The sequence below is a fragment of the Coregonus clupeaformis genome, chromosome 16 (genome assembly GCF_020615455.1).
Source record: "Coregonus clupeaformis isolate EN_2021a chromosome 16, ASM2061545v1, whole genome shotgun sequence".
NCBI classification, from domain to species: Eukaryota; Metazoa; Chordata; class Actinopteri; order Salmoniformes; family Salmonidae; genus Coregonus; species Coregonus clupeaformis.
Window position 1 is genome coordinate 58,353,019 of NC_059207.1, and position 72,089 is coordinate 58,425,107.

Below are 72,089 nucleotides of genomic sequence, written 5' to 3' on the forward strand. Positions count from 1 at the left end.
GCCTTTCACTGAGGAGTGGCTTCCGTCTGGCCACTTTACAATAAAGGCCTGATTGGAGGAGTGCTTCAGAGATGGTTGTCCTTCTGGAAGGTTCTCCCACCTCCACAAAGGAACTCTGGAGCTCTGTCAGAGTGACCAAGCTCTATCACCTCCCTGACCAAGTCTCTTCTCCCCCGATTTCTCAGTTTGGCCGGACGGTGATCAATGGAAACAGGATGCACCTGAGCTCAATTTCAAGTCACATAGCAAAGGGCCTGAATACGTATGTAAATAAGGTATTTCTGTTTTTTATTTGTAATACATTTGCAAACATTTCTAAAAACCTGTTTTCACTTTGTCATTATGGGGTATTGTGTGTAGATTGATGAGGACATGTTTTTATTTAGAATAAGGCTTTAACGTAACGAAATGTGGAAAAAGTCAAGGGATCTGAATACTTTCCGAATGCACTGTATATGCCAATTACATAGCAGACACTTTTATCCAAAGTGACAACAGTGGGAATCGAACTCACAACTCTGGTGTTGCTAGTGCCATGCTCTTATGAACTGAGTCACATACAGAACCACTACAATACATAAGTACAATACAATACTGTAAAATACAATACATTATTAAAATACAGGTGGAAGAGGAATGATCGCCATGACCGTACCACCCTCCTTCAGGCTATGGATGATGCATGCAATGATTTCAATCCAGACCTATGTCAGGCTTGGATTCGCCATGCCAAAAGGTTTTTCCCCAGGTCCATGAACAATTAGGATATTTACTGCGATTCCAATGAGAACCTATGGCCAAATTCTCAAGACAGGCTTGATGCAAACTAATGCCTGCTAAACATTATGTTTCTTTCATTTCTTTCATTTGATTACATTGTGGAAGAGGTCTTCAATGATCACACATTTGATCACACCTGAGATAGAAATGATGGAAATGTTGATTGTTGAATGGGTAGTGCAAGTGTATTGCCTAATGTGAAAACAGAGTAAGGTACTGTAATTTCTTCCATTTACTGTAGCATACTACATTCAAAGGGCAATTTTGAAACATGTTTCTTAATGTATTTTGCTATTGTATTAACTGGTTGTTAAAATAACTAAATTGAGAAGATATCATTATGTTGTGTTTTGGTGATTAAGCCAATGTACTCATTATATGTCACAGTAAACTTACAGAGCATTCAGAAAGTATTCATACCCCTTGACTTATTCCACATTTTGTTTTGTAACAGCCTGAATTCAAAATTGATTACATCTTTTTTTTCTCACCCACCTATGACAAAGTGAAAACATGTTTTTGTTGCTTTTTTACCATCCACCAAAGGTGCCCTTCGTTGCGAGGCATTGGAAAACCTCCCTGATCTTTGTGTTTGAATCTGTGTTTGAAATTCACTGCTCGGCTGAGGGACCTTACAGATACAGTAACTTTATATGTGTGGGGTACAGAGATGAGGTAGTCATTCAAAAATCCTCTTAAACACTATTATTGCATACAGAGTGAGTCTATGCAACTTATTATGTGACTTGTTAAACACATTTTTACTCCTGAACTTATTTAGGCTTGCTATAACAAAGGGGTTGAATACTTATTGACTCAAGACATTTCAGCTTTTCATTTTGAATTAATTTGTAGAAATGTCTAAAAACAAAATTCCACTTTGATATTATATGTGTAAGCCAGTACTGTGTGTAGGCCAGTGACAAATCTCAATTGAATCCATTCTAAATTCAGGCTGTAACACAACTAAATGTGGAAAAAGTCAAGGAGTGTGAATACTTTCTGAAGGCACTGTATATTTTTGGGTCAATGGTTGTGTGGTGAAAGATGACTACAAACAAAATGAATGCCCAATAAAAGTTTCTGAATGTAAGACTGGCTGCGTTACAAGTCTTAACAGTTTGGAGTTTTGTACTAAGAGTTTTGAAAATAGTACCAAAGCAATTTAAAAAACTGTGAAGATGTCTTCATTCCCGAGTGGCGCAGCGGTCTAAGGCACTGCATCTCAGTGCTTGAGGCGTCACTACAGACCCCCTGGTTCGATTCCAGGCTGTATCTCAACCGGCTGTGATTGGGAGTCCCATAGGGCGGCGCATAATTGGCCGGTGTAGGCTGTCATTGTAAATAAGAATTTGTTCTTAACTGACTTGCCTAGTTATATTTAAAAAATATATGTTTTTATTGATAACACCTTTGATCACACATGGGATGGAAATCTGATGTTCATTCAATTTTAATGGGTAGTGCAACTGTATTGCCTAATGTGAAAACAGATTCATGTACTGTAGTTTACAGTACAGTAGCATACTACATTCAAAGTGTACTTAACTTTTTTGCTATTGGATGAACTGGTTGTTAAAGTAACTAAATTGAGAAGATATCAGTATGTTGTGTTTTGGTGATTAAACCAATGTACTCATTATAGTTCACATTACACATATACTGAACAAAAATATAAATGCAACATGTAAAGTATTGGTCCCATGTTTAATTAACTGAAATAAAAGATCCCAGACATTTTTCATACACACAAAAAGCTTATTTCTCTCAAATTTTGTGCACAAATTTGTTTACATCCCTGTTAGTGATCATTTCTCCTTTGCCAAGGTAATCCAGGTGTGACAGGTGTGGCATATCAAGAAGCTGATTAAACCACATGATCATTACACAGGTGCACCTTGTGCTGGGAACAATAAAAGGCCACTCTAAAATGTGCAGTTTTGTCACACAACAGAATGCTACAGATGTCTCAAGTTTTGAAGGAGAGTGCAATTGGCATGCTGACTGCACGAATGTCCACCAGACCTGTTTTAAAAAAAAAATTATTTCACCTTTATTTAACCAGGTAAACCATTTACAACTGCGACCTGGCCAAGATAAAGCAAAGCAGTGCGATAAAAACATCAACACAGAGTTACATATGGGGTAAAACAAAACAAAGTCAAAAATACAACAGAAATACATATAATATACAGTGTGCAAATTTAGCAAGTTATGGAGGTAAGGCAATAAAATAGGCTATAGTGCAAAATAATTACAATTAGTATTAACACTGGAATGATAGATGTGCAAGAGATGATGTGCAAATAGAGATACTGGGGTACAAATGAGCAAAATAAATAACAATATAGGGATGAGGTAGTTGGGCAGGCTAATTTCAGATGGGCTGTGTACAGGTGCAGTGATCGGTAAGGTGCTCTGACAACTGATGCTTAAAGTTAGTGAGGGAGTGTCTCCAGCTTCAGAGATTTTTGCAACTTGTTCCAGTCATTGGCAGCAGAGAACTGGAAGGAATTGCGGCCAAAGGAGGTGTTGGCTTTGGGGATGACCAGTGAGATATACCCGCTGGAGCGCAGACTACGGGTGGGTGTTGCTATGGTGACCAATGAGCTAAGATAAGGCGGGGATTTGCCTAGCAGTGATTTATAGATGGCCTGGAGCCAGTGGGTTTGGCGACGAATATATCAGAGAATTGAATGTTAATTTCTCTACCATAAGCCAATGTTGTTTTAGAGAATTTGGCAGTGCGTCCAACCGGCCTGACAACCGCAGACAACGTGTAACCACGCCAGCCCAGGACCTCCACATCCAGCTTGTTCACCTGCGGGATCATCTGAGACCAGACACCCGGACAGCTGATGAAACTGAGGAGTATTTCTGTCTGTAATAAAGCCCTTTTGTGGGGAAAAACTCATTCTGATTGGCTGGGCCTGGCTCCCCAGTGGGTGGGCCTGGCTCCCAAGTGGGTGGGCCTATGCCCTCCCAGGCCCACACATGGCTGCGCCCCTGCCCAATCATGTGAAATCCATAGATTAGGGCCTCATTTATTTATTTCAATTGACTGATTTCCTTATATGAACTGTAACTCAGTAAAATTGTTAGAATTGTTACATGATGCGTTTATATTTTTGTTCAGTATGTATTTTGGATCAATGGTTGTGTGGTGAAAGACGTCTACAAACAAAATGAATGCACAATGAAAGGTTTTGAATGTAAGACTGGCTGTGTTACAAGTGTTACCAGTTTGGAGTTTTGAAGAGTTTTGAAAATTCACCACATACTTGTGAAAATACGACCAAAACGAAAAGGAAAAAAAACTGTAATGGAAACAGAGACCTACCTTTGCATGGCGCTGTGCGCAAAAGCGGACTCGCAACAAAACGGTGTGGTCAAACAGTTTGGTCACATTTTGTCAGCTCATGTGGAGACCTAAATGGTACTTCAGGTCAAAAAGCCGTTGAGGAGAATAAATCTGCTTTTAAAAACTGGACCTCCTCCATCCTTGGGAGCATCTTTGTTCAATCAAGAATGAATGGAGTGAGTTTAATGGTTATAGCCTATACTTTATCATTGCATCAATATTATAAAATAGAAAGGTTTAAAGGCTATGTTAGCATTGCATCAATACCCATTCAATAACAGTGTGTCCTTAGTTAACTAGTTCCTTTCCTGGCAAATGTCTTCCATAGGCCTACATGTAGATCTAGTGGGCTATAGCCTACCTTTATTGTTTAGGCTACTTACCAAAATGTGTGCAATAATAAATAAACGTGTGTCCAAATAGCATTTAATATATCAGGCGTTTTATTAGTACAACTGATTTCTATTACAAACAGATATTATAATGTATAGTCATTATTCACACAATATAGGAATGATATTCAAAGCACAGTTGGTAGTGATTGATAATTAAGTTATAGTAACTTACAATATCTTAAAGCCCTGCAAAATTGTAATTTTACATTAAAATAACACAAAAACTGTGTTGTTGAATATGTTTTGAGTCACCTGAATGACAATTGTACACTGTACTCACGGTCTGTCGTTCTATCACACAATCCAATGTCATCTGTTTTCACAAGCATTGCAACTACTGAACTGTCTTCGCTAACAGAACAGGAATTTGCACTTGCACAGCCTCAAACCCAACTCACTCGAGTTACAATGCATTACGAATAAACACTCTGTTTTGAGAAATGTGATTATCAAAAATGTCTACATCAATTTAAACTTCATTAATAATTATTATACTTACATAATCAGTTAGGTATATTTTCAGTATCCATGAGAACATTAACACAACCATAGCTAAACTTCCGATCTCTGGTTGATGGCTACATTGTTATAAGTAATAATTCACATATTTTCCCACATTATTTCACTTGAATGATAAGGAACACCTCTACAAAATTTGAGCCTGTCAATACTGCAACCATAATAAAAAAAATAACTTTTATTCCAGACAGATCAATTCATGTCTCTCTCTAAAACCATCATTAAAAACGAGCATCGTAGGCCTATTGCACAAAAACATATTCTCGGCCCATAAAATACAGATCTAGTAACAGTTACAGGTATATATTTCACATTCTTAATTTCTCACAATTATGAGCAAAGCCCTCATATTGATTGTTTAAAGGTCCAGTGCAGTCAAAAACGTGATTTTGTCTTTGTTTTTTAATATGGTTTTATATATATACACATACATACACACACATATATATATATATATATATATATATATATATATACACACACACACATATATATATATATCCACACTATGCGATTGGAATAATACTGTGAAATTGTGAAAATGAAGATATTGCCCTTTTAGTGTAAGAGCTGTTTGAAAAGACTGCCTGAAATTTCAGCCTGTTTTGGTGGGATGGAGTTATGGCCTACCTGGTGACATCACCAGGCGGTAAATGAGTTAATAGACCAATAAGAAAGAGAGTTCCAAACCTCTCTGCCAATAACAGATCGTTTTCAGTTTTCTGCTCCCCACTCAGACCACTCCCAGACAGTCGTAGATAAACTTTTGCTTCAGAAATTGCTCTTTGCTAAGAAGCAATTTTTGTTTCTTTTTGACCATTTTAATTGAAAACAATCACAGTAAGGTACTTAATTGTTACCCAGAAATGATTTGATATTGAGATAAAAACGACTGCATTGGACCTTTAAGACAAAAATGCTAAACAGTGTTTAAGATTTTGAGTCAGGAACTTGCCAGGATACTTTAGCTACACCGAAGGATCTCTGACAGGTTTTTGCAGAGAACAAACGTTTTTTACAATGTATAGTTTTTGCAATTAACCAATTTGCTATCGACAGACTAAATGTCGGTGTATTTGCGGTAAGGGAAATAGAAAAGGGTAAGAGAGAGGGATTTTATTAATCTAATCTCACATATAAAGCAAAAATACAGTGATATAGTGAAATATATTATTATATTAGTAATACAAAGTAGTATAAGTCATTTACCTATAGGGTTAACCACACAGCTACAACAGCCATCTTAGCCGATTACCAGAAAGCCCCTAAGGTTGAAAGAACATTAATTTATATATATATATATACACATAATATACACAGCATGATAACATGGATATCATTACAGGATATTTTGAGCCAAAGAGAGACAATCACTGTCAGTGCAGTTTAGGCTCAAAACATCCAGAAATGATGTACATGTCACAATATCCTCAATAATGTCCTGATATAAAAGAGACTATGTAGAGAGACTACAGTGTCTTCAGAAAGTATTCACACCCCTTGACCTTTTCCACATTTTGTTGTGTTACAACCTGAATTTAAAATGGATTAAATTGAGATGTTGTGTCACTGGCCTACACACAATAGCCCATAATGTCAAAGTGGAATTATGTTTTTCATTTTATTTTCAAAGATTAATGAAAAATGATCAACTAAAATCTCTTGAGTCATAAGTATTTTTTATGGCAAACCTAAATAAGTTCAGGAGTAAGAATGTGCTTAACAAGTCACACAAGTTGCATGGACTGTGTGCAATAACAGTGTTTAAGATTATTTTTGAACGACTACCTCATCACTGTACCCCACACATACAATTATCTGTAAGGTCCCTCAGTCGAGCAGTAACTTTCAAACACAGATTTAACCACAAAGATCAGGGAGGTTTTCCAATGCCTCACAAAGAAGGGCACCTATTGGTAGATGGGTAAAAATAAAACAAAGCAGACACTGAATATCCCTTTGAGCATGGTGAAGTTATAAATTACACTTTGGATGGTGTATCAATACACCCAGTCACTACAATGGTACAGGCGTCCTTCTGAACTCAGTTGCCAGAGAGGAGTGAAACCACTCAGGGATTTCACCATGAGGCCAATGGTGACTTTAAAACAGTTTAATGGCTGTGATAGGAGAAAAATGAGGATGAATCAACCACATTGTAGTTACTCCACAATACTAACCTAATTGACAGAGAGAAAAGAAAGAAGCCTGTACAGAATAAGAATATTCCAAAACATGCATCCTGTTTGCAACAAGGCACTAAAGTAATATTGCAAAAAATATGGCAAAGCAATTAACACTTTGTTATGTTTGGGGCAAATCCAATACAACACATTACTGAGTACCACTCTCTATATTTTCAAGCATCGTGGTGGCTGCATCATGTTATGAGTATGCTTGCAATCGTTAAGGACTAAATCGTTTTTCAGGATAAAAAAAGAAACAGAAGGGAGCTAAGCACAGGCAAAATCCTAGAGGAAAAACTGGTTCAGTCTGCTTTCCACTAGACACTGGGAGATTAATTCACCTTTCAGCAGGACAATAGCCCAAAACACAAGGCCAAATCTACACTGGAGTTGCTTACCAAGAAGACAGTGCCACTGGAGTTGCTTACCAAGAAGAATGTTCATGAGTGGCCGAGTTACAGTTTTGACTTAAATCTACTTGAATGTATATGGCAAGACCTGAAAATGGTTGTTCTAGCAATGATCAACAACCAATTTTACAGAGCTTGAAGAATTTTGAAAAGAGTAATGGGCAAATGTTGCACAATCCAGGTGTGAAATGCTCTTAGAGACTTACCCAGAAAGACACACAGCTGTAATTGCTGCCAAAGGTGCATCTACAAAGTATTGACTCAGGGGTGTGAATACTTATGTAAATGAGATATTTCTGTATTTCATTTTCAATACATTTGCAAACATTTCTAAAAACATGTTTTCACTTTGTCATTATTGGGTATTGTGTGTAGACGGGTGAGAAAAATATATATTGAATCCATTTTTAATCCCTTTTGAATTCAGGGGTATGAATACTTTCTGAAGGCTATATGTAGGCTATATAGAGAGACTTGATGTTGACTGATTAATTGATTTGCATTAATGACCTTGTAACACTGTCAAAATAACAAATGTAGAGAGCATTTTTCTTGAATGAACAACAACGTAGCCTACAGCACTAGTGGTTACCAGTCTATTTCTGTTAGAGGCATCTCCTTTACCGATGTCATGCCAAAGACATTTGGCTCAGCAACATTGTAGTATTTTTGAATGCTGAGAATAGTCTGCCACCCAGTCAATGCTGTGCTACCAGTGAGAGAATGAAGTAAATTAACACATCAAAGGGGCTAAGAAAGACATCTATAGCTAAAGGAAGGGATTGCAGCTGATATGAGTGCTACAATGGACAAAGTGTGCTTAACTCGGATTTACACTTAGATATTTACATAGCTGTATGCTGCTAATTTATAAATCGACAACTTGTCCATTGTTATTGCCCCACACTACACCGTGTTAGCTAAAGCTAACAAAAACCTGTCGATAAATGGAACACAGGAAAACCTTATGAAAATACAGTGTCAAATACATCTAACTACAGTAGCCTACATGTCTAAGGTCTGTCTAAATAAATGGAGGTAGTAAGACATTGACATCACAAAATACTCTTAAACATGATCTATTAAATCTATCGCTTATTGAAATCAGAAACACAGTGCATGACAATGTGTTGCGAATGACATGATCAGAAAAGTAATATATTTCTTGTTGTTTCACACGAACAGTACACAACTACATGACTCTAGCATGCAGGTTATAAAAATAAACCTAAAGCTATCATTGTGCTGGGTCAGGCCTCTGTGTGGGAAAAAACAGGTGATTTGGCTCCATTGTGAATTGGCACAGCTTGTCAGTGGGATGTCAGCTATCCAGTTCCTGCCTGTCGTGTTTGGTGGGGATCCGTTAGAATGAGCAGAACACACATTCTATGTGGGTAGATAGAGAACAGGATGGGCAATGGCTCAGGTGGCGTAGCAGCAATGGACCAGCTTCTGGCTCCAAACCAGGATCCTCCCTCTCATTTCAGTCCTCTCGGTCTCTCTCTCTGTCTCTCTCTCTGTCTCTCTCTCTGTCTCTCTCTCTGTCTCTCTCTCTCTCTGTCTCTCTCTCTCTCTGTCTCTCTCTCTGTCTCTCTCTCTGTCTCTCTCTCTCTGTCTCTCTCTCTCTGTCTCTCTCCCTCTCTCTCTCTCACACCACCGTGCTGACAGAGGGGTCTGACAAGTTGAGTTGGCCTGTGATGTCCGTGGGATAAGGCTGCAGAGAGTATGGAAGAACACAAAATAGAAACAATTATTTCATCTGTACTCACATCATATATATTCACGGTGCATACAACACAACAAATGTTATGTAACATGATTATGTCATACTTTTCATCAAGCCCCCTCCCCCCGCAAGGCAGTGTTTGCCTGTGATTCGGAATGGTTGTTTGGACAGATCAAGCTTAGCACCACAGGGACCCTCTGAACTGTGCATGCTGATCAATAAACAAAGCAAGGTCACAGATGTGAGACTAAGCTGCAGTGTTGTTGCCAAGTAACTGGATTTTTTTCCTGCTGTATGGTATTGATTTATACAGAGACGTGTTGTCCCAGCCCATTTAAACATATTTTGTTACAAAGGGTCTATAAAATTGCCTACCCTCGGTTACCATGGAAACTGACATGATAATATCCGGGCACGGATGTTTTTGTCCTGCTGAGTAATGGTTCACTTCACCACGGATTACCAATTACCATTGAATAAAAGTGATTCGAATGCAGTGGATGACAGTCATTAAGCTGTTTATCATTCAAAACTACCACCACCTTAAAAAAAAAAAAAAAAAGTGTGTCAAATATTCTTGTTGTGACCAAGAAATCCATAAAGGAAATGTAAAAAGTTGTCTTGATATTCCACGAAAGTGAGATTGTACCAAGGGTGCAACGTTGTGGAACGTTCAGATAGAGATGTGCTATGTAGAACAAACATGCCTTTCTGACATGTAGCATAAGGAATCACGTCAGTTCTATTCATGGCATTTCAATCTGCAACGTTCAACCACATTTGACTACTGAACATGTGTGACCTCACTGTTTCCAGTGCTGTTACAATTTAAGGTATAGCTTCACATTCCGAATCATAGCTCACAGCACCTCCTGCCAACAGACAGGTGAACAGCATGACAACAGTCTACTGCTCCACAACAACCAAGGAGGTGGAAAGAAGCAGTGTGGCATGTGGTGTGGACACCGATACTCAAAATCCATTGAAATCCATTTATAAATAAACACTGATATAAAATAATAGGATGGTTACGACAAAAATAAATGGGTAAATTCCAATTAAAGTGTATGAACTTTTTTGGGGGGGGTAGTTTAGGCTACGTATTTTTATCGCTATATAATAATACAAAATGTATATTAAAATAAAACTTGATTGATTGTCTACAGAGACAGGTCTCTGGAAGATTGTCAAACTGCTATGGGCGGCACCACCTGGAGGCAAAAAGTAAAACTAAATAAACAGTTTTTTGAAATGACTAAAATCTTCAGCTGACAATACCAATGCTCAACAGACTGGAATACCTTCCAGTCCTCTGTCTAGACTTTGTAGCCTGGTGCTCCTGTCTGTTTGTGCTTCAGCCAAGTAAGTCCTCTCTGAGTTCATCCATTGTCACACCAAACATGTATGGCATCACAAATAGTTAGCTACAGCACACCAGGCTATTATAAAACTACATTCAGTATGAATAGTAACCATATACAGTGGGGGAAAAAAGTATTTAGTCAGCCACCAATTGTGCAAGTTCTCCCACTTAAAAAGATGAGCGAGGCCCGTCATTTTCATCATAGGTACACGTCAACTATGACAGACAAATTGAGAATTTGTTTTCCAGAAAATCACATTGTAGGATTTTTTATGAATTTATTTGCAAATTATGGTGGAAAATAAGTATTTGGTCACCTACAAACAAGCAAGATTTCTGTCTCTCACAGACCTGTAACTTCTTCTTTAAGAGGCTCCTCTGTCCTCCACTCGTTACCTGTATTAATGGCACCTGTTTGAACTTGTTATCAGTATAAAAGACACCTGTCCACAACCTCAAACAGTCACACTATGGCCAAGACCAAAGAGCTGTCAAAGGACACCAGAAACAAAATTGTAGACCTGCACCAGGCTGGGAAGACTGAATCTGCTATAGGTAAGCAGCTTGGTTTGAAGAAATCAACTGTGGGAGCAATTATTAGGAAATGGAAGACATACAAGACCACTGATAATCTCCCTCGATCTGGGGCTCCACGCAAGATCTCACCCCGTGGGGTCAAAATGATCACAAGAACGGTGAGCAAAAATCCCAGAACCACACGGGGGGACCTAGTGAATGACCTGCAGAGAGCTGGGACCAAAGTAACAAAGCCTACCATCAGTAACACACTACGCCGCCAGGGACTCAAATCCTGCAGTGCCAGACGTGTCCCCCTGCTTAAGCCAGTACATGTCCAGGCCCGTCTGAAGTTTGCTAGAGTGCATTTGGATGATCCAGAAGAGGATTGGGAGAATGTCATATGGTCAGATGAAACCAAAATAGAACTTTTTGGTCAAAACTCAACTCGTCGTGTTTGGAGGACAAAGAATGCTGAGTTGCATCCAAAGAACACCATACCTACTGTGAAGCATGGGGGTGGAAACATCATGCTTTGGGGCTGTTTTTCTGCAAAGGGACCAGGACGACTGATCCGTGTAAAGGAAAGAATGAATGGGGCCATGTATAGTGAGATTTTAAGTGAAAACCTCCTTCCATCAGCAAGGGCATTGAAGATGAAACGTGGCTGGGTCTTTCAGCATGACAATGATCCCAAACACACCGCCCGGGCAACGAAAGAGTGGCTTCGTAAGAAGCATTTCAAGGTCCTGGAGTGGCCTAGCCAGTCTCCAGATCTCAACCCCATAGAAAATCTTTGGAGGGAGTTGAAAGTCCGTGTTGCCCAGCGACAGCCCCAAAACATCACTGCTCTAGAGGAGATCTGCATGGAGGAATGGGCCAAAATACCAGCAACAGTGTGTGGAAACCTTGTGAAGACTTACAGAAAACTTTTGACCTGTGTCATTGCCAACAAAGGGTATATAACAAAGTATTGAGAAACTTTTGTTATTGACCAAATACTTATTTTCCACCATAATTTGCAAATAAATTCATTAAAAATCCTACAATGTGATTTTCTGGATTTTATTTTCTTATTTTGTCTGTCAAAGTTGACGTGTACCTATGATGAAAATTACAGGCCTCTCTCATCTTTTTAAGTGGGAGAACTTGCACAATTGGTGGCTGACTAAATACTTTTTTCCCCCACTGTATACAGTATCCATGTATCCGTATACAGTTCCAGGACTCCTGGAACGAACATGTTGAGCTCTGGATAATCTAGTGTAGAAATGATTGTCATTAAATTACCAAGTGTTCAACATAAACAATTCAGTTTGAGATTTATCATCAGGACAATACGCAATCCACAATGACATAAATGGCATGCATATATTATATTATAATTATAGCTCCTTTTATTCCCAGCAACATTTGTTGATTGAAACACTGCACGTAAATATTGTTTGGTCAAACATACTCGACAGGAGATCCCTAAAAATGGAAAGTCTGTGGGAAGAAAAGAGAATGTAAAGTCTGTTATTTCTTTGCATTTAGGTTTTTCTTGGCCATTCTTTTTTTTATTGACAGGAACATGACTTGACAACAACCACACAAAATGTGACACACAAAAAGGAAGGTGCAGAACAGCCCAAGCAGTGAAAGGAGAGAGAAACACACATACACAACTAAAAAGGAGAGCACAAACCAAAATGGTGTCCAGGTTAGCCACAGGAGAAAGACCAGCATAATGCATAAAGGGCTAGCTCTTGTTGCCCCCTTGCATAATAGTCATTAAAAACAAAAATAAATTGTTTTATCAAAGAAAACGAAAGCCTTTAGCTTTAGACTGCCTACTCCTGCTCATATCGGTTTCCTTCTTTGGTTTTTGGACAAATGTCTGGATGGTTTATCGATGACTGACTGACAGACGCGTGGCCATGACTGTAACGCCACGTGTGAGGGTGACTGACGAGAGCCTGGAATGAAACGTTTTGCGAGAAGAGATGACAGAGGAGAGAGAAAAGAGAATGAGGTAAAGGAAGAGAGGAAGAGAGAGAATCACAGGGGAGGGTGTCATTTCCTTCATCTCCTTACCGTGTCTTTGGAGGACCTACGTCTCTTGATGTTGGAGGCCAGGTTGGTACTGATGGACCTAAAAGGGGCTTTCTGTTTGGAGTCGGGCTCTGCTCTATCACTTTTCCTATCCTAAAATAAATATATATGTAGAAACATTATTGGTGTTCCCTGATGGAGTGTGTTTGGTCTCAGTGACCCCCCCACACAGACACACACACACATTACTACACACCACTTTCTCCCTGAGCTCTCACTGTGTCAAATCCTCACAGTTTCACTTTTGCAGAGTAGTTACACTAGTCTCTATATCAATTACCAGCTTTAACATGGTCCCATATCTCATGTCCACTTTCTGTCTACACCCATGCCATGTGGACATACAGTGGGGAAAAAAAGTATTTAGTCAGCCACCAATTGTGCAAGTTCTCCCACTTAAAAAGATGAGAGAGGCCTGTAATTTTCATCATAGGTACACGTCAACTATGATAGACAAAATGAGAAAAAATAATCCAGAAATTCACATTGTAGGATTTTTAATGAATTTATTTGCAAATTATGGTGGAAAATAAGTATTTGGTCAATAACAAAAGTTTCTCAATACTTTGTTATATACCCTTTGTTGGCAATGACACAGGTCAAACGTTTTCTGTAAGTCTTCACAAGGTTTTCACACACTGTTGCTGGTATTTTGGCCCATTCCTCCATGCAGATCTCCTCTAGAGCAGTGATGTTTTGAGGCTGTCGCTGGGCAACACGGACTTTCAACTCCCTCCAAAGATTTTCTATGGGGTTGAGATCTGGAGACTGGCTAGGCCACTCCAGGACCTTGAAATGCTTCTTACGAAGCCACTCCTTCGTTGCCCGGGCGGTGTGTTTGGGATCATTGTCATGCTGAAAGACCCAGCCACGTTTCATCTTCAATGCCCTTGCTGATGGAAGGAGGTTTTCACTCAAAATCTCACGATACATGGCCCCATTCATTCTTTCCTTTACACGGATCAGTCGTCCTGGTCCCTTTGCAGAAAAACAGCCCCAAAGCATGATGTTTCCACCCCCATGCTTCACAGTAGGTATGGTGTTCTTTGGATGCAACTCAGCATTCTTTGTCCTCCAAACACGACGAGTTGAGTTTTGACCAAAAAGTTCTATTTTGGTTTCATCTGACCATATGACATTCTCCCAATCCTTTTCTGGATCATCCAAATGCACTCTAGCAAACTTCAGACGGGCCTGGACATGTACTGGCTTAAGCAGGGGGACACGTCTGGCACTGCAGGATTTGAGTCCCTGGCGGCGTAGTGTGTTACTGATGGTAGGCTTTGTTACTTTGGTCCCAGCTCTCTGCAGGTCATTCACTAGGTCCCCCCGTGTGGTTCTGGGATTTTTGCTCACCGTTCTTGTGATCATTTTGACCCCACGGGGTGAGATCTTGCGTGGAGCCCCAGATCGAGGGAGATTATCAGTGGTCTTGTATGTCTTCCATTTCCTAATAATTGCTCCCACAGTTGATTTCTTCAAACCCAACTGCTTACCTATTGCAGATTCAGTCTTCCCAGCCTGGTGCAGGTCTACAATTTTGTTTCTGGTGACCTATGACAGCTCTTTGGTCTTGGCCATAGTGGAGTTTGGAGTGTGACTGTTTGAGGTTGTGGACAGGTGTCTTTTATACTGATAACAAGTTCAAACAGGTGCCATTAATACAGGTAACGAGTGGAGGACAGAGGAGCCTCTTAAAGAAGAAGTTACAGGTCTGTGAGAGCCAGAAATCTTGCTTGTTTGTAGGTGACCAAATACTTATTTTCCACCATAATTTGCAAATAAATTCATAAAAAATCCTACAATGTGATTTTCTGGATTTTTTTTTCTCTATTTGTCTTTCATAGTTGACGTGTACCTATGATGAAAATTACAGGCCTCTCTCATCTTTTTAAGTGGGAGAATATGCACAATTGGTGGCTGACTAAATACTTTTTTTCCCCACTGTATAAAGTATCCTATAATTGGATGCTGCTAAAGAGCCAGGATACTATTAAGAGCTGTGTATATTTCTCCTGGCTACTTTCTGAGTCACTCATGCGGAAGAGGACTGCCTCAGATGGCATGGTACAGTAAAATAAGAACCATCCATGGTTATTTTACTTCAAGACGAAAAGCGAAAGGAGCAAAGAAAATGAGCTAAAACGAATGCAATAAAGACAACAATAAGGCAAAGCAACACTAAAAGTAGGAGGGTGGGGGGGGATACAATGATCAGTAAGATCATGGAAAAAAGATGGACCAACCAATCAATAAACCATGTGAAACTCAACAAGGTCCCTTTTGCATTATACCAACACTAGTATAATGGTGTTTCTCCCACGGCAAAGAGGGCGGTGAAGACTAAGAGGAGCAGGGGAAGTCCCATTTTGGGAAGGGGGTGTGACTTCAACCAGAAAACATGCGGTGCAGGAAAACCAAAAGGGATACAGTATGTAGAATGAGTGATATGATGTCGAACCTATAGGCCAGCACTGTCCCACATGAACTTATGTCATCTTGGTGGCTATAATCCCCTAATAGTCCTTGACTCCTCAAAAAGCATGGAGCAGGTTTATTTGACCTGTGGTATCACTTTAAATTCCACATAACAGATAAGGGGTCTGATTATAAATAGCAAAATACTGTATATTGCTTTGTGATTTGTTTTAGATGTCTAAATCATTTGGAACACGCTTTTCACTTTTTACCCTTTGAAACACAGTATATCATCAATGAGAGTTCCAAAGGAAGACATTGTGCATATTCAAGAGATGATTAAATCCAGGATATCAACAACAACAGTGAAATCATTGCAGAATCCCCCTTTACAATCTCCACAATTGTGTTCATCACCTTTTCATTGCAACCTTCTCAGACCGTTCACCACTGAATGAGGTCGCTCAACAACACCGCCTTGATCAGAGGGCTGTCTGGAATCGTTTGAAATGCTAATTCAGCCAGAGGACAGACGGCTAGTCATGCTAATTTAAAATATGGGGAGAAATATAGTTGGTCGAGCAGCATTACAGTACATAGTGGTGCACCTGACATTAGTGTACCATTGTTTCACATACAGTGCACACAGCTTGATCTTTGGCTAGCTTCAATGGCATGTTTTCCAGTGGTGCTTGTTGTCTGTCTGCCATTATTGTTGTTTAAATATGCACATGTACACCCTTCATACATATGCATAAACACGGCCTGGAGTATAAATCACACATAAATCAATAATACATCATCCAGTCAAAAGCAGGGCATCCATCTTTTAATATAATGAGAATTTGTACGGTATTCATTTGGCCTTACAACAATACAGTGTCCCAGTGGATATATCCCAGCGCAAATATTAGCCAGCCTTGCTCGTGGTTTTTCACCTTCCATAGAGAGCAATACCGAATGCAACGTCTAAAGGAGATTTATTTAGACTTGTTTACCTCACGGCTCAGTAGTTGGAAAGAACAAGACAATATGTCAAAGCTTCAAAGAACAGTAAGTGCTCTCTCGGTTGAACTGAACAAGGAAATGCTTTTACTGTACTATTGTAATTAGGAGCCCTATAGTAATGGCCCTATGGCTGGTAGTGGGTGGTGTGTGTGGTAGTGCCCATCCCAATGTTATGGCCTCTGGCACAAGCAGTCGGAGACTAAAATGTTATAAATTGATTTGCATTTAATGAGGGAAATAAGTATTTGACCCCTCTGCAAAACATGACTTAGTACTTGGTGGCAAAACCCTTGTTGGCAATCACAGAGGTCAGACGTTTCTTGTAGTTGGCCACCAGGTTTGCACACATCTCAGGAGGGATTTTGTCCCACTCCTCTTTGCAGATCTTCTCCAAGTCATTAAGGTTTCAAGGCTGACGTTTGGCAACTCCAACCTTCAGCTCCCTCCACAGATTTTCTATGGGATTAAGGTCTGGAGACTGTTTAGGCCACTCCAGGACCTTAATGTCCTTCTTCTTGAGCCACGCCTTTGTTGCCTTAGCCGTGTGTTTTGGTTCATTGTCATGCTGGAATACCCATCCACGACCCATTTTCAATGCCCTGGCTGAGGGAAGGAGGTTCTCACCCAAGATTTGATGGTACATGGCCCCGTCCATCGTCCCTTTGATGCGGTGAAGTTGTCCTGTACCCTTAGCAGAAAAACACCCCTAAAGTATAATGTTTCCACCTCCATGTTTGACGGTGGGGATGGTGTTCTTGGGGTCATAGGCAGCATTCCTCCTCCTCCAAACACGGCGAGTTTGAGTTGATGCCAAAGAGCTCCATTTTGGTCTCATCTGACCACAACAGTTTCACCCAGTTCTCCTCTGAATCATTCAGATGTTCATTGGCAAACTTCAGACGGGCATGTATATGTGCTTTCTTGAGCTTGCGGGCGCTGCAGGATTTCAGTCCTTCATGGCGTAGTGTGTTACCAATTGTTTTCTTGGTGACTATGGTCCCAGCTGCCTTGAGATCATTGACAAGATCCTCCCGTGTAGTTCTGGGCTGATTCCGTTCTCATGATCATTGCAACTCCACAAAGTGAGATCTTGCATGGAGCCCCAGGCCGAGGGAGTTTGACAGTTATTTTGTGTTTATTCCATTTGTGAATTCGCACCAACTGTTGTCACCTTCTCACCAAGCTGCTTGGCAATGGTCTTGTAGCCCATTCCAGCCTTGTGTAGGTCTACAATCTTGTCCCTGACATCCTTGGAGAGCTCTTTGGTCTTGGCCATGGTGGAGAGTTTGGAATCTGATTGATTGATTGCTTCTGTGGACAGGTGTCTTTTATACAGGTAACAAACTGAGATTAGGAGCACTCCCAACCCTCCCGTTGTCCTAGGGTCAAAATGACCCGCCACTGTGTTGAACCAACTTTATTTAATTTTTATATTTTTGGGATCATTTGTGAGAAGGAGGCAGTGAGACTTTAAAGAAAGTATCACTGCCTCCTTCTCACAAATGATCCAAAAAATATAAAAATTAAATAAAGTTGGTTCAACACAGTGGCGGGTCATTTTGACCCTAGGACAATGGGAGGGTTAAGAGTGTGTTCCTAATCTCAGCTCGTTACCTCTATAAAAGACACCTGGGAGCCAGAAATCTTTCTGATTGAGAGGGGGTCAAATACTTACTTCCCTCATTAAAATGCAAATCAATTTATAACATTTTTGACATGCGTTTTTCTGTATTTTTTGTTGTTGTTATTCTGTCTCTCACTGTTCAAATAAACCTACCATTAAAATTATAGACTGATCATTTCTTTGTCAGTGGGCAAACGTACAAAATCAGCAGGGGATCAAATACTTTTTTCCCTCACTGTATATGGTGTGTCAACCAAAGCTAGCCTGCTTAGCCTTTCAAGACACAAAAGGCCAAAGCCCTGTTACTTTCCGACCCCCCCTTTACAAACAGTACAAGGACATGATGTGCGTAAAAAGAGATCATTGGCTAGGAGACGCTTGGCTGCCACCCGTTGTGTTATTCAGCAGCCCTTTAGTGAGAGAGCCAGGCCCAGTGTGCATCTGGCTGACTGTACAGAAACATCAAAGCGTCCTGGTGCCCCACTGCACTCACCCGGTGCACTCCCCCAGTGCTCTCCCTCACTGCACTCCCCCACTCTGCCCTTCACAGAGAGAGAGGGGTGGGGGATGGGGGAAGGGGGTCATCGTCCCCTCCAGGCAGGAGACCGGCCGTGTTCTCGTGCGCTCAGACACACAGCAGCAGAAGACGAGGATAATGAAATCAGTCCTTTCACAGGCACAGGGGAGTGTACTATACGTATGCATGTGGAGCTGCAAATACCCTCCCAGCTGTTTGTTACATTCATGTTTTAGGAGGGATTTGTAGTGCAAAAAAACATGGATCTCTCATTATAAGTCATTTCCAAATTTAGAGAAGTAGCATGCAGCTCACCCACACACTTTTTCTAATCCTGTCCACATTAAATCACTCTCCAATGGCGGTTACCTGTGACAATCTCAAAATAAATATAATATGGAAAAAGGGTTGAATAATTATTGAATGACTTGCGAAGGCAAATCATTTAATTAGATTTCAACAACAAACTATAAGTCTATCCCCAGTAAAGTTTTATTTTGTATTTTTTTTACAACCGCTGACCGGATTTACTAAGATCACCACGGGCCGCATTAGATCCAGATGTGGCGTGCGAGTCGCGAGTTTGAGAACCTGCTCTACAGGATGTTGTCTGATGTGCTGCCCTGTTGGGGCCTGTGTGTGAAGACGGGCGGATCATACCTGTAGGTTCTTCCTCCACACGTTGACCGCAGCGAAGGCCAGCTGCATCTGCTTCCTGCGGGCATCTTTGTGGCGCTTGTACGCAATCTCAATAAAGATGAGGAAGATTCCAGCAACGATACCCCCAGCAACCAACATGAACACACCTGTTAGGAGGCAATTTGGACATGAAAACCTGTTATTATACTGCCTGCGGTGCACAGGTCATACTATTAACCCACGTCCCCAGTAACCCCTGCATCCTCTGTGGAGGTCCATTTTGAACACAATGAACCTAATGTAAAGAACCTAATGACAATAATCTGTCAATCTGTCAAACTCCTGCAGATAAAGGAATATCTACATACCAATTTGAACACCTACACACCTGCTATATACTAACATTCTGGCTCAAACAAGGGGGGCTACTTCCTTATACACCAGTTTACTCTTTGCATTTCCTCTAATTTCTGTATCAATATGGACTAAATTGGAGAACCGTATGTACCTGCCATGTTCTCAAAGGTGAGAGTGGCTGGGGCATTACTCCTAGAGTCACACTCCTGGTATCTCACCCAGGTTTTATCTAGTTCCTCCATGAAGCCATTCTCATGAGAGCTGTTATGGGAGAAGAGCCAGATCATACTTTAAGTTAGGTCTCAAACAGTAAATACTGATACAATACATAGAGTATACTATGGGGTGGTTTCCTAGACACACATTAGGCTTAGTCCTGGACTAAAAAGCTACAGTATTTCAATGGAGACTCTCCATTGACCATGCTTTTTAGTCTAGGACCAGGCTTAATCTGTGTCCAGGAAACCAGCCCTATTATAATATTGTATGGTAGCATGTGGCTTCAATAGTAGCTTGTTGCTGGCCAATATTCACCTAAGAATGGACAGGGAAACGTTTTGCTTCCAAGGGCTGTCCTTCCGCATGCCTATGCCGAAGCCGGAACGGAAGAACAGCTCTCCCGTTGTCACCAAGTCACACTTCTGTGACGCCTCAAACTCCAGGACGGCAGAGTCCCAGATGAACGCGTGCAGTTTGCTGAGGGAGGGAGGGACACGGACAACAGGGAAGAGGAGGAACGGGAACGAATGAGTGAATGAAAATGCACACTAGATAACCACACCATGTCATTATTGCCTTCCTCGCACTATTGCTCACCCGGGATAGCATAAATACTGTACATTCAGCATTACGGCCTCCCCCATCTGAATTGACCCCCCCTCCCCCTTCCCCCTTCCCCCGGAGCTGCCACAGCTGTTGCTCACTTGTCGCGCACAGCTTGGATGGCCTCAGCGGCACTTTCGTAGTTGTGCTTCTCCATGTGGCGGTACATGGTGCTCAACTCCACTTGGCGCCGGAAGTAGATGTCCACCGAGCTCTGCTTCACTGTGGCGTAGATGAACTTATCTGATGGGTTTCGCAGCTGAGACACAGAGACACAAACAGAGGCACAGCAGTCAGTCAGTCATCCTCCATGACTGTCCTTTACATAAGCTTCATAAAACATCTGCACTCAATGAATGTTGTTGTTGCTTATTTCCCCCAGAATGTCATCAGCATTTCTTTTCGTTTTAAATTGAACTCAATCTTTTATTGATCCTAGGTGCATGGGTTGCATGTATTTTTAATATGTGTTTTTTATATGTGTGTATTTGTAATCATTGATGACGCTTGTGGTGATTAAACAATTTTCCAAGTTGGGATCAATAAAGTACTACTATACTCTACTCTACACTCCCTATACTGCCGACTTTCAATAATAGCTTTAAAACCAAAGGTCTATTGGGTCCTCTCTAAGAGTTCCTATTACCAAGAAGACTAAAATGAAGGAGAAGACAGAGACAAAGACGATTCAGCGAAAGACCACCATCTTGTTAGCATTAGTCGTAACTCCAATGGGAATGCTAACCATTCATTTTTAATAAGCCGTGTGGTGCATTCTGGGTCAAGGAGGCCTTAATATACCAGGAGGTACACATGGGTTCGCACTGCTTTACTAAAATTGCATTGGCCAATACAGTACTGTAATATGGTAATATACAGTATGCCATTTACGTAGCATAAGCTTTTATACAAAGTGACAACAGTGAGTCCACACATTCTCATATGTGACCCCAGTGGGAATCGAACCCACAACTCTAACGTTGCTAGTGCCACACTCTTACGAACTGAGCCACGTACGGAAGAACTACTACAATACCGTAAAACTTCAATTAAACGCCGAGTGTCAAATAGCAGCCTGTCCCCTTTTAATAGCCGGGCAATGTCACATATTTCAGCAAATAAACCTGTTTCAAATAAACACCGGTCTAAATGAATTGTTTACAAGGTTAACATGAATTACCATGACTTGTTTACAAGGTTTAATGTTTGATTTGTTACAGTAAATAATTCAGTAATGACTCAAAAGAATTATGACAATCATCCGATTTTATCACCAGTAAGAAACTGCTAGCCATTGGCTGGTAACAGCTGACAATTACTAGCTAACTGACAAGCACAAAAACAGTCAACAACTTCGGGAGTGCAGACCCCAATAAATCGTCCGATCACCCTCTAATGGCGAAAGTAAAAACTCCCAAAGATTAACAGTCAAAGAGAATAATTATTATGTCAAGGAAGTTTTTTTATTTGCGATAGAGGCATACTAAGACAAAATAAACGTGATACAGTGTGTAAACTACACATTACTGCAGGAAATGAAGAAATGTATTAAAATGCTGGAAGTGAATGCTGGAATCAACAATTCAATATTCAAATGAGCAAAACCTGTGCGCATTAAGGAAATAGACACCTGGCTCAAATAGAAGCCTGTCTCTAATAACCACCTGTTGTGTCCAGTGATTTAAGCAAATAAACGCCTGGGCTATTAATTTGAAGTTTTATGGTACATCAGTACAATCAGGAACGTGCACAGATAGGGCTCTACCTGTGCAGAGCACATGCCCCTTTTCCCTTCCAGTCTCTAAAGTGCCCTTTTCTTTTGGTTAAAACGTTTGTATTTTTGAAAGGTCTGTGCTCGGCCCTGAGTACAATACAATACATAAATCGGTGCGCCTGAAATCAGATTTCAAAAACGGATAAAAATACACCTTATGGAACAGCGGGGACTGTGAAGAGTCACACATGATAACATAGGCACTATACACACACATGGATTTTGTGTTGTAGAGTAGTGGCCTTAGGGCACACACTTAATGTGTTTAGAATTTTAATTTAATTTTTTTAGTCATTTAGCAGACGCTCTTATCCAGAGCGACTACAGGAGCAATTAGGATTAAGTGCCTTGCTCAAGGGCACATCGACAGATTTTTCACCTAGTTGGCTCGGGGATTAGAACCAGCAACCTTTCGGTTACTGGCACAACGCTCTTAACCACTAAGCTATCTGCCGCCCCCTGTTGTGATTTTTCTTTAAATTGTATATAACTGCCTTAATGTTGCTGGACCCCAGGAAGGCAGCAGCTAATTGGGATCTACAGTGCCTTCGGAAAGTATTCAGACCCCTTGACATTTTTCACATTTTGTTACGTTACAGCCTTATTCTAAAATTGATTAAATTAAATTAAATCCTCAGCAATCTACACACAATACTCCATAATCACAAAGCGAAAACAGTTTTTAGAAATTATTGCAAATGTATAAAAAATTAAAAGCAGAAATACCTTATTCAGACCCTTTGCTATGAGACTCGAAATTGAGCTCAGGTGCATCCTGTTTCCATTGATCATCATAAATTGATCATCATAAATTGGAGTCCACCTGTGGTAAATTCAATTGATTGGACATGGTTTGGAAAGGCACACACGTGTCTATATAAGGTCCCACAGTTGACAGTGCATGTCAGAGCAAAAACCAAGGCATGAGGTCGAAGGAATTGTCCATAGAGCTTCGAGACAGGATTGTGTCGGGGCACAGTACTGGGGAAGGATAGCCAAAAATGTCTACAGCATTGAAGGTCCCCAAGAACACAGTGGCCTCAATCATTCTTAAATGGAGAAGTTTGGAACCACCAAGACTCTTCTTAGAGCTGGCCGCCCGGCCAAACTGAGTAATCAGGGGAGAAGGGCCTTGGTCAGGGAGGTGACCAAGAACCCGATGGTCAGTCTGACAGCTCTAGAGTTCCTCTGTGGAGATGGGAGAATCTTCTAGAAGGACAACCATCTCTGCAGCACTACACCAATCAGGTCTTTATGGTAGAGTGGCCAGACGGAAGCCACTCCTCAGTAAAAGGCACATGACAGCCCGCTTGGAGTTTGCCAAAAGGCACCTAAAGGACTCTCAGACCATGAGAAACAAGATTATCTGGTCAGATGAAACCAAGATTGAACTCTTTGGCCTGAATGCCAAGCGTCACGTCTGAAGGAAACCTGGCACCATCCCTACGGTGAAGCGTGGTGGCAGCATCATGCTATGGGGATGTTTTTCAGCGGCAGGGACTGGGAGACTAGTCAGAATCGAGGCAAAGATGAACGGAGCAAAGTACAGAGATCCTTGATGAAAACCTGCTCCAGAGCGCTCAGGACCTCAGACTGGGGCTAAGGTTCACCTACCAACAGGACAACGACCCTAAGCACACAGCCAAGACAATGCAGGAGTGGCTTCGGGACAAGTCTCAATGTCCTTGAGTGGCCCAGCCAGAGCCCGGACTTGAACCCGATCGAACAACCCGATCAAACATCCAACCTGACAGAGCTTGAGAGGATCTGCAGAGAATGGGAGAAACTCCCCAAATACAGGTGTGCCAAGCTTGTAGCGTCATACCCAAGAAGACTCGAGGCTGTAATCGCTGCCAATGGTGCTTCAACAGAGTACTGAGTAAAGGGTCTTAATACTTATGTAAATGTGATATTTCCGTTTTTTTATTTTTTTATAAATAATAATATGCCATTTAGCAGATGCTTTTATCAAAAGAGACTTACAGTCATGTGTGCATACATTTTAACGTATGGGTGGTCCCGGGGATCGAACCCACTACCCTGGTGTTACAAGCGCCGTGCTCTACCAATTGAGCTTTCTAAACTCCTGTTATTGCTTTGTCATTATGGGGTATTGGGTGTAGATTGATGAGGGGGGAAAAAACTATTTTAATCAATTTTAGAATAAGGTTGTAACCTAACAAAATGTGGAAAATGTCAAGGGGTCTGAATACTTTCCGAAGGCACTGTATATATTTGTGAACAGCCATCCACAACAACCACAATCCGTAAGGCGCAAATAGCGAAATGAGAGAGCAGCAGTTCACATCAATGCGCTATGTACAGTTGAAGTCGGAAGTTTACATACACCTTAGCCAAATAAATTTAATCCTAGTAAAAATTCCCTGTCTTAGGTCAGTTAGGATCACCACTTTATTTTAAGAATGTGAAATGTCAGAATAATAGTAGAGAGAGTGATTTATTTCAGCATTTCTTTCTTTCATCACATTCCCAGTGGGTCAGAAGTTTACATACACTCAATTAGTATTTGGTAGCATTGCCTTTAAATTGTTTTAACTTGGGTCAAACGTTTCGGGTAGCCTTCCACAAGCTTCCCACAATAAGTTGGGTGAATTTTGGCCCATTCCTCCTGACAGAGTAGGTGTAACTGAGTCTGATTTGTAGGCCTCCTTGCTCGCACACGCTTTTTCAGTTCTGCCCACAAATGTTCCATCGTTTTTTTTTGCTTTGTCATTATGGGGTATTGTGTGTAGATTGATGAGGGGGGAAAACTGTTTTAATAAGGCTGTAACCTAACAAAATGTAGAAAAAGTCAAGGGGTCTGAATACTTTCCGAATACACTGCATAATAAATACAAATACTTCACCTATTTTGTGTTCGGAGACATCTTTGCATTCACATTGCTATGTTTAGAAAGGAACCAAGATCTTTTCCCAACATTTACTCAATGCACTCTGGGTTTTTACAAAGTGCAGAACAAGCCATTCCATCTGAACGTGTTATCGGACAGCTAGATATACCTACTTACATTTTGGAAGCTTATAGATTGCATTTAGTTAATAGATGGGACATAATAATTGTATTCAGAAGATATTAACATTTACATATTATTGGTAACAGAATAAATAGCAGAATTAACAGATTAAATAATGGTGTAATTGAAAATTGTACACCCAATGTAGGCTACTGCTCCTTTAGGAGTTAGAATATTTTATACCCTATGTTGTAATTCTCACCAAATATGTTGTTGTCTTCACACACAATTCAAACCCCACAATCAAATAAACAGCTTATAGGCTCTCTTAGCCTATAGATCACATATTGCAAACAAATAATCTTGAAGTAAAAACTCCACACATATTTAGGAATTTCTGTGCATCCATGACAACCCCTAATCAATATCCAAAAACAGCACACGTTTTTTCCACAAACCTACACATCATCTTCTCTCTTTTGTGGCACCAATGTGAAGGGTTATGGTAGGGGAAATAGTGTTGCAGTAGTCTAGTGTGTGGTGCGGGAATAATGATAAGCGAACCTGGGGAGCTTTGTGTTCACCTTGCCCTAAAAAAGGCAACCGCGCTGCGGAATTCAAGTGAACCGAACTCAGACTACCTCTCGAGATGGTCTCAGTTCGGTTCACTTCGGGGACTCTTTTGAGGGATCTATGGTCACATTGCACAAAAAATTAACAAGTTCAAAAAAATTGACTGAAAGGGACCAAGTATGAAAACACTTAGTGTGTGTGCTCACCCTGGGGTCATTGATGCCAGTGATGCGCTCCTCAGGCCGGTCCAACACTAGGAAGGCTGCCAGATTGGCAGTGTAGGATGCCACAATGATCATGGCAAATCCAGCCCACACCATACCTAAGATCCTTGCTGAAAAGCTCCGGGGTGCTCCTACAAACACAATCACAAACACAAACATAGTCACTCAGTTAACAGCAGCCAATTTCAATGTCCACTTGAATAGGTAGTCTACAAATATCCTATTGAATTACTATATACTGTATGTTTCTATTAATAAATTACAATATTCTATACAGTATGTAATTCTATAAGGTAGTCTGAAAACCTATTCCCTATATACAGTAGTCCACTTGGGGTACCATTTCGGACACATACGTAGACTTAGGCCAGTGGATATTTACCTTCTCCTATCCCGGAGTTCAAAAGGACTCCCCATGAGAACCACATGGCGGAGGATAAGGTGAGGGCATCCTCTTCTTCTTCTTCGCTATTCACTTTAAACCTTCCAAATGGGCTGCGGTGCACACAAGACACATGTGAGCTCAGCTCTCTTTCAAGCCACCAAACCTCCAACCTATCCCACTGGATACAAACTGGTTGAATCAAGGTTGTTTCCATGTAATTTCAGCAAAACAATTCAGTGGAAAACTGATTGGATTTGCAAAAAGTCATCAACATAAAGGAATTTCAGGAATTTGTGTATTTATTTTACCCAACTTTTAACCTAAATCCAATGACATGGTTCAAATATTTGTTGATTTCACTTTGAATTGACATTAGTTGACAACTCAATCATATGTAAATCAAAACTAAACGTTGAACTGACGTCTGTCCCCAGTGGGATGTCAGTGCAGTTCTTTATTTCATGTGCCTGTGTTGTGTTTAGTTTCACTTGCCACAGACATGAACAATTACAAATGCATGGGGAACCTGTGGCATAGGAAAAGTATGGGGAATTTCCTGATCCTATGTGGCTCAAATGGTTAAGTATGGCACATGCAACACTAGGATCACGTGTTCGATTCCCACTGGGGCCACCCATATGAAAATGTATGCATGCATGACCGTAAGTCACATTTGATCAAAGTAGCTGCTAAAAGGCCTATATTACTATTATTGTTAATAATGTGATCGAAAGGGGGTATTACTGTACACAGACATGTCGTTGTTTTACCTGAACCGGTCTAACAGGTAGAGCATCACCGCCACCACATGGACCGATAGACCCACCAGCAGCCACAGGGTGCTCTGAAAGGGCTGCATGAACGAATCCAGAGTACTGCGTGGTATTTCCTACAATCAAACAACAGCCAGTGACTCATCCCATTCACTCGACTGTGAGTAGTACTATACTGGGTCATAGTTGTAGGAAGAAAACAATAGCTTCAATGGGTGCCTGTCTGAGCAGCAGGAGTAAGAGCAGCATACCTTTTTCACGAGGATGGTAAGCCCCTGGTACTTAAAGGGTTTTGAGAACTCGATGTACTGGGCGCGTTCGTTGTTGATCGTGAGCGGAGCCACAATCATGTCTGCCAGGCCACCCAGGAGTTCTCCCATCATGCCGTTCCACTCCTTCTTGTTGCTGTTGTTCACCTGATATAGAAAGAGAGAGGGGCATCCACTGTACTCAACATACTTAGTCGACATTTCCACACCTGATTGATGCTTGGATCAGCCAAAAACTGTTTGATCACAAATGCGATCCTACAATTACATAAGATGTTGGACTAAATTGCACTTTAGCATAATGCACATAACCTGTACATGAACCCTTTATATTATTGCATTTTGCACAAATGTTGCCTACTGGCATATTTTTTAAATATCCATTGATTATCTGTTGTTGTTATTGTTTTTCAATTGGTGATTTTGTCTGTATATTGTGTAGGCTGCGAAAGGACAACGTTTTTCTAATCAAACAGAATGGATTGGTCTGTCATTTGTGGGTCCCAAGAAAGTCATAAAATATGAAGTGTGGTGAAGGTGGAAAATAACACCCAAGAATACACATTGATTGGCATTTCAGATGTGGTAGTCCATACTATACCACACATGTAGCCAGTACTGCACTGCATCTTGTGCACTGCAACACTATTGTATAGTGTTGCATGTATTGTATTTCTCTGTGATAATAAAGATTACCTTGAACCTTGAGGATGGTGTTCCATAGCACAAGGGGGTTCGGTTCTAAAGCTGCAGAACCATATGATCATCCTACTTACCCGCTCCTGTGTACCAAACTTCCCATCAGCCACCAGATGAACCTCATAGGTGAAGTTCATGGTATCCGCTAGTTTAATCAAGAGGTCAATGCAAAAGCCGTAGCAGCATTGGGGTACTATAGGCTGTCCTATAATGGACAAACACAAAATCAGCCGAAAACACTGATATTGAGAGAAAATCAACATATTGGCACATATAGTACAGTTTACAGCCATTACAGACTGACACTATACTGAACTACTACTTGTGTTTATATAATAATAATAATAATAATAATAATAGTAGTAATAGTAGTAGTAGTAGTAGTAGTATATCCTGTGGCTGTCTTATTACCTGGGATGGTTCCATTGGGGCCAGTGCATATAACTTTCTGGACATCTTTGAGTCCATTTACAGTTTTTTCTTTTTGGCAAGTTCCATCACTTGTTGTGGGTTGTACATAGACAAATGGCTCCTGATGAATGGTTACTATCTGTGAACAATAGAGAAGGACAAGCATGGCGCCAGCACATTTTGGCACACAGACATTCAACACAAGGAACAAGTGCTTGGGTGTATTCATTGGTGCACACTGTAGAAAAACATTTAGCCACAGAAAACATTTTCAACAGAAACAATTGGACAAATTCAGGTAAGTCCCTCCCCGTTTCTACCCATTTGTTTCCATTTGGTTCCTAGTGAATACACCCCTGGTTATGCAGGACCAGGGCGGTAGCTGCAAATGAGGACACAAAGGTCCAGACCAATTTTTTTAGGAACTCAGTCGGGGTCTCAACTTACTGTTGAGAGTTAGAATAGTAGAATACACAAGGTGCAATTTCGAAACTTGGTTTTTCTCTCTCACCCACTGACAGTCACTCAATGAGCCCATGTCATAAAATGTTTTAGATTGGCAAATTAGTCTAGCCAGCTATCTAAACCTCTAGTAATCATGGCCGCACTATCGACCAGGCACGCAGGGCATGTACCCAGGGGCCCTGACCTCCGGGGGGCCTCCATTGATTTTGTTAGTCACTGTCACTTAGATATCAAATTAACATGGCATAACGCAATAGATAATTTCATTCTTGTTTTCAAGCGAGTACAAAGTTCTACTCTAGGCTACAGTGAAAATGTCAGTTGAATAATGTCAGAAAAGCCCTGTGATTTGAATTTTTCATTGGATTTGGATCAGTTCATCAGAAAGGTCTAGAACGGCACAGTAGCAGGTCAGTCTGGCTGTACTTTTACTTCTGATACTGAATACGCTGTCTGTTGCAGATCATCATTCTCCCAAGTCGTCCTATAATAATTTGTCCACATATGCTCCCGGCAGGCCCAGTTATTCAGAAAAGCTTAACACACACTCTGCCTCCTCTCCAATCCGAGCGGCTATTCTTTGCGCACCTAGAAGCTAACGCTTCAATATAGCTTAAATATTTATCATTTAACTTTTAAAATGTATTACCTTTTATATGTGGCAGAAACACAACCAGTCACAATGTTTTCATCTGATTAGGCTACTTCAAAAGTCTCCTGTAGGCCTGAACACGTTCATCACAAATATAATTCCAGCATCCTCAAAATGGCTTGACATTAACCAGGCTTCCATCCAATCTTTTATGCGAGTAAAGTAGCCTATATGTCGGATAAAAAAATGTCACGACATCATGAGAAAGCATGCAGTTTATTAGGCTACAGATTAAATAAGTTATTATGAACTTCACAGGGTGGTGAAAGTGCACAGTGATGAGGTTGATGCTCCTTTCAATAAATATCAAGGGTCTTATTCTGGTGAAATGATGATCAATGCTTGGCTGCCATTTGACAAATAAAAATGATATTTTATCCATAATAATCTCATCATGTAGTAGGCTATACCTGCGCTGTATCTGCAAGCTGTTGGTTAGAGCACACATACCAATACAAGTGTGGGCACAATCGCTATATCTATACGTAGGCCTGGAGTTGAAAATGCAAATATATTTTATTTTCATATTATACAGTGGACAAGCCTATAGGCCTATGCATGCAATGCCCTGATTAATTTAGTGAGGTGGACATTTATTGTTTTAGGAAAGTAGCCTAAAAACAAATTTAAAAAATAGGCTATAACGTTTTGCATATGCTACACATCGTAACCCAAGGAATAGTGTTTTTGTAATTTGTTATAATCTGTTTTTAAGTACACGTAAATGTGGCTCATTTGGCCAATATCCCTCGTTGGCTGCGCCAGGTCAGATCTGAATGCATATGGATGTCTGGTAAATTTCTCAAATGTCCGGTAAATTAAAATCTTTACTGCCACATTTTCTGAAATGTGCATATTGTTTTTATGCAGATGTTAGAATATTTGCATGAAAATCTGTCATTAATTTGATGGAAACCTAGCTATAGACCCCCTAAAGACTGTGGCAAGCGCGCTAGTCCAGTGTCACTTTGATTATGCCTGCACATCATGGTTTACCAGCAGCCCCATACATATAAAGGATAAGCTACAGACCACTCATCTGGAGGCTGAGCATTTTTTTGTCTGTATCTCTGTAATGTGTCTGTATCTATGTAATTGTATATGTATTTATGTAAAAAATATGTCAATTCTATGAGGGGGAGGGTGTTCAATTTATTTGACAGTACAATGGGAGGGTCATGTGAAAATATTTGTAACGTTGGGGAGGGGGGTGCATTTTTTTATGACACCTTGAGTTGGACCAGCCCCCCCCCACCCCAGTACATTTTGATCTGACCCTAATTAAATACTTTTTATGCTAACAGATTCCTCTGTATGTATAAAAAATGTATTCACGGTGCTGAGTTAATGTGAGTTAATGTGTAGCAGCAAATTGTATAGCTAATAGGCTATGAGTTTATAGATCGACTGAGGTGAATGAAGCCACAGCTACAACGTGATAATGGCTGGGTTAATTTTTGCTTGCTTTTGCTGTTCTCCAAATAGCATTTTAGAGTTTTGAAATTGTATATAAATGCAGAAAATTTACTTTCAAAAAATGTATTGGATGGGGGGGCGGAGGGGGGGATAAAGCCCATCCCCGTCCCCGTCCAGACCTCACTAAAACTCAGACCCTGATTACGGCCATGTGCAGGACGTAGTAGCTACCTTTAGTCTGGTAGACATCTGGTATCCTCTTGGCTTCTCCGTCTCTCCTCCTGGCCAAATGATCTTCCTCTGCGGGTTCATCACCACCTACAAAACCAAAGAAATAGAATGGCTAGAATGGGAAAAGTAATTCAGACAGTACACTCATATGGCACGTTAATTTAATTGGTCTAGTCATTTCATCTCTATGTACAAACCACCCCAAATATTAATGTTCCCCATACAACTTGGTTTTATATATTTGATAATAACACAAGTACAAAATGATAGCACCAAGGCATAATTACTTAATGTAACACTTAATTTAAAAAACACTGTATTATGTACAACTGGTAACATAAATCATTTAATAAAAACTCCCGTACTTGGGTGCCGTTGAAAATGCCCACTTGCACAAGCCTGGTCTTTTGGTAGTTGAGGATGCTGTAGGTAGCAAACCGCCTGTCACCATCGTCATTAAACTCGATGCGCCCTGTCAGGCCATCTGGGTACTTGGATGACATCAGCACTCTAGAGTCCAGCGGGGAGATCGGAGGGATGGCGTCATCAGACAAATCATCCCGATGTGACATGATGGGCTTGGTTGATGAGAGGGAGTGAGATGGGAGATTGAAAACAATGAGGATGAAGGGAGGAGGGTGGGGGTGGGTGATGTCTTTGGAACGATAATACAACGCATTTTGAATGAAGTTGATATGTGGTGAATTTTTGGGGGCAGCCAATTTGGAAATCAGGATGTATCTGCCAATTATTCCGATTATTTATTTTGTGTGTGTGTGTGTTTCCTGAGTTTGAGTCTTTATTAACAAGCCTTGGGTAATTTATTTTACAACATCAACAACAATGGTGCAACGTAAACATAACCTGACATCCCTTTCAGGTATATGAATACAGAGAGTAATAGAAGGGTGTAGAACCCTATATCCCCTTCATTCTGAGTTCTGTCTGTGTAGTCTTGCCAACAGCCAGACACTACATTTAGGAGGCAATGGAAATGCAATTCAAGCTGTACCCACCAAGGCTAGCCCAACCCGACTTGAATTCGACCTGTATGGCCCTAAATGCCAATGGAAACTAAGCTTCATTTCTCAGAGAATGCACAATGAAACAGGGATGATTTTCAGGGGTCTGACTTGGTCCGCTTCCAATTAGAACTTCTCAGAAAGTAGGCCTTGTTTTCAGGCTGCCCTCCCTCCCCTGTCTCCCAGCAACCTCGGCTGCCTGGGCCAGCATGTTCAGTTTTATGTTTTGGCCCTTGTCTTCTGCTTGTCTTATACTGAGGGACATACAGGACTGTTATGGTTATTTCAAGCAGACCTACTTCTGACTGTGCGCAAACAAACAACTAAAAAAAACGGGTGTTTGTGGAGTTTGTTTAGTTACTCTCACTATTACTTGTGGCCTTACCGTTTGAAGAGCGGCCCAGTCCTCCAGATGTTTGTGTTGCCTACACAGCCACGGGGCGGTTCTGTGATGTTCTCCTTCTCAAAGAGCTCCTGGATGGACTGTGCCACCACGCCCACGGCATCGTTGATGTGCGCCGACTCGTTCTTGCCGTTGATGAGCTGAAGGCCGAGCAAGCCTGACCAGTCGACAAAATCACTGTTTTAGAGAAGCGCTTGACACGAGACGGCTAATATTAGGCCATGACAAACATTAAACTTGCTTATATAGAAACAACAAGTACCTATTAAGGATAGGAGTTAGGTTCGGGATTATACTGTACAGAACAGGGGTTAGGGCAAAGTGACCATGTTGAAGTGAAGGTTATGTACAGACGTGTCACACATGTAGCCAGGTCAAAAAAAATGCAGTTGTAGCTTACCATTGGCTTTCTGTTACACTTCAATGTGTGGGTAGCAACACACTTTTTCTAAATTAGCTCATGAGAGCCAGACTCTCATATTAACGTGAATTCAAAGCAATGTAGATTGCCAAAACCTCTATTTCATTTGTTGTCTACTGAAAGAAACACACACACACTAAAAATTGAACAAACAAAAGATGTTAGACATGTATAGCACAGTACAATGAGAAATCACTTGTTTTAAACCTTTAAACAAACAAATGTTTAAACGTTCAAACATTCAATGTATTGCACACCACACTGATTTGCAGATGAGGATTAAACATTTGAATAATAAAGCAATGTGGTCAGCATGACCGATCTGTTGCAGAGTCTGTGAGAGAGGCATGGGGTCATAGGAGCAGTACATACCATCTGGTGCTTCACTCAAAGCTTTACCAGACATCTCCCTCTCTCCGACCAGCCACACGTAGCCAGAGCCCGTCATGTTGAGCTGGCGCGCAGCTTTGTAGACCAACGCAGCTTCGTCCTCGCTACAGTCAGATACACATCATTACCACAACGGCAGCTCCGGTCAATCTCCAGTGACTACACCAAGAGTACAATACATGTCAATGTGTCTTTTGCTCGGTGCAATAAATTGATAGTTCATCCAAAATGTACAGGACCACTACTGGCCAGGGTGCCAATAACATAGGGACACAGTATATTTGTGTTTTCATTATTAATATATTATTATGATAATATGATATAATATATACTGCATGTATGTAACCTGTATTACTATATATTACTACAGTATAATGATGTCATTGAGTCCCGATGGCCTCATAATAAGGACATGTGTATATGTGGTATATGAGGTTTAGACGTGTAGTGCAGTGAGGGACGTGAGGGACGTAGACGGGAGCTGACCTGGCAGAAAGGATGATGACGCGAGCCTCCAGGTCCTTGGCCTCCAGCAGCATGGATGTCAGGTTGGTGTCTTGGCTGAACAGGAGAACTTTCTCTGCCTGCAGTTAGGGTACAAAATTAGCAAGGAGGAGAAGGACTCAGCCCTGAACCATGCTGTCTTCAGTTCCTCTTTTTATTGTTCTATTTTTGGGGGGAGGGGGGTGGAAGAAATGGAGAAAAAGGTTCCAAGATAATCTGTTTAACTGAAAAAAATTTAAGCTGGTAGGAAAAATTGTTCTGCATTTATGCATGCAAACTGAGGGTTGTCAAGACTCCAAAGAGGAACGTGCAAGTTAGAAGTAGAGGGAGAAGAAGATTGATGCAACCGCAAATCAAAGTGGTGGAGGAGGGAGGAGGGTGGTGGTGGTTTCTTTCCCAAAGAACAAAATAAGTAGGAAAGGCTGCAGAAAGGTAGGAGGTGCCATCTGGATTGTGCCTGTCCCACACGACCAGATCTCCACAAACTTTGTCAAAGTAATAGACTTGCAATCTCCTTGGTTTGAACACATGCAGCCCTTTACACAAAAATAAAAAAAGGTTGGAGGGGGCGTTTCATTTTGCTGAAAATATACTAAAAACCCATTCTCGACTGAAATCATAAAAGAAAATGTAAAAAGACGTGCTACCAGGATAAGGATATCTCTGGAATCGGTTGTTGACTGTTTTACTTTCTAGTTTCTAGTGGCTAAGTTCAGAGAATTGGTGGGCGGCGTGCATTGACCATGCAAGTATACCTTGGGTCCTCGCTTGTTGTCATAGGACAGTTGGTCGAGGTTTTCATAGTTCTTGTTTTTATTCTGATGAGTAATGTGCACAGAGAAAATATGCAGACACAGAAGAATATTATAAACAGTTATAAATGGTGTGCAGTAAAGCATTCCAACAAATCTCCACTTTTCTGCTTCAACTTGGGATTCCTAACACTGGGGCTTGCAAAAACATCAAAGGCCTGCTCACAGTGTCACAGTTTCCTTAGGTTTTAACTGTCTGACACAGGCATGTTCCACCATTGTGTTGTGGGAACCAAATATATCCCCCAGCCACCTTGCTCATTCAGTACCCTATAGCCATTCTCGAATGGAAGGCCAATGGCAAATGCAGCAAGTCCACCAAAGTACTTAAATGAAACAGCATTAATATCTAAATGTAGCATATCAAATAGGACTGTGGGAAATGTACTAAGCTAATACATTTTCAGTAAAAATTACGGCTTAGTGTTGCTCTTGGACAATTTTTCACAGACCCTGTTTCTAAAAAGGCACCAGCCAGCAAGTTCTCTTCATTAGTATATTTTACTAAATATCCAAATTATGTTTCTCCCTTATTCCTCTTGAATGATTCTTTTAAACACTGTATGTTGATATAATACAATATGACATGCAGATGGTCTGTCTAGACACAAAGCTAAAGGCTACAAGAATGAAGTTCTCAGCAACAGCACTGAGTGCAGAGTCCCTTAAATACCCCTTAAATGCCACAAGGTTTGGGACCAGAGTCTTGAATGTTTGGATAAATCAGCTAAATATGGTGTGTATATACTGTGTACATACAGTAGATTGTGTATATACTACGTATTGGGTGTATACAGTAGTATTTAATTCCAATAGTATAAAATATGTCTGAAGATCCATAGCTTTAAAAGCTGAGATGCCTGCTCAGGTCTACAATGTAAACCCAATGATGCATATAAAAACAGAACAATAATACATCTTGTCTATATCTGTCACGGTTTCGGCCGAGGCTGCCTCTCTCCCTTGTTCGGGCAGGCTTCGGCGTTCGTCGTCTCCGGAATTCTAGCTGCCACCGATTGATGTTTCATGTTCGTTTGCTTTTGTCTGTTTGTTTCTACACCTGTTTCTGTTTTGTAGTAATTAGTGTCCTATAAGTTTCTCGTTGTGTTTGTCTTGTGTTGTGTGTGATTGTTACCGTCAGTCTGTGTATTGCTCGGTTGAGCGTTATTTTCTCCACTGTTTGCTGGAGCGTTCGTTGCACTTGTGTGTGCACTTATTTCATCCTGACGCACCTGTTTGTGCGCATTGTCTTTTCGCCTTCGTGCGTATTTTGCTGTCAGGCTTATTTCGTCCTGTTGCCTGTGTTTAGGCAGGAATACAGCTTTTTGGAATTCAGTCTGCTTCCTGCGTTTGATTCCTACACCACACCTACAACACGACCTGACAGAATCACACACCTTACAGTATGGAATCAGCAGGAGCCGAAGCAGCACATTCAAGACAGAAAAACCCACCTTAGAAGGACCAAGCAGCGTGTCCAGGAGCAAGACAGCTGGACATGGGAGGAAGCGCCTGGTAAGGAGATCGAGAGGCTGGCGATGGCCCAGGTGGGCAAATCGTGGTCCTGGGAGGACATGCTCGGGGGCAAGGGACCTTGGGGGAAGATCAAGGCCCTGGCGAGAGAGGAGCAACGGCGTCAGCAGGGCCATCATCGTTGGAAGGACGAGAGGCAACCCCAAAAAGTTTTTTGGGGGGGGCACATGGCTTGGGCGGCTGGGCAGCAGGAGGCTGCTACAGGGAGACGTGGAGAGAAGGCTATCGGATTACGGGAGCCATTGGCGAGTAGAGGAAGGGAAGTTGTTGCGGCACGGCGTGAGAGACTGATGTGTGTTACCAGTCCGGTCCGGCCCGTTCCTGATCCCCAGTTAAAGCCAGTGGTGTGTGTTCCCAGTACGGACCGGCCTGTTCCTACTCCACGCATCAAGCCCACGGTGTGCGTCGCCAGCCCAGCCCGGCCTGTTCCTGCTCCACGCACAGAACCTACGGTGTGCGTCGCCAGCCCAGCCCGGCCTGTTCCTGCTCCACGCACCAAGGATACGGTGTGCGTCGACAGCCCTGCCCGGCCTGTTCCTGCTCCACGCATCAAGGATACGGTGTGCGTCGACAGCCCTGCCCGGCCTGTTCCTGCTCCACGCACCAAGCCCACGGTGTGCGTCGCCAGCCCAGCCCGGCCTGTTCCTGCTCCACGCACAGAACCTACGGTGTGCGTCGCCAGCCCAGCCCGGCCTGTTCCTGCTCCACGCACAGAACCTACGGTGTGCGTCGCCAGCCCAGCCCGGCCTGTTCCTGCTCCACGCACCAAGGATACGGTGTGCGTCGACAGCCCTGCCCGGCCTGTTCCTGCTCCACGCACCAAGGATACGGTGTGCGTCGACAGCCCTGCCCGGCCTGTTCCTGCTCCACGCACCAAGCCCACGGTGTGCGTCGCCAGCCCAGCCCGGCCTGTTCCTGCTCCACGCACAGAACCTACGGTGTGCGTCGCCAGCCCAGCCCGGCCTGTTCCTGCTCCACGCACAGAACCTACGGTGTGCGTCGCCAGCCCAGCCCGGCCTGTTCCTGCTCCACGCACCAAGGATACGGTGTGCGTCGACAGCCCTGCCCGGCCTGTTCCTGCTCCACGCACCAAACTGACGGTGCGCGTCGCCAGCCCGGTCCGGCCTGTTCCTGCCACCCGCACCAAGTCTACGGTGCGCGTCGCCAGCCCGGTCCGGCCTGTTCCTTCTCCCCGCACTAGCCCTGAGATGCGTGTCCTCAGCCCGGTACCTCCAGTTCCGGCACTACGCGCCAGGCCTAAGGTGCGCCTCAGACGGCCAGAGTCTGCCGTCTGCCCAACGGCGCCTGAACTGCCCGTCTGCCCAACGGCGCCTGAACTGCCCGTCTGCCCAACGGCGCCTGAACTGCCCGTCTGCCCAACGGCGCCTGAACTGCCCGTCTGCCCAACTGCACCTGGACTGCCCGTCTGCCCAACGGCGCCTGAACTGCCCGTCTGCCCAACGGCGCTTGAACTGCCCGTCTGCCCAACGGCGCTAAAGCCGCCCGTCTGTACTGAACCTGCAAAGCCGCCCGTCTGCCATGAGCCTTCAGAGCCGTCCGCCAGACCGGAGCCGCTAGAGCCTTCCGCCAGACAGGAGCCGCTAGAGCCTTCCGCCAGACAGGAGCCGCTAGAGCCTTCCGCCAGACAGGATCAGCCAGAGCCTTCCGCCAGACAGGATCAGCCAGAGCCTTCCGCCAGACAGGATCAGCCAGAGCTTTCCGCCAGACAGGATCAGCCAGAGCCTTCCGCCAGACAGGATCAGCCAGAGCCTTCCGCCAGACAGGATCAGCCAGATCCGTCAGCCAGCCATGAGCCGTCCAGCCAGGATCCGCCAGAGCCGTCCAGCCAGGATCCGCCAGAGCCGTCCAGCAAGGATCCGCCAGAGCCGTCCAGCCAGGATCCGCCAGAGCCAGCCAGCCAGGATCCGCCATTCAGTCCGGTGCTGCCCCTTAGTCCGGTGCTGCCCCTCAGCCCGGTGCTGCCCCTCAGCCCGGTGCTGCCCCTTAGTCCGGTGCTGCCCCTGAGTCCGGTGATGCCTCTTAGTCCAGTGCTGTCCCTTAATCCTGTGGGGTTTAGTTGGGGGGTGGTCATTTGGAGGAGGCTACGTAAGCGGGTAGTGACTATGGTGGGGTGGGGACCACGACCAGTGCCAGAGCCGCCACCATGGACAGACGCCCACCCAGACCCTCCCCTAGACTGTATGTTGGTGCGCCCGGAGTTCGCACCTTTAGGGGGGGGTACTGTGACACTCTGGCTCCATGGACTTTGAGTATTGAGCCAGGGTTGTTCATTTTCTTTTGGGTGTATTTCTATGTTGGGTATTCTGGTTGTTTCATTTCTATGTGTGGTGATTGTTCGTGATTATTCAGGTGACTCCCAATCGGAGGTAACGAGTGACAGCTGTCGGCTCGTTATCTCTGATTGGGAGCCATATTTATACTGTGTGTTTTCTCGTGGGTATTGTGGGTTTTTGTTCCGTGTTCAGTCGTGTACTGTTGGACTTCACGTTTCGTCAGTGTTTATTGTTTTGGTTAGTGTACTTTATCTTAATAAAGTCATGTTCACTCAACGCGCTGCGCTTTGGTCTACTCATTCGTCAGACGACCGTGACAATATCTATGTGTGAAGCTAGATGCATTAATTATATTAATGACATATTAGTCTGGCATTGCCATACCTCCAAAATCACGTCATTGTCACGCCTCCCTTGGCAATCTGGAGAATTTTGTATTGCAAAAAAGGTTTGAATGGTCCACTGGCTCCCAGTCCTCCCCCACACGCCTGTAGAAGGGGTGCTGTGTGTTTTGTGCATCACTGTTTTCCGTCTGGGTAGTTGTTAACTATGCTAGTGTCAAGTGCTAGTTTTCAAGTGTGGCCGACAGTCTGCGATTTATATTTATTGAAATTGAAAGGGGATTACACTGGTAAAGTCAAACGTCACATACTTTTAATGTGGGGCTATGACAGTCAATTGCAAATTAGTCTGACATAATGTCTCTTATCTCACCATCACTAATGAGATGGGTGTGCTTGATGTAAGTCGGAGCTTCTCAAAGTCAGGGGGCGTGGTCGACAGTGCACACCTCATCTCTGCTGTCACATCCAACCTGGATCGTTATTTGGTTTTAATGCAGACGAGAGCACTGAATCCAGCTTCACACAGATATGAGCTGGCGAAGGGTAGCCTCCTATGAGTTTTATGGTGCTTTCAAGACAACTGGGAACTCTGAAAAATACGAGGTCAAATCATAACGTCAGCGATCTTTAGGTCGGAAAGTCGGAGCTGTCTTGAACGCACTGAAGTTGGAAGTCAGAGATTTCCGAGTTCCCAGTTCCCAGTTGTTTTGAATGTTGCATTAATGCTCAGAGGGAGACGGCAGGGTATTCCCTTTGACTCAGGAACCAAAACTCCTCTGCAGCATTCGGTCACATGACAGCTCGATCAGCTGTTCGATTTCACTTACCGGCATGTCAACTGAGCTTTGGGAAGTATCTCCTGAGTGGCGCAGTGGTCTAAGGCACTGCATCGCAGTGCTAACTGTGCCACTAGAGATCCTGGTTCGAATCCAGGCTCTGTCGCAGCCGGCCACGACCGGGAGACTCATGGGCGGCGCACAATTGGCCCAGCGTCGTCCAGGGTAGGGGAGGGAATGGCCGGCAGGGATGTAGCTCAGTTGATAGAGCATGGCGTTTGCAACGCCAGGGTTGTGGGTTCATTTCCCACGGGGGGCCAGTATAAAAAAAAATGTATTCACTAACTGTAAGTCGCTCTGGATAAGAGCGTCTGCTAAATGACTAAAATGTAAATGGAAGTAGGTCCCAAAGTGCTCTTCCAAATGTTGGAGGTGAGCAGCCATTACTCGTGTGGGACACTTAATGACGCTGTCTTCTGTTATTTTCTTTTCATTACACAGAAAGTCCAACCAAGTCTGTTTTTTTACATCCATTGTGATTGACAACAGTTCTTCTCTCAATTCGAAAAATCTTTCCAACACCCCCCTTCGATAACCACCAAGCCTCAGTGTGAAATAGAACATTTTCAGGCTCTGATCCCACATCTCCACATAGTTTTGCGAACAGGTGCGCGCGCAGTGGATGTGGTTTGATGTACAATCGAAGTTACATGCTGCAGTATAACTACGAGTTCTGTGCTCAGCTCTTTTGCCGCCAATTGCTCTTGGTGTATCATACAATGCGTCCATATGGCAGAGGCCTGCCTGCCGTCCCGCCATAGACGGAGCCCCATCTGTGAAAAAGCCCACCATTCGATCCCATATGGAATCTATCTTTTGTCAATATAGCCACGCAGCACACTGAACATTCCCTATGCCGTTTCATGCTCAGGAATCTTGAGACAGAACAATATGTCCTCGTGAATAGCATCCCCAAACATGTATAGCAAACAAAAGTTAATGCATGGGCATCTCAGCCCTCACTGCTAACGTCCATTTGGAGAGCCTTAGCTGGGGAGTTTCTGAGTTGTTCAGTCAGAGTTTCCTCTTGATTGTCAGCAATAGCATAAATGTTTTGTTTAACAGTGTTGTCTGACAAAGGTATTGATGTGAGTTTCTGTGCCTCTGCCTCCCCACACATTGTTTTCACCATATGAATTGCATCCGGTAATATCCAAGTCTCTGCAATAGTATGTGGTTTCATACCGTAGCGGGCCTGTCACACCCTGATTGGTTTCTTGTGCTTGTCTCCACCCCCCACCAGGTGTCGCCCATCTTGGGTGGAGTGCTGTATCAGATGACCTGGCCTCCACAATCCCCCGACCTCAACCCAATTGAGATGGTTTGGGATGAGTCGGACGGCAGAGTGAAAAGCAGCCAACAAGTGCTCAGCATATGTTGGAACTCCTTCAAGACTGTTGGAAAAGCATTCCAGGTGAAGCTGGTTGAGAGAATGCCAAGAGTGTGCAAAGCTGTCATCAAGGCAAAGGGTGGCTATTTGAAGAATCTCAAATATAAAATATATTTTTATTTGTTTAACACTTTTTTGGTTACTACGTGATTCCATATGTGTTATTTCATAGTTTTGATGTCTTCACTATAGTAAAAATTAAGAAAAACCCTTGAATGAGTAGGTGTGTCCAAACTTTTGACTGGTACTGTACATGGTGGAGGCTGAATCAAGCTAGTCGTCTTGACCACTTTCCTATGTCATTTTCGCTGTCACCAAAAGTTAAAAGAGTGTTGATAGGGGACAGAATGCGGTCGGACCATCAAATAATTGGTATACACATTACTCTTACAGGATTTCCGCGAGGGCGAGGATATTGGAAATGTAATCAAAGCCTACTGGATGACAAATTGTTTTTAACCAAGCCAGAAGAATTTATAACATACTTTTTCCTACATAACATAGGTACAGCAGATCTCCTTATTGTATGTGACACTTATAAATGTGCCTTTAGAGGCCATGCAATTCAATACTCATCTTTAAAATAAAAATATACCACGGCTGTCAGCCAATCAGCATTCAGGTCTCGAACCACCCAGTTTATAATATAAAAATAAATCGAACTGGATGGAATATGCGGAAGAAAACACTAAATAATTGTTTAATCTTCAACATAGAAATGCTACCAAAAATAATTTACAGAAACTTGTTACAAATCATCCATGATTCACCAAACTATATTTTGAAAGAGGAAGCAAAGTACTTTAAGCATATGTTTACATTTCAGTTTCCTCCATTTCCACTAACTGAAGTTAAGTGTAAGGTTTTTTTTCTATTAATAGTGTAAAATTAACAGCTATACAGAACGACTCATGTGAAGGCCTAATTACAGAGGAGGAACTTCTAGATGCAATTAAAGCCTTCAAGTCTGGGATAACTCCAGGGCTGGAGGCATACCAGTTGAGGTATATCAAATTCACGCAGTCCCCTCTGAACAGTTGATGTTGAGATATGTCTGTGACTTGAACTCTGTGAAGCATTTATTTGGGCTGCAATTTCTGAGGCTGGTAACTCTAATGAACTTATCCTCTGCAGCAGAGGTAACTCTGGGTCTTCCATTCCTGTGACGATCCTCATGAGAGCCAGTTTCATCATAGCGCTTGGTGGTTTTTGTGACTGCACTTGAAGAAACTTTGAAAGTTCTTGAGATTTTCCGTACTGACTGACCTTCATGTCTTAACGTAATGATGGACTGTCATTTCTCTTTGCTTATTTATGCTGTTCTTGACATAATAGGGACTTGGTCTTTTACCAAATAGGGCTATCTTCTGTATACACCCCCTACCTTGTCACAACACTTAAGAAGGAAAGAAATTCCCCAAATTAACTTTTAAGAAGGCACACGTGTTAATTGAAATGCAATCCAGGTGACTACCTCATGAAGCTGGTTGAGAGAATGCCAAGAGTGTGCAAAGCTGTCATCAAGGCAAAGGGTGGCTATTTGAATATCTTTTGTTTAACACTTTTTTGGTTACTACATGATTCCATATGTGTTATTTCATACTTTTGATGTCTTCACTGTTATTCTACAATGTAGAACATAGTAAAAATAAAGAATAACCTGGAATGAGTAGGTGTGTCCAAACTTTTGATTGGTACTGTATATTTAAAATAATATATATTTACAAAACATATACAGTGGGGAGAACAAGTATTTGATACACTGCCGATTTTGCAGGTTTTCCTACTTACAAAGCATGTAGAGGTCTGTAATTTTTATCATAGGTACACTTCAACTGTGAGAGACGGAATCTAAAACAAAAATCCAGAAAATCACATTGTATGATTTTTAAGTAATTCATTTGCATTTTATTGCATGACATAAGTATTTGATCACCTACCATCCAGTAAGAATTCCGGCTCTCACAGACCTGTTAGTTTTTATTTAAGAAGCCCTCCTGTTCTCCACTCATTACCTGTATTAACTGCACCTGTTTGAACTCGTTACCTGTATAAAAGACACCTGTCCACACACTCAATGAAACAGACTCCAACCTCTCCACAATGGCCAAGACCAGAGAGCTGTGTAAGCACATCAGGGATAAAAATGGTAGATCTGCACAAGGCTGGGATGGGCTACAGGACAATAGGCAAGCAGCTTGGTGAGAAGGCAACAACTGTTGGCACAATTATTAGAAAATGGAAGACGTTCAAGATGATGGTCAATCACCCTCGGTCTGGGGCTCCATGCAAGATCTCACCTCGTGGGGCATCAATGATCATGAGGAAGGTGAGGGATCAGCACAGAAATACACGGCAGGACCTGGTCAATGACCTGAAGAGAGATGGGACCACAGTCTCAAAGAAAACCATTAGTAACACACTACGCCGTCATGGATTAAAATCCTGCAGCGCACGCAAGGTCCCTCTGCTCAAGCCAGCGCATGTCCAGGCCCGTCTGAAGTTTGCCAATGACCATCTGGATGATCCAGAGGAGGAATGGGAGAAGGTCATGTGGTCTGATGAGACAAAAATAGAGCTTTTTGGTCTAAACTCCACTCGCCATGTTTGGAAGAAGAAGAAGGATGAGTACAACCCCAAGAACACCATCCCAACCGTGAAGCATGGAGGTGGAAACATCATTCTTTGGGGATGCTTTTCTGCAAAGGGGACTGGACGACTGCACCGTATTGAGGGGAGGATGGATGGGGCCATGTATCGCAAGATCTTGGCCAACAACCTCCTTCCCTCAGTAAGAGCATTGAAGATGGGTCGTGGCTGGGTCTTCCAGCATGACAACGACCCGAAACACACAGCCAGGGCAACTAAGGAGTGGCTCCGTAAGAAGCATCTCAAGGTCCTGGAGTGGCCTATCCAGTCTCCAGACCTGAACCCAATAGAAAATCTTTGGAGGGAGCTGAAAGTCCGTATTGCCCAGCGACAGCCCCGAAACCTGAAGGATCTGGAGAAGGTCTGTATGTAGGAGTGGGCCAAAATCCCTGCTGCAGTGTGTGCAAACCTGGTCAAGACCTACAGGGAAACGTATGATCTCTGTAATTGCAAACAAAGGTTTCTGTACCAAATATTAAGTTCTGCTTTTCTGATGTATCAAATACTTATGTCATGCAATAAAATGCAAATTAATTACTTAAAAATCATACAATGTGATTTTCTGGATTTTTGTTTTAGATTCCGTCTCTCACAGTTGAAGTGTACCTATGATAAAAATTACAGACCTCTACATGCTTTGTAAGTAGGAAAACCTGCAAAATCGGCAGTGTATCAAATACTTGTTCTCCCCACTGTATATATATATGGGGGACTGGAAATTATGCAGACAATTACATTGATAGAAGCCACAATCTATCTGCAATATTAAAGCTGATATTGTCTCACTAAACACAAATGCTTCTTTTGTAAATGATATCTGAGTGTTGGATTGTCCCCCTGGCTATCGATAAATAAATAAATAAATATACAATTGTGCCGTCTGGTTTGCTTAATATAAGTCATTTGAAATTATTTATACAGTACTTTTACTTTTGATACTTAAGTATATTTTAGCAATTACATTTACTTTTGATACTTAAGTATATTTAAAACCAAATACTTTTAGAATTATAGTAGTATTTTACTGGGTGACTTTCACTTTTACTTGAGTCATTTTCTATTAAGGTACACTACATTGCCAAAGGTATGTGGACACCTGCTCGTCGAACAACTCATTCCAAAATCATGCGTATTAATATAGAGTTGGTCCACCATTTGCTGCTATAACAGCCTCCACTCTTCTGGTAAGGCTTTCCACTAGAAGTTGGAACATTGCTGCGGGGACTTGCTTCCATTCAGCCACAAGAGCATTAGTGAGGTCGGGCACTGATGTTGGGCGATTAGGCCTGGCTCGCAGTCAGCGTTCCAACTCATCCCAAAGGTGTTCGATGGGGTTGAGGTCAGGGTTCTGTGCAGGCCAGTGAAGTCCACACGATCTCGACAAACCATTTCTGTATGGACCTCGCTTTGTTCATGGGTACATTGTCATGCTGAAACAGGAAAGGGCCTTCCCCAAACTGTTGCCACAAAGTTGGAAGCACATAATCGTCTAGAATGTCATTGTACAGTATGCTGTAGCGTTAAGATTTCCCTTCACTGGAACTAAGGGGCCTAGCCCGAACCATGAAAAACAGCCCCAGACCATTATTCCTCCTCCACCATTTTTATGCGCTACGCGCTTCAGCACTCGGCAGTCCGTTCTGTGAGCTTGTGCGGCCTACCACTTCGCGGCTGAGCCGTTGTTGCTCCTAGACGTTTCCACTTCACAATAACAGCACCTACAGTTGACCGGGGCATCTCTAGCAGGGCAGAAATTTGACGAACTGACTTGTTGGAAAGATGGCATGCTATGCCGGTGCCACGTTGAAAGTCACTGAGTTCTTCAGTAAGGCCATTCTACTGTCAATGTTTGTCTATGGAGATTGCATGGCGGTGTGCTCGATTTTATACACCTGTCAGCAACGGGTGTGGCTGAAATAGCCAAATCTACTAATTTGAAGGGGTGTCCACATACTTTTGTGTATACTAGTGTAGCTTTACTTTTACTGAAGTCTGACAATTTTGTACTTTTTCCACCACTGTTCCTATGTTAGCAAATGTTGTATACAAAAATACGACCCCCCTCCTGTAACAGTATTTTTTTTGTTCACCTGAAATGATGCTTTAGTAATAATAGCCTTCTTGTTACTACTCAATTATCTATTGTTGTTTAGACTCATATGTCTAATCTTTACATACAAGTTAGCTTATTTGTACATTTTGAAGTAATAAAGTGTTGATTCTTTGTAGTGAAGTGTTTAGACCTGTTTTAATTGTTAAACTATTATTCAAAATGAACTAGTGTCAATGTTGATTCATCACATATCACAATCCAGCAATAGAGAGGGGAAGGGTTTCTGTCTGTAATGTGTCTTTGTTTCTGTGTTGTATTCTCAAATGAACATTTCCTTTTTGTCTAGTTGTAAGATCTCCAATCTGTTTCATTTCATTGTCACTCTCTCAGTATATCAGCTATGGGAATCCATTTTGCAGCTTATCATATGGTATGCATGACCAATGCTGCCATAGGCCTACAGTATGATGGCATTACTGGCCTTATGTGCATCTGTCATCTGAAGCAGAGAATAGCTAACCTCACAGATTGTTGAGCTATACGTTCTCAATTTAAAATGATACCAGTAGACAATCATATACCAGATTTTGTACACCTTTTAAGAGCTGACATATAAAATTGTTCAGTGCAAATCCAACTCTTGTAATTTAGGTATGACAATAAGGAGATGACGATTATGCTATAGGAGATGAGCATTACAGGGAACATTTTTATGAGGTTCATTTTATTTCATTCATTTTAGCAATGTTGCTTGCAAAATTATTGCAGTTGTTCCCATAGATAGACAGTACATGGTTGCTCTATGTATCACTGACCCTGGATAAGCTAGCGACTGGGCTACTGGACACAGCTAACCTTTTAGGTCATTATTATGCTGTTTTTATTTGAAAAAATGTGGCTTTATAATCATGAGAGAAATGTAACTAGTTAGTAGCTAGCTAGTTAGTTATAGCTAGGTAGCTTACAAGGTTAGCTGACTTCTAAAAACAAACCTCATTGTGGCTAGCTACTTCTTGTCCCTCATGCTAGTCTTTACAGCCAAATATCACTTCAGAAACATTTTTAAAAAATAATATTGATATGGCCAGCATTGTAGACCATTTCTCCCCTCTTGCTCTAGCTTTAACTCATCTCAAAATAACAGAGAATTACTTGAAAACCAACAACAACAACAAAAATGTTTTGTCACCAGTCCTTGTTTTGTTGAAATTTTTAGTCCTCACGCACTGTTGCTCCCACAGCACTAATCAGGTGAGCCCCTTAGGAAGGCATTTGATTGGTTTGACGTGTTGTGAGGCGTCACTGATTTACACCGGGTTTCCGACCCCTCTTTCGCTTATTTCCGCCATGGAACTTCCTGGTTCGCGATGAGACTAATGACATATCAAATTATTAAGGTATTAATAATAAATAATGTTGGCTTAAAATAAGACAAATATAAAACTGTACAGTGGCCTCAACCAAAGTCTAATTTACCAGGAGATCCCAAAATTACACATTTCATAATGTTATGTAACTATAACTGGATAAGATAGTAGATTAGATTAGATAAAATAGATTGATATCTGCATTAGAAATATTTGTTTTTTTATATACCAAAGGAAACTTGACAAAATCAGCAATTCTAAATTCCCAATCTGGCCCTCATACCATCATGGCCACCTAATCATCCCCAGCTTCCAATTGGCTCATTCATTCCCCCCTCCACTACACAAATGAGAATGTGTTCTCAGTCAAAAAATACATTCTTCAACATCAGAAATCTCTCCAAATATACAGTAAATAACCCACAATCATTAGACACAGAAAGAGCAACCAAGGCCTATCAAAAGTACAAATGTTCATCCCTCAAGCAATCAATGCAAATTCCAATGACGGGATTCCAAACCCCAAAAAATGCTAAAATACTCAGAACAACACTTAAACAAAAACAGCAAAGTCATACCTGCTATCATGCTCCATAGTTTTGACGCTTCTCTGGGTGGATTTTAGGGTAACTATATTCACTGTGTCCCATCAAGATGATTTTAGTGCTTTACTGTTACAGCTACCATAAATGTTTCCCCCATCAGGTCTATTTCCGTTTCGTTGTGGGCAGTTAGACAAGCAACTCAATTTACCTATCAAACAGGAAAAGTTCCATTCTTTCAAATGCAGACTGCACACAACGCTACACAACAAAGACTGGAAATCCAGATACCGGTAAGCAACATACAAGAAGTACAGCTTTTCAGCTTCTATAGCACTAAATGCGGACACAAACGCCAATAGTGCATAAAAAATGTATACAGTCAAGAATTCAGAATTTATGAAAACCATAGTTATCTTACCTCAGCAAACAATAGTCCACATTTATTCCAAGAATTGGGCACAATTTAATGGAAACCAAGAAACTGTTGAAAGAAGATCTAGTAGCTAATTAAACTATGTTAAAATCCTAGATTTTTTGCATAGTCCCAGGTTAAGTCCCTCATTGAACTCCTGTTGTGGATTGACACAGTTTGACTATGGTAAAAGTAATGTGAAATGAGTAGAAAATACAGAGTTTTGCCAGATAGCCACTTAGGACGCTGTTGATGCCTCCGGCATAAAAAAAATGTTAGCCAATGTTACAAACCGAAATAAATGTGCTCACGTAACAGAAAATAAAAAGAATTACAAACAATACATAGAGGACCTTTGTGACACACAAGCGTACAGACGCACAGACGGACGGACGGACGGACAGACAGTGTTGTTAAACATGGCGTCTGGGCCCGGCAGTCTCACCTTGGTCTCCCTCTCCTCCAACAGGGTCTCCAGCCTCTTCTGGGCAGCGCGGCCCTCGTGGTCGTCGCTCACTATCAGAATGATGTGGTTCCAGCGGAACTCTCTCATCATGTCGAACCACACCTGGGCTTGGTGGGAATAAGGGGGCACGGTACGCAAGAAAGACAGGTGGATGCTCTGGAGGAGAGACACACAGTAGAGGGAACAGGTTAGCTCAACGGCGGCAACACAGAGCCCAAAGTGTGGATTTTCTGTTGGTTGAAAAAACGATCTACCATGTTGAGGACCTGTGCAGTTACTTAATTCTAAAGGCAGCAGCTTCAAGCATTGCGTTAAAGCATTAATGGACCTTTGATGTTTTGCTCTAATGTTTTGCTCGTGGGAAAATATGTCAGAGTAGGCCTGAGAAAGTCCACATATTCGAAAGTGCATGCAAAAAACAACATCACAGGAGAGAAATGACAGCCAGATTCGAGTGGAGCTGGAATTTCAATATGTGACTAATACAATTATCCAATGTAGCATATGGAGACCCCGCCCCACTGAGTGCAGTGGCTAAGCACTGGGATGGCCTTGGCCTACTGAGGGCAAGTGTGTGTGTGCGTGTGCGTGTGTCTGTGTGTCTGTGTGTCTGTGTGTTAACCACACTACCATTAGTGTGACTGTAGGTATGAATAAAACAACATAACAAAGATCACATTGTGTGATAAGTAAGTATAGACCGGAAGTAGAGGCCTGGGCATTGTTGTTCACTAATTTACTCCAAGTAGGGAAAGGATGGTGGGGTTGAAAAGTAATAAAGGGGAGTATATATATATTTTTAAAAAAAAACATGGGGGATTGGAAGTGATGCAGACAATTACATTGATAGAAGATACAATCTATCTGCAATATTAAGCTGATCCATTCCAAATATATATATATATATATATATATATATATATATATATATATATATTAAATAAAAAATAACAAAAATAAAAAATACAAAAAATAAAACATCACATTGTGTGTGTGTGCCATACCTTGTCTGAATAGATGGACATGCGGGTGGTGAGCCCAACCACAGGGATACGGTAGAACCCTGCGGTGTAGGACACAGGTGTGGGGGTCAGATGGTCATTCGACTGAGGTGGGTGGCTCACCAGAATGGCATACACCTGTGGACAGAATAGGGATCATAAGATACAAACAGATACAGCATATGTACTTGGCATGCGTGCCCTGGCATAATGAATAATACAGGAGAATCATAGCTTTCTACATCAGCACACCAACACACACACACGACTATCTACATCAGAACACGCGACCCAAAGGCAACTTTTGAAGCTGATTTTTGGAGCTGATTTACTGCACTTCTACGTCTGTTCAGGTAAACATCATCAGCAGGCGAATTAATTTCAAACATTTGCACCTTTTAAGTAAGTTACTGAGAAGCGTGTAGATAAAGTAGGCCTACGATTTTCTTATCACACAGTAAGCTGACCCATTGAAATTGCATAATGCATGAACCAAAGTGCATCACAAAACATGTCTCTTGAATATGGAATGAATAGGGCCATAGAGAAACCTCTTGTTGATGCTCTTTGAGCGTGTGTGTGTGTGTTAGAGAGAGAGATAAAGAGAGAAAACCTTTGAGAAAGCGAGAGAGACAGCATGCGCATGTGCGCCTGTTTGTGTCTGTCATGTGTGCGCCCACACGCGCGTCACCACTGGCATTATAATCTGTGCTGTCACTTTGGCAAGTGGGCTATAATCTTCCTCTACATCACTGTATAATGCTGCCCTACCCGACTACCCGTGCTTTACTCACAGCAACAAAGCAGCTGTCAACCCGTGTGCCTGCTGACGCCATGTTGGCCTAATTTTCCTTTGGAAGACATGACATGGTCTCTCCACAGAGCTTCAAAGCAATGCCATTAGCTCAGGTTATCTACCACCACTTTTATTCAACCTTGCACCGATGTTGTCCCGTCATTCAAGATAAAATGTCTGGGGTTCATCTTCCATTGAATAGGCCACAATGTAAAAATCACAGCCCTTGAGTTTGCATTGGTTAATCCACTGGTGTGCATTCCCATCAAAAAACGGGACTCCCTAAAAACACGCCACTTTGATCCAGCTATGACTGGAAGCGACGTTTCGTAGCAGGTTATGAGAGCATTTTTGCTAACCCTAACCTTAACCTAATTCTCCTAACCTGCTACATTAATTATCCTAACCTGCTGCGTAAGTTCTCCTAACTTGCTACGAAAAAGTCACTTCCGGTCGTAGCTGTATCAAAGTGACGTGTTTTTAGGGAATCAATCAAAAATCTGTTCTCTGGCCAGCTAGACTATGGAACATGGCAGGCCAAGCCTAATGCTTACTCACTCAATAATTTAATAAAGGAGAGGCTGTTTAATATCTAACACGATCACTCTAATGGATTGTATAAGTCCCAAATACCTAGGCTACTCGAGGCTTAGCCTACTGTAACAATAGGCTTGCAATTAGGCTGAGTAGGCTACGTCTTGTTGAATAAATGCAGGTTAATCAAGAATTGGAGCATGTCCATGTTATTTCTATTCATAAGCAGCCTAATGCATACAGTTGTTGTTGTTGTTGTTTAATATTGTCAAATTAAACGATTTAGGCTAATGTGAAACGACGGTAAATTAGAATGGTCATTAAAAAAGGAAAGAAAGTCATTCAAGTTACTCAAGATCTAGAAGCCCAATCCCAATCATATCTAAGTGTGCACTCGTTCAGTACTTCTCACAAATATAAAAGCATTGGATTGGTGGAGGCACAGCCACAGAGTTTCCACCATATTTCTCACTGAAGTGCTTTTTCTGATTGGTATGATCCAAAGATAGGCTTTGGTTCGTTCAACCTATTCTATTGAATTTGTTAGAAATCAAATAATGAATGTGGCAGATCAATGTGATTTTTGTATTTAATGAAAGCTTCTAAATTGCTTTCAACACCTCATGCGCATTCACATTGCATAGCGGTAGGTGCAATGTAGCGGTGGCAGACTATCAGAAGAGTTTGTTATTTTGGGCCACCCGTGAGAGTGAATGTCATTCCAGGTAATGTATTATTTTTTATTTTAATTTAAAAAATTATGATTACTGTATATGTTCACTACCAGCACTTAATCGTAAATGATATCTGCATAAGTACTGTGATACTAAAAAGTCTGGAAAGGTTTCCATTGATGAGATGGTCACCATTTGGTTACAATATTGTAACCAGTTAATGTGAAAGTCTTATGTAAATAAGAGTCATTATTTCATGTTATGGAACAAACTTAATACAGTATCTTGATTCAAATGAAATTGATTTAATTGCTTGTAACCCAATTGAAGAAATGTGGATAGATAATTCCAAAGTGAAAAATCTACTTGGTACAACATGAAAAAAATATTTGTAAATATATCAGTTTGTATTTATGTTATTTATTAGGTTTAACCAGATGGGAAAAGTATGTTGAGTGTTGAAAGAAATAGGTTGCAACTTGAAATATAGGTTTGTTAATAATCAACAGTTGGCATTGAATCATATATTTGGTTTCAACAAATGTCATTTTTTTCAATTGAGAAAAACTCTCATCCAAAGAGTCATTTTTTACACTGTTCTAGTTATTTCCTTTCAAATCAGTAAAAGGAAGTGAACAAGTGCGCACTTTGGGAGGAAGGAGAGATAATTGGGACATTTCTCCCAGTCTCTCTAGGGAATAAACTGCAATGATTTTTTCTCAACCTCTAGCAACTTTACTCTTTAACAACAATGTGTTCCTTCTCCTCTATTCAACACACAGGCTTAGCCAGACAAACATCCTCTCTCTCTCTCTATCAATGTAATTTTAACAAACCACTCAAGCCTTAAGCAGCCGTCCTCACACCCAGATGTTGACGTTGCACACTCGCTTGTGTCTCCCCACATAGGGGGTTTCATGAATGAGTAGTAAACACGGGTATTGAAACACTGTGAGAGCTTTACTCCCATCAGATATAGTCTGAAATTATAATGCTTACCTGGTTCGAGATGAGGTCCTCGCAGACGGAGAGAGCCATCTGAATTGCATTGGGTTTATGAGTGACAGAGATGGCGTTCATCTTGAACTTATCTTTCCCATACAGCGTGTTTGCCTGGGTGACGGCGTCCTTGAACACCTGTTCATACCTCTTCTGGCTCAGGACCGCTCCGATATTGACGATCTTGGGTTCACATCCACCACCCGCACAAGAGCAGGAGATGAAAAACGCAAGCAGAAACACACGCATTTTGACATCGACACAGCTGCCAGACTGAGTCTCCTGTTGAGTGGATGTGCGTCGTAGCCAGCCCAGCTAACCGATCCTCATGGATCACGCGTCCTCTCGACCCTGTGCTAACAGCAATACCAGTGGAATGCAATTACATTAGTCCGCCCTGTCGAGGAATGTGCATCATTAGTTTTTTTCTCCAGCTGATCTCTAAACCTGTATTACACTCCCATAAAAAAAAGACAATAACACATTTGCTTTGTGGTGGGTAAATCCTGTTGATTTTCATTGACGCAAAAAATATATATATATTATTGGCCTACAAACAGTTTTGGGAGAGCTTGTGTTTTCTTTGTCTTTGAGAGATGCATGTCTCCTGCCCTTGTCACGACTCCCGTCCGAGGTTCTGCTTTGCTGAGGGTCCAATGACCTGATGCTCAGCGCGTGCGGCTGTCCTTGGTCCTGAAATCGTGCCCGCGCAGCAACGCGCGTACCCACCACTCATTCCGCTTGATATCGCTTTCGCATTCTGCTTGAATGCTCTGGCAATCTTTGAATTAATGCAACTAAACATTTACAACTGTCAGGGGATGTTTTTTTTATGTATTTGGAGGTCGGGTTGACTAATATAATAATTAAAAAATATATATATTCTCAATGTTTTAGGCTATATGGGACAATTAGCTTAAAAAGCCTGTATAGGCTACAGTAACGTTTTAGTAGGATATAATGTTGTATGATAATGTTGTAGGACTACAAATAATGTAAAAGGTTAAATAAAAACAATACAGCATTTATCAGATCATGGTTAGCCTACTCCTGCTCTTACATAGTTCTAAATGTCTAAAATAAACAGTCGTTTTAGGCTACATTGTGGGCCTACAGACTGTGTAGCTCATATTGACCAGTTTCATGTCCAGCACCAAAATAAATCCTCTCAATCAATAGGGTTGATTCATTGAGGGATAATGAGAAATACACAGATATGAGACTGATATAATTGTTTTGTTATTAAAATAATTAATTATAGCAGGCTAAAAACGTTTATTGTGTGTAGTATATTAAAACAAGCTGTGGGGCTATTTGGTTGTAGTCTACCTAAACAAATAATCAATAGAATCCCTATCACAGATTGCTGGAGAGCTCCAGAAGGGTAGAACCAGATATGGCTCTGTGTAGAACCATAAGCATTGAGAAATTCAAGAGAACCTGGTTACCAAGGAAACAAGCATCTCTGGCTGTGGTGCAGGCTTCCCCCCAATGCCAGCCTAAGTTGCAATTCTAACAATGCTTTGGGTATGGGGCTTTGGGAAATAAAATCTGCCACGAAGAAGGCATGTGATAATTTTAATAGGCAACAAAAAGCTTATTAGACAGTAGCCTATCTAGTGTAGTGTAAGAATCGGGAGAACACAAGGTCATGCATGCAGATGCAGTCACACAGATAGAAAATGTATAACACTGACATTGCATTTACATCACTACCAGAGGTCCCTAGCCCTGCCTCCCCAGTGCTAGATAAATCCAGGAGACACTTATTTATGGCAACAATTATTCCTGAACACCACACCCCTTTTTAAAAGGGGAGATTGGAAGACATTTCCCCCCACGGTTGAGCTAACCTTCATTTTGAGCATTAATGCATTTGCAGCATGGAACCTGTCCTACATGCAATGTGATCTTTGATATTGTTGTTTTATTCATATAGGTTACAGTTGTAAACACACAGACAGAAACACAGGCACACTGCATGCACACCACACACATCATGACCTAACCTCCTTCCAGGGCAGGCAAAACATTCCACTTTTGTTTCCACCTGATTATCCACTTAGACAAATGGTCTTCCGCTCTGGGACTGGTGAGCCAAAGGCCCGAAGAGCCCATGGATGGGACAGGGATCATTAGATAGCACAACAGCATCTATAGATACACTGGGGATCTGTGAGCATGCAGATAAAAGGACATGGCAGCTGAACCCATTGCTGCCCTAAACTGCTCCAGGCTCTCACTCACTGCAGCTATCAGCAGAGGAATTCTCTAACTCTGTCTCGGCTCTCTGTGTCGGTTTGTATCACACTACCATGATGCACATTTAGGAGTATTTATTGCTTGTAGTATAAAACCATTAATATGACAATAGCTGTAAAAAGTATTTTTCAGCACTGCTGTACAGTGAGGAAAAAAAGTATTTAGTCAGCCACCAATTGTGCAAGTTCTCCCACTTAAAAAGATGAGAGAGGCCTGTAATTTTCATCATAGGTACACGTCAACTATGACAGACAAATTGAGAAAAAAAATCCAGAAAATCACATTGTAGGATTTTTAATGAATTTATTTGTAAATTATGGTGGAAAATAAGTAATTGGTCACCTACAAACAAGCACGATTTCTGGCTCTCACAGACCTGTAACTTCTTCTTTAAGAGGCTCCTCTGTCCTCCACTCGTTACCTGTATTAATGGCACCTGTTTGAACTTGTTATCAGTATAAAAGACACCTGTCCACAACCTCAAACAGTCACACTCCAAACTCCACTATGGCCAAGACCAAAGAGCTGTCAAAGGACACCAGAAACAAAATTGTAGACCTGCACCAGGCTGGGCAGACTGAATCTGCAATAGGTAAGCAGCTTGGTTTGAAGAAATCAACTGTGGGAGCAATTATTAGGAAATGGAAGACATACAAGACCACTGATAATCTCCCTCGATCTGGGGCTCCACGCAAGATCTCACCCCGTGGGGTCAAAATGATCACAAGAACGGTGAACAAAAATCCCAGAACCACACGGGGGGGACCTAGTGAATGACCTGCAGAGAGCTGGGACCAAAGTAACAAAGCCTACCATCAGTAACACACTACGCCGCCAGGGACTCAAATCCTGCAGTGCCAGACGTGTCCCCCTGCTTAAGCCAGTACATGTCCAGGCCCGTCTGAAGTTTGCTAGAGTGCATTTGGATGATCCAGAAGAGGATTGGGAGAATGTCATATGGTCAGATGAAACCAAAATAGAACTTTTGGTAAAAACTCAACTCGTCATGTTTGGAGGACAAAGAATGCTGAGTTGCATCCAAAGAACACCATACCTACTGTGAAGCATGGGGGTGGAAACATCATGCTTTGGGGCTGTTTTTCTGCAAAGGGACCAGGACGACTGATCCGTGTAAAGGAAAGAATGAATGGGGCCATGTATCGTGAGATTTTGAGTGAAAACCTCCTTCCATCAGCAAGGGCATTGAAGATTAAACGTGGCTGGGTCTTTCAGCATGACAATGATCCCAAACACACCGCCCGGGCAATGAAGGAGTGGCTTCGTAAGAAGCATTTCAAGGTCCTGAAGTGGCCTAGCCAGTCTCCAGATCTCAACCCCATAGAAAATCTTTGGAGGGAGTTGAAAGTCCGTGTTGCCCAGCGACAGCCCCAAAACATCACTGCTCTAGAGGAGATCTGCATGGAGGAATGGGCCAAAATACCAGCAACAGTGTGTGAAAACCTTGTGAAGACTTACAGAAAACGTTTGACCTGTGTCATTGCCAACAAAGGGTATATAACAAAGTATTGAGAAACTTTTGTTATTGACCAAATACTTATTTTCCACCATAATTTGCAAATAAATTCATTAAAAATCCTACAATGTGATTTTCTGGATTTTTTTTCTCATTTTGTCTGTCATAGTTGACGTGTACCTATGATGAAAATTACAGGCCTCTCTCATCTTTTTAAGTGGGAGAACTTGCACAATTGGTGGCTGACTAAATACTTTTTTTCCCCACTGTAGTTGAAGAAGACAGTTTATGAATGAAACCTTCCTATGTTGACGTCCTATTCGGAGTTAGGAAAATGTGTGTATGTTATAAATGATAAAATGAACATCCAAAATAACCTCTCCTCTCCCTGGTAATGGAAATATCTGTTTAAAGGTTGCGGGCACTGTGGATGCTGTAAAAAAAAAAAGCAGGAAGAAACAAAGCAGATGATGCATGGCATAAATCACCGTATGGATTGGGAATGTACACTTGATTTGCTTTATTTGTGGCATATGTTCTCTTCATGTATAATTGACAAGCATCCCACCACGTTAAAAAGCTCATCCCAAATGTCTGTTTGATTATGCTTAAGTGCCCCTAATGAGAATCCCGGTTCTCACGACTAGGGGTGAATTTCAATTGAATTTCCCTGATTCCTTGTGTCCTCTCTCCTTGCCTCCTTCTCAAAATGCATTGGAGGAACCTTATACCTTCTCCTCCAATGCATTTTGAGGAGGTGAGGAGAGAGGTGGCGAAGATTCAAAGAAGTGTAATTGAGATTCACGTTAGATCTCACAGATGCAGAAAGAGACAGTGCCCGCAACCTTTAAACAGATATTTCCATTACCAGGGAGAGGAGAGGTTATTTTGGATGTTCTTTTTATCATTTATAACATACACACATTTTCCTAACTCCGAATAGGAAGTAAAACATTTTTTGAAGCACTACAGAAGTCCTAAAAGTGTCTTCTTGGATATGCATACAAACGTAAACTAGCTTACGGCACATGCCTCTACTCTCAAGTGAAGCATTAAAAGGGTATTTTGAGACAAATAAGTCACTCTAAATTTCTGTTACTTAATTTGCCTGCACACGGCCGGTACAGTGAAACTGTGAATGGCTCATTTTGAGTAAAATGTTGAAATATGTTTTTTTCTCATTCGCATTTTACTATGGCTAGTTTTGATCCTTAAAACAAAGACAAACACGCACAATGACTATAAGACTTCTAAGACATACATTTATTTTCTTCTTGATATTGACATTGGGTAAAGATCCTGGTTCGAATCCAGGCTCTGTCGTAGCCGGCCGCGACCGGGAGACCCATGGGGTGGCGCACAATTGGCCCAGCATCGTCCAGGGTAGGGGAGGGAATGGCCGGCAGGGATGTAGCTCAGTTGGTAGAGCATGGCGTTTGCAACGCCAGGGTTGTGGGTTCGTTTCCCACGAGGGGCCAGTATGAAAAAATAAAAAAATTATGTATGCACTCACTAACTGTAAGTCGCTCTGGATAAGAGCGTCTGCTAAATGACTAAAATGTAAATGTAAAATGTAAACAGCATACTCTGTGCCAGAGTCATATATATAGCACCAGAGCAATATGGTACATTTCTATAGCTGTATATACTGTACTAACCAGTAGCAGTGTAACCACAAGAACAATCAGTTAGGTAACATGGTGCATGTACTGTATGTACTGTATGTACTGTATGTACTGTATGTACTGTATGTACTGTATGTAGTAGCTCAGAAGGAAATCACAACTATCTATGATGTGCTGTCATCTTTCTAGACAAGTGTTTCGGGAAAATAGCTCCCTCTGCTGGAGCTGCTAAAGAGGTTTCCAGCATTTGGAACATCAAGGTGTAGGGTGAAGTTGCACCTAGATGCTGATCTTGGATCAGTTTTGCATTTCCCACACTAATTGTCAAGGTTAGTATTGGGGGAGGGGAAGCTGATCCTAGATCTGTACCTACGGAAAACTTCACCCTCGAGCACATTTGGACATCAGCAAAGTGAACATGTTTCGGCGCCATTTAATATCAATTGATATCAACACATTTCAACTTAACATGAAAATATCATTCAACCTCATCTTTCAATAAGACCTCAAGAAGCTATTCAGTTATTAATCTTCTGACTGACTTCGAACAGATGGAAGACTGGTATAGGTGCTGGACCAGTACTGTACATAATGAGTCCTCAGGTTGTGTTTGACAGATGACTTGTTGATTTTGTTATTGATGACAAGGTAGGGGTGTTCTGCGCTGCTGAACACTTTCCGGTGGTGGGGACCTTACTCACTCCCTGGTTGGGGTCACTGTGGCAGAAAAGGGCAAGCAACTCATTCAAGAGAAGAGATTTATAACTCCAAGCGAAAAGTAATAATAGGAGAAAATATATAGTCTACACTGAGTATACCAAACATTAGGAACAACTTCCTAATATTGAGTTGCACCCCCCCTTTTGCACTCAGAACAGCCTCAATTCGTCGGGGCGTGGACTCTACAAGGTGTCGAAAGCGTTCAACAGGGACGCTGGCCCATGTTGACTCCAATGCTTCCCACAGTTGTGTCAAGTTGCCTGGTTGTCCTTTGGGTGGTGGACCATTCTTGAAACACGGGAAACTGTTGAGTGTGAAAAACCCAGCAGCATTGCAGTTCTTGACATAAACCAGTGCGCCTGGCACTTACTACCATACCCCGTTCGAAGGCACTTACATATTTTGTCTTGCCCATTCACCCTCTGAATGGCACACATACACAATCCATGTCTCAATTGTCTTAAGGCTTAAAAATCCTTTAACCTGTCTCCTCCCTTTCATCTACACTGACTGAAGTGGATTTAACAAGTGACATCAATAAGGGATCATAGCTTTCACCTGGATTCACCTGGTCAGTCCATGTCATGGAAAGAGCAGGTGTTCTTAATGTTTTGTATACTTAGTGTATATTTGGCCCGGCATCACTACTCATTGGTGTGGTTTCCTGGACACAGATTAAGCCTAGTCCTGGACTAAAAGGCACGTTGCTTCGTGCCTAAGAACAGCCCTTAGCCATGGTATATTGGCCATATACCACACCCCCTCGGGCCTTATTGCTTAATTATAGCACAGCATTGTTGAATACTCGTTTCTGATTGGCTAGAAGGGCATTCTAGAATGGACATTAAAACCACATAACGGGACAGTTGGAAAAGATATCGGGACACCTTGCAATCATGACATAATATGCGCCTACACATGCAGACCGTACTTGCTACAAAGTTACAGAAAGCTAAACCAACAACTACACAAACTGAAATAGATTACATTGTAAACGCAGGTCCAACGAGGAAAAAATGTAGCTAGCTAGCATTGTTTTTGAAAATATTTTTTTTTGGAGCATCTGATGACCTAACGTGGCGAGTGATGAACATTATTTTCTCCTGTCACCTCCGGTGCTAAAGCTGTCAAACCCTCCCATGTTTCAAGTTTGAGCAGTTGTTTTCAGCAACTCATATTTGTTAAATCGGTTGTCATATTGGCAGGTTTGCTAGCAACAAACTATTTAGTGAGCTTCTAGCCTAGTGTATGATATGCAATGCGATCTCCTCGTAATTAAGTCAGTGTTGACGAGTATCCTGACGAGAAGGCAAACTTTTCTAGCTATGCCAAGTAAAATCGGGCATTATCAGCTCATTGTTATGGATGTATCCAAATGAATGTCAATAGAAAACAGATTAAACAAACGCAAATGCAGCTACTTGCTGTTATTCTGGCTGCAGAGGTCATGACTGTGTTAGCCGTAGCTAGCTGGCTAGCTAGCAAGCAAGGGATAAGAACGTTGCCAGCGAGCATGGCAAAGGAACATAAAGAACGAACGACTAGGTCGCGTCCATAAATATCGTCTCTAGCAATGTGGTATACCATGGCATTGTTGAATACTTGTTTCTGATTAGTTTGAAGGGCATTCTAGAGCGTGCATTATTTCCCTATATCGCACGGTATATTTGCACGGTAGAATTCAATGGCTATAGTACATTTGTACATGTTTTGTTTGAGCTGCTTTTGAAAGCAAAAGTCGAATTGAAAACAGTATTGGTATTGTTGTATTCGATTTTCATAATTGCAAGCTAGGACTGATGGTTTGGTTAGCTAAACTAGCAAGTATGTTTGTTTTGTTACCATGGCAACTACTGTAGCTATCAAGTTAACTTGCTAGCTACTTCAGTGGATGTTGAACACATTTTTAGTGGCAAATGTGTTAAATGATAGCCATTGTATAAAAGGGAGAATCAACTCAAGGCTCTATGCGTTCTCTAGAAAATAATGCAACTCAGTGGAAGGTCAGTTCAGAACACACCTTCCACGTTGTTCATTATTTTCCATAGAACACATAGCCCCTCGTTGTATATTCCTTACTCCTGTACTGTAAACAGATGGATATTTCAGTCCTCAATCCCATAGCTGACCTTTGCCCATCTCCCCGAGTGCCAGCCTCCCAGCCATTGTAAGAGTGATCGGTTCAGTGATTTTCAGGCAGGTCATCACATACTCATCAGTAGCACAGACAACTTTCTCAGCTATCTCTGGTCATAAAATATGCGTAATAGAGTAAATATAGTATTCATCTAGCTAAATATGGTATGCATCTAGCTAATCGTGGGAGACTGAAAGATAACAGCGCCTGTGATTTAGGTTTTATTCTGTCATACAGGACGACATTTTCGTAGTGCAAAAGAATTGTGCAAGGTGCAAATACATCATAAACCTCATTATAATCTCAGTGTGATTTAATTTGAAACTTTTCTTCAACAACGTACGTTATAAGGAGGCAAATATTTAACTCGAGTTTAGTAAACTAAGAAATACATAAATAGTATGTTTATGTATATTATAACACACAATCCCAGCAGACATGACCCCATTGTGAGTATTTGGTGTGGGTGTTTGGTGGGCACGGCTAGCACACACCACCCCACGCCCACACCAATCCCACATCAGCCCAAAATGGGTTAGCCTACACCAGCCCAACACATGCTAGCCCACACCAGCCCAAAATGGACCAGCCCACACCAGCCCAACATGGGCTAGCCTACACCAAGCCCACACCAGCCCAACATGGGCTAGCCTACACCAAGCCAACACCAGCCCAACACGGGCTAGCCTACAACAGCCCAACATAGGCTAGCCCACACCAAGCCCAGTACAGGCTAGCCCACACCAAGCCCAGCACAGGCGAGCCCACACCAAGCCCAGTACAGGCTAGCCCACACCAAGCCCAGTACAGGCTAGCCCACACCAAGCCCAGCACAGGCTAGCCCACACCAAGCCCAGCACAGGCTAGCCCACACCAAGCCCAGCACTGGCTAGCCCACATCAAGCCCAGAACAGGCTAGCCCACACCAAGCCCAGTACAGGCGAGCCCACACCAAGCCCAGAACAGGGTAGCCCATACCAAGCCCAGCACTGGCTAGCCCACATCAAGCCCAGCTAGAAGCGGGGGCTCATTCGAATATTTGGGGGTTTGCACACAGTTCTTTTTGTGCAACTGTTACTGAGAGTGTCGTTCCAGTTTGAGGGTTCTGTTGTGTGATGCCCAATTTTTTGGGATATTTTACACCGCCAATGATAAAGTATTTTAAAATACCTCAATAAGTGCATGTGACTTAATAAGCTTAACAGTTTCTCTCAGGGCCGGCTCTACGGGGTGGCAAAGCCGGGATAAAATGTGTGCCGCCCCCAGTTTTGTTCAACCATAAACATAACAAAAGGCATATGAATTACCATTCCCGGGTTTGGCAATTTAGTGCCGCTGGGCCTGCCAGTAGCGCAGACCGGAACAGAGGCTATATGCCGGTGTGTGCTCATGATCTGAGGAGGGGGAGGTGGGATGTAATAATGTCATATTTAGTAGTTCAAATCCAAAAATGCAATCTGATTGGTCATCCTAGCCATGCAATGTCAAAGTCGGTACCTTCATTACCATGTTTAGGAAGTTCACTTTTGGAGACAGCTACAGCTAGCTTCGTAAAGTTTTGGTAGTGGCACACTGAATAATTATAGCTGGTTGGCTAAGCTTTGATCAGCATGGATATCTGAAAATGTCAGGGCACTGCCAAGAGCAAAACAACTGAGAACCACCATGTCGAGACCGATGCCGAGCAGCCTGCTAGCCCCATACCGAGGTTGAGGAGCCTAGCAGCAAATGCAATACCCGCCCATCCCCCACTCCGTGTGTAGCCTACTAAAAGAATGTTCACTCTGTTATCATTAATTTGCATTACACACAGTTGTTGGCTACTGTAAAAGTGATGTCAATACTATAAAAACGACACAGCCTACTTTTTCACCCTCTCCCTGCTCTCTTTCTATAGTATGTGCTTGTTGCTCTCTGAATGGACATTTATTCTTATTTGCAGCATATTCAAATTGCCTACTATCATGTAGGAAGAATTTCACATCAGCTATGAATATAGAATATGCATTTAGTGTCATTTAGTTTGCTTTTCTGAAACTCTCCCACAGAAAATATTACGTACCTGGAGAACTGGCGGCTTGGCTTACTGTAGGTTACGCTCATTGCGTAGTGTCACAAATTAAAAACACATAGACCAAACTGGTCACTTTCCTCTCCGAGTCAATACAGTGGGGAAAAAAATTATTTAGTCAGCCACCAATTGTGCAAGTTCTCCCACTTAAAAAGATGAGAGAGGCCTGTAATTTTCATCATAGGTACACGTCAACTATGACAGACAAAATGAGAAAAAAAATCCAGAAAATCACATTGTAGGATTTTTAATGAATTTATTTGCAAATTATGGTGGAAAATAAGTATTTGGTCAATAACAAAAGTTTCTCAATACTTTGTTATATACCCTTTGTTGGCAATGACACAGGTCAAACGTTTTCTGTAAGTCTTCACAAGGTTTTCACACACATTTTGGCCCATTCCTCCATGCAGATCTCCTCTAGAGCAGTGATGTTTTGGGGCTGTCGCTGGGCAACACGGACTTTCAACTCCCTCCAAAGATTTTCTATGGGGTTGAGATCTGGAGACTGGCTAGGCCACTCCAGGACCTTGAAATGCTTCTTATGAAGCCACTCCTTCGTTGCCCGGGCGGTGTGTTTGGGATCATTGTCATGCTGAAAGACCCAGCCACGTTTCATCTTCAATGCCCTTGCTGATGGAAGGAGGTTTTCACTCAAAATCTCACGATACATGGCCCCATTCATTCTTTCCTTTACACGGATCAGTCGTCCTGGTCCCTTTGCAGAAAAACAGCCCCAAAGCATGATGTTTCCACCCCCATGCTTCACAGTAGGTATGGTGTTCTTTGGATGCAACTCAGCATTCTTTGTCCTCCAAACACGACGAGTTGAGTTTTGACCAAAAAGTTCTATTTTGGTTTCATCTGACCATATGCCATTCTCCCAATCCTCTTCTGGATCATCCAAATGCACTCTAGCAAACTTCAGACGGGCCTGGACATGTACTGGCTTAAGCAGGGGGACACGTCTGGCACTGCAGGATTTGAGTCCCTGGTGGCGTAGTGTGTTACTGATGGTAGGCTTTGTTACTTTGGTCCCAGCTCTCTGCAGGTCATTCACTAGGTCCCCCCGTGTGGTTCTGGGATTTTTGCTCACCGTTCTTGTGATCATTTTGACCCCACGGGGTGAGATCTTGCGTGGAGCCCCAGATCGAGGGAGATTATCAGTGGTCTTGTATGTCTTCCATTTCCTAATAATTGCTCCCACAGTTGATTTCTTCAAACCAAGCTGCTTACCTATTGCAGATTCAGTCTTCCCAGCCTGGTGCAGGTCTACAATTTTGTTTCTGGTGTCCTTTGACAGCTCTTTGGTCTTGGCCATAGTGGAGTTTGGAGTGTGACTGTTTGATGTTGTGGACAGGTGTCTTTTATACTGATAACAAGTTCAAACACATGCCATTAATACAGGTAACGAGTGGAGGACAGAGGAGCCTCTTAAAGAAGAAGTTACAGGTCTGTGAGAGCCAGAAATCTTGCTTGTTTGTAGGTGACCAAATACTTATTTTCCACCATAATTTGCAAATAAATTCATTAAAAATCCTACAATGTGATTTTCTGGAGAAAAAAATTCTCAATTTGTCTGTCATAGTTGACGTGTACCTATGATGAAAATTACAGGCCTCTCTCATCTTTTTAAGTGGGAGAACTTGCACAATTGGTGGCTGACTAAATACTTTTTTTCCCCACTGTATGTGCAACAATTGTGTACCAACAACAGATCGTAGATTAAGGATTTAATGGCAGGTGTATAAGAAAATAAGAAAATTGAAAAGAGCAAAAACGGTTGGACCATCTTAGCCATAGGGCCCCTCCCTATGGCTAAGATGGTCCAACAGTTTTTGCTCTTTTCAATTTTCTGAAGCCCAGGGGCTTAGGGCAGTGCCACACTGGGGTAGAGAGCGGCAGAAGAAGCCCTTGTAATAGGGAGAGAGCATCTGGTAGTGGTAGAAAAGAGACAAAACAAGGTTGTAGTCATTCCAAATGACAACAGAAGCATTAATAAACTAACTATGGCTCTTTGCAGTATGTGAACAGTTATGTACCTGTTAATTCACACTGGCTGCGCCTGCAGATTGGCCAAATATGGTAATGTCGTCCTTGGCTCTGCCAAAGGCCTGGATATTCTGTGCACCCAAGTAATGACAGCATGCTGGTCCCAGAGTCCATAGTTCCCTGCCATGGGAAGCAAACATCTGTCACTAGGTCCACTGTGAGGCCCCCAAAATGAAAATCTGATTTTGGTTTAATTTTTGGGTTTTTCTTCCATATTTACCACTGTTAGTGGACTTGTTTGAATTTCAATAGATCAGGGCCTGTACAGGGCTCTACAGTGCAACCATTTTACGTGCCTAAAAATAAATGCGCAAACTGAAAAAGTCAAGTATGAGCACATGTGCAAGTTGTGATTTATAGCAAAAAAATGCTGTTGTAGCTATTTTCAAAGTATTTCTGCCATTTTATGTCATAGCTGGCAGCTAATAACACATAGAACTACAAAACCCTCTGGAGAGCCCTGCGGTTGCGGGCGGTGCAGTAGCCGTACCAGGCAGTGATACAGCCCGACAGGATGTTCTCAATTGTGCATCTGTAAAAGTTTGTGAGGGTTTTAGGTGCCAAGCCAAATTTCTTCAGCCTCCTGAGGTTGAAGAGGCGTTGTTGCGTCTTCTTCACCACACTGTCTGTGTGGGTGGACCATTTCAGATTGTCAGTGATGTGTACGCCAAGGAACTTGAAGCTTTCTACCTTCTCCACTGCGGTCCCATCAATTTGTGGATAGAGGCGTGCTCCCTCTGCTGTCCACGATCAGCTCCTATTTTCCTGGCACCACTACGCCAGGGCCCTCACCTCCCTTCCTGTCTCGTCATTGTTGGTAATCAGGCCTACTACTGTTGTTTCATCTGCAAACTTGATGATTGAGTTGGAGGCGTGTGTGGCCACGCAGTCATGGGTGAACAGGGAGTACAGGAGGGGGCTGAGCACACACCCTTGTGGGGCCCCTGTGTTGAGGATCAGTGTAGTGGAGGTGTTGTTTCCTACCTTCATCACCTGGGGGCGGCCCGTCAAGAAGTCCAGGACCCAGTTCCACAGGGCGGGGTTCAGACCCAAAGCCCCGAGCTTAATGATGAGCTTGGAGGGTACTATGGTCTTGAAGGCTGAGCTATAGTCAATGAACAGCATTCTTACATAGGTATTCCTCTTGTCCAGTTGGGATAGGGCAGTGTGCAGTGCGATGGCGATTGCATCGTCTGTGGATCTATTCGGGTGGTATGCAAATTGAAGTGGGTCTAGGGTGTCAGGTAAGGTAGAGGTGATATGATCCTTAACTAGCCTCTCAAAGCACTTCATGATGACAGAAGTGAGTGCTACGGGGCGATAGTCATTTAGTTCTGTTACCTTTGCTTTCTTGGGTACAGGAACAATGGTGGACATTTTGAAGCAAGTGGGTACAGCAGACTGGGATAGGGAGAGATTGAATATATCCGTAAACACTCCAGCCAGCTGGTCTGTGCATGCTCTGAGGACGCAGCTAGGGATACCGTCTGGGCCGGCAGCCTTGCGAGGGTTAACACACTTTAATGTCTTACTCACGTCAGACACGGAGAACGAGAGTGGGCAGCGTCGGTGGCACTGTGTTATCCTCAATGCTGGTGAAGAAGGTGTTCAGCTTGTCCGGGAGCAAGACGTCGGTGTCCGTGGCTGGTTTTCCCTTTGTAAGCAGTGAAAAGTTTGGACACACCTACTCATTCAAGGGTTTTTATTTATTTGTACTATTTTTTACATTGTAGAATAATAGTGAAGACATCAAAACTATGAAATAACACATATGGAATCATGTAGTAACCAAAAAAGTGTTAAACAAATAAAAATGTATTTTATATTTGAGATTCTTCAAATAGCCACCCTTTGCCTTGATGACAGCTTTGCACACTCTTGACATTCTCTCAACCAGCTTCACCTGGAATGCTTTTCCAACAGTCTTGAAGGACTTCCCACATATGCTGAGCACTTGTTGGCTGATTTGACTTCATTCTGCCGTCTGACTCATCCCAAACCATCTCAATTGGGTTGAGGTCGGGGGATTGTGGAGGCCAGGTCATCTGATGCAGCACTACATCACTCTCCTTCTTGGTAAAATAGCCCTTACACAGCTTGGAGGTGTGTTGGGTCATTGTCCTGTTGAAAAACAAATGATAGTCCCATTAATCCCAAAAGAGATGGGATGTTGTATTGCTGTAGAATGCTGTGGTAGCCATGCTGGTTAAGTGTGCCTTGAATTCTAAATAAATCACAGACAGTGTCACCAGCAAAGCACCCCCACACCATACCACATCCTCCTCCATGCTTTATGGTGGGAACTACACATGCGGAGATCATCCGTTCACCCACACCGCGTCTCACAAAGACACGGCGGTTGGAACCCAAAATCTCAAAATAACAAATTTCCACCGGTCTAATGTCCATCACTGGTGTTTCTTGGCCCAAGCAGGTCACTTCTTATTATTGGTGTCCTTTAGTAGTGGTTTCTTTGCAGCAATTCGACCATGAAGGCCTGATTCACACAGTCCCCTCTGAACAGTTGATGTTGAGATGTGTCTGTGACTTGAACTCTGTGAAGCATTGATTTGGGCTGCAATTTCTGAAACTGGTAACTCTAATGAACTTATCCTCTGCAGCAGAGGTAACTCTGGGTCTTCCATTCCTGTAGTGGTCCTCATGAGAGCTAGTTTCATCATAGCGCTTGATGGTTTTAGCGACTGCACGTGAAGAAACGTTCAAAGTTCATGACATTTTCCGTATTGACTGACCTTCATGTCTTAAAGTAATGATGGACTGTCGTTTCTCTTTGATTATTTGATCTGTTCTTGCCATAATATGGACTTGGTCTTTTACCAAATAGTGATATCTTCTGTATACCTTGTCACAACACAGCTGATAGGCTCAAACGCATTAAGAAGGAAATAAATTCCACAAATTAACTTTTAAGAAGGCACACCTGTTAATTGAAATACATTCCAGGTGACTACCTCATGAAGCTGGTAGAGAGAATGCCAAGAGTGTGCAAAGCTGTCATCAAGTCAAAGGGTGGCTATTTGAAGAATCTCAAATATAAAATAGATTTTGATTTGTCTAACACTTTTTTGGTTACTACATGATTTCATATGTGTTATTTCATAGTTTTGATGTCTTTACTATTATTCTACAATGTAAAAAATAGTAAAAATAAAGAAAATCCCTTGAATGAGTAGGTGTGTCCAAACTTTTGACTGGTAGTTTACGTCTCGTGTCTGAGCCGTTGAATTGCGACTCCACTTTGTCTCTGTACTGACGTTTTGCCTGTTTGATTGCCTTATGGAGGGAATAACTACACTGTTTGTATTCGACCATATTCTCAGTCACCTTTCCATGGTTAAATGCGGTGGGTCACGCTTTCAGATTGGCGCGAATGCTGCCATCTATCCACGGTTTCTGTTTTGGGTAGGTTTTAATAGTCACAGTGGGAACAACATCCGCTATATACTTCCTGATGAACTCAGTCACCATGTCCGTGTATAAGTCAATGTTATTCTCAGAGGCTACCCGGAACATATCCCAGTCTGCATGATCAAAACAATCTTGAAGCATGGATTCCGATTGGTCAGACCAGCGTTGAATAGACCTTAGCACGGGTAATTCCTGTTTGAATTTCTGCCTATAGGAAGGGAGGAGCAAAATGGAGTCGTGATCTGATTTGCCGAAGGGAGGGCGGGGAGGGCCTTGTAGGCATCCCGGAAGGGGGAGTAGCAGTGGTCGAGTGTTTTTCCAGCGCGAGTACTACAGTCAATGTGTTGATAGAACTTCAGTAGCTTTTTCCTCAAATTTCCTTTGTTAAAATCCCCAGCTACAATAAATGTGGCCTCAGGATATGTGGTTTCCAGTGTCCAGTGTAGTTCCTTGAGGGCCGCCTTGAGGGGGAATATACACGGCTGTGATTATAACCGAAGAGAATTCTCTTGGGAGGTAATACGGCCGGCATTTGATTGTAAGGTATTCTAGGTCAGGTGAACAAAAGGACTTGAGTTTCTGTACGTTATCACAATCACACCATGGAGTAGAAGCACACAGGCATAGACGTTGGTCGAATTTACCCGAAAGTCTACTAAAGTGTGGCTTTGTCCTTTAAACGGCCCGCCCCTTAAAGGGGCAGCTGAACATTTTAGTTTCACCTAAGTGACTCAAATATTTAGGGTACATTGTAATTGATTGAGCATGAAACACTCCAAAAACCTTTCATTCATCAACTTCTAGTCATTTCTTATCATAAAAACACTATTCCTCAAATACTTTCATTGTGTTCCTAAATTTCTTTGTCCTCCAAATATTTTCTACTTAGGAGCACATGTACTTGCTGCATTGATAAAGCTACAGAAAATAGGAATGCTGATCGAGGTCAGTTTTGCCTTTTAGATCATAATTTAAAAAACATTAAATGAACAGGGAGGGACCTTATCCTAGATCAGTACTCCTAGATCAGTCAGGGCTTTATGAATCTAGGCTCTGACTTGTCTCCTTTCGCCAACTGCTGCTTTGCTTTCTCACCTGGAGCACTGGAGTCCCCGGTGCTGATAAATCCCAGAGCGCGGACCCGGTAGTTCACGGTGACAACAATGACCTTGTCCCTGTCTGCTATCTCCTTCCCATCGTACAGGGAGTTGCCCAAGAAGCTGACATCATTGGAGGCCCAGAGGAGGAAGGCACCGCCATTACAGGCAGGCCCGTGGACACTGTGCAGATAAGAGGGTAATGACAAACAAATTAAAATACCACTTGAAATGCTACTTGTGCTTAGGCTATAGGTTATGCTATTCATTATTATGAGGGTAAAGTAATCCTGTCCCTGAACAATTCGGCCTGGCTATTAGGCTACTGTAGAGGTGTAGCTTACCTTGGCCTTGAGGGACAAAGATGTGGAGGAAAAGACAGTCCTCACTGCCTTGAGTGGCGGATTGCATCAGAGTCACCTGCAGACACCGCTCCTTGTATTCCCTGTGAGTGAATAATAATAATAATAATAGTACAATAATCATCTTTTGCATTGGCAAACTAAAAGTTGCTGATAGAAAGGATTGGCATGCTAAATTCAACACATTAGAAAATAGTCTCTCTTGGTGCAGGTTTACAGGTGCACATTAGAGGAATAAAACAGCCCTCACTGAAATATTTTATTAATTTTAGGCTGTGGGGTTGAACATACGTTGTCTAAAGTAAAATAATTTTTAGGGCTCAGGGACAGCCAGAGGTGGCATGGCAACAGGAATGTCCTGCCTGACCACTGGAGCAGTGGCCACGTTGGGTGTGTTCACGGGAGCAGAAACCCTGCGTAGACAGCTGGCATGCCAACGAGATCCATCTGCCAGTTGAAATGTTGCTGGGCCCAGTTGACGACTGACCTGACTTGGAGAGGACCAGAACGTGCCCAGTTTGTTGGCCCGGTGAGGTTGACAGGCTCTGACCCAGTCAGACACCTTGATGATTGGCGGCTGAGCCCTGCGCTTCTTGTCAAACCTCTGCTTCATGTCACGCTGATGCTTCCGCACTGAAGGTGGCAGCGCCCTTGGTGGGCGGAGTCTGGTGAAGGGCAGCACAAGCTCCACTGTGACTGTGCCCATTTGGGTGACTTTGGGCCATTTAGAGTGAAGGTCATACAGCACAACGAGGAACCTTTGATGGTGTGGGATGTTGTGTAGCTCCCCACATACGTCAGGCTGTAGGTGCTCCCAAGGCCCAGATGGCCAGTCCAGGGGCTGTAGAGGGGGACGGGCAGGTGAGCCAGTCTTCCCACTGACGAGGCATGGTGTGCAGGACCTGACGAGCTCTTCAAGGTCACGATCTATGCCAGGCCACCACACCATGTCACGACACTGCCGTTTCAGTTTGACGATGCCGAGATTACCTTGTGTGGTGGCTCTGTGTGGTGATGGGGGGTAGGAAGTCTGCTACAACATTGTATTTTCCTGGAGTGAACTGCGCTCCCCTACGGAGTACTTTTGCACTGTCGGACTGAGGGCGCGAGATGCGAAAGCTATGGGCTTTTCCACGCCATCATGCAGCCGAGACTGGACGGCCCCCATAGCCACTGCTGAGGCGTCGCAGGTCACCAGCGGGGGGGCAGTTCAAGTGGAAGTTTAGCTCCTCAATTGCTGCCTGACAGTCCAGTCCCAAGGAGCGTCCTGCTTAAGAAGCTGTCACAGTGTTGACATTATGGAATATTCCGTTAGAAACCGTATGTAGTAGGCGGTCATGCCTAGGAATGAAGCCAACTGTGAAGCTGATGTGGGGATGGGCACTTCGAGGATGGCATCCACATTCGACTGCAGCGGAGAGACATACTAGTGGATGACACCCGGAACCCAACAATGTCTATGGCTGATTCTGAGAACTCACACTTGTCAGTGTTCAGTGATGGCGGTTGAGGTTGATGAACATCTGCAATAGGTGCTCATCTTGAGTGGGAGCGTCTGGCCCATGCACCACAATGTCATCCAGGTAGACCACAACACCAGGGCAGCCAGCGAGGACGGTGGTCATGATCTTCTGAAAGCAACTTGGTGCTGAGCTCAGGCTAAAAGCCATGTGCTTGTAGCGATACCGTCCAGTGTGGGTGATGAAGGCCATTAAGTTCCTGCTCTCCCGATGAAGAGGAACCTGCATGTAGCCTTGTCGAAGGTCGAGCTTGGAGACGACGCGGGAGCCATGGAAGTATGTTGTAAGCTCCTACGTTGTGGGTAGTGGATAT

At 42.6% G+C, this 72,089-nt stretch overlaps 1 protein-coding gene and 1 pseudogene across 5 annotated transcripts; both read right to left on the bottom strand.

Annotated features, from left to right (window-relative positions):
* Positions 1-9,232: 9,232 nt before the first annotated feature.
* grin1b (glutamate receptor, ionotropic, N-methyl D-aspartate 1b) lies at positions 9,233-53,719 on the bottom strand. Of its 5 annotated transcripts, none has more exons than XM_045225808.1 (21): positions 53,586-53,719; positions 53,028-53,424; positions 50,028-50,162; positions 49,003-49,179; positions 35,078-35,140; positions 34,305-34,402; positions 33,801-33,922; positions 32,990-33,164; positions 31,948-32,092; positions 31,583-31,669; positions 28,819-28,957; positions 28,485-28,612; positions 27,691-27,855; positions 27,437-27,555; positions 26,664-26,776; positions 26,264-26,412; positions 20,837-20,994; positions 20,448-20,609; positions 20,065-20,174; positions 19,578-19,723; positions 9,233-9,365 (listed from the first exon to the last, which is right to left on the bottom strand). In XM_045225808.1, exons 2-21 carry the CDS (start codon positions 53,274-53,276, stop codon positions 9,300-9,302), a joined length of 2,706 nt encoding a protein of 901 aa, XP_045081743.1. In that variant the 5' UTR covers positions 53,277-53,424; positions 53,586-53,719; the 3' UTR covers positions 9,233-9,299. The 5 variants fall into 5 exon arrangements, with proteins under 5 accessions (XP_045081743.1, XP_045081745.1, XP_041756494.1 ...); XM_045225810.1 differs by adding an exon at positions 13,333-13,443 and having other exon boundaries at positions 53,028-53,719; XM_041900560.2 differs by having other exon boundaries at positions 53,028-53,719.
* An 11,444-nt stretch (positions 53,720-65,163) lies between these two features.
* Positions 65,164-70,962, bottom strand: LOC121584300 (annotated as a pseudogene).
* Positions 70,963-72,089: the final 1,127 nt, after the last annotated feature.

Coding starts and splice junctions, on each gene's coding strand:
- grin1b (XM_045225810.1), bottom strand. CDS start 53,276: ATGCGTGTGTTTCTGCTTGCGTTTTTCATCTCCTGCTCTTGTGCGGGT. Junction 35,141..49,002: donor TGGAGGAGAGGGAGACCAAG/GTGAGACTGCCG, acceptor ATTACTCATCAG/AATAAAAACAAGAACTATGA. Junction 27,556..27,690: donor TTACCATCCTCGTGAAAAAG/GTATGCTGCTCT, acceptor GTTTGATTGTAG/GAAATACCACGCAGTACTCT.